The sequence below is a fragment of the Falco rusticolus genome, chromosome 3 (genome assembly GCF_015220075.1).
Source record: "Falco rusticolus isolate bFalRus1 chromosome 3, bFalRus1.pri, whole genome shotgun sequence".
NCBI classification, from domain to species: domain Eukaryota; kingdom Metazoa; phylum Chordata; class Aves; order Falconiformes; family Falconidae; genus Falco; species Falco rusticolus.
The window spans coordinates 32,695,008-32,767,096 of record NC_051189.1 but is presented as its reverse complement, the minus strand read 5'-3'; positions in this window follow the sequence as shown (position 1 = coordinate 32,767,096).

Sequence of the window (72,089 nt, the reverse complement as noted above, 5' to 3'; positions counted from 1 at the left end):
ATTTCAGAAGCTATCTGGAACTCTGCTCAGAAGTAAATTTTATAAAATCATTTATAGACAATCTACAGTAACACAAAACAAACAAAAACCAACCAACCAAACAAACAAAAGCACAACCAAAACCCTTAAAACCCATTGCCTTCTCTCTTTCTCCATTATAATATGTAACTTGTAAAATGTGCTTTTCTTTTATTCTTCTGGAAAACCAACCAAAAGATTGTTTTCTGTAGAAAATGTTGACTTTTTTCCTGCAAAATATTTTAAGGTGTTGCCTGAAATTAAAAAAAAAAAAAAAAAAAAAACAAACCTTAAACAAAATTAATTCCTTTTTAAACTCAGAATTAGCCATATTCTCTAGATCCTTTGGTGAACTATATGTTACTAAAAGGTGACCTAAAAAGCAACTGCCAACGATTATTTTTTTTTTTAAATACAAACAAACCATAAGCTAGCAAACCATACAGGCTGACAAACAGGGAAGGCAAATGATAAAAATGAAATTAATAAATGAATAGGGTTTAACTCGTTCTAAATTAAAGTATCCGGCTGTGGTAAAACTAAAAAGCAATGCTCAGATTTTTTGCAGAAAGGTTAAGTGGCCCTTGAATTTAAAAAGGTTGAGAAACACTTCTCTAAGAGATGGACTATTGAGATTTTAAAGACCCTTTAGTAGTGATTAATGGCTGCCTTTCAAAGTGTAACTAGCTGATTCAGAAACTGCTTTTCACACAGATCTCAAGCTCTGTTTCATTTCAGCTTGATTCCTTTCAAGCAATTTTTACTTTTTTCTGAGAGTCATCAGCTAATGGCAGGTCTCTATGTCCTCTGTCACTCAAATGCACAAGGAAGAGTGAAGAGAGGAAGATTATTTAAAGAAAACAATCATATGGAATAGATTTTCTGAAAGACTAACTAGACTATCTATTTCTAGACCTTGGTCAGAGTTGATAGACGTGGCTTTTTGAGCTTATGGAGTGAAGTGGTGGCACAGGCCAAAAAAAAAAAAAAAGCTTTGGCAGTTTGTGGTGAGTAACTCTTAAGTGTAGCTCAAGCATGCAGTCAGTTGCACAGATTCAACAGGGACCTTTCAGAAAGGATCGCCTCCAAAGTGCCGTGTTTAGCAGCTTATTTGGCTCCACATTATAAGATGGAAAAGATTAGACTTGTGCATTTTGCTACCCTCAATTTGTTATATGGTTTAAATTGTTGATTCTAATAGGTATTCACATTTTTAGGAAGAAAGGAGAATTACAGTGATTGCTATCAAGAAGCCAGACATTGGAAACATTTACTAAGTCATGATATTTGGGATACTATATATGTTATATATAATATATACATATAAAAAATTATATATATATATATAACGTAATATATATGTTTCTCAACCTTTAGAATAGGAAATATCTGCGGTATCACAGATACTGTGGTAAAGTAATTGTTGGTAAATGCTGATTTTCTTTTAAATAGTAACCACAATGGCCACTAATTATAGACAGCGAAATAGTGGAATTGCCATACCAAGTGTTTTATTTGCTTCAGGATAAAACTGTTAATTATATATTGTCATTTACTGTATATAAAGATTTACTAACTGCCCTGCCATCTACAGCTGATTAGTCTCAAGAATGAGCTGTATTGCCCGTCCTTTTCTTCTGAAGAACTGAAAGCAAATACAGTTATTTAACAATTTTGTCTCTTGATGTGGCGAACTTAGAAAAGTTTTCCATTTTAATTATTCATTTCCTGAGAGGCAGCCTGTAGCATTTTGCAATGTGTGTGGGCAGGACCTCCTCAGCCCTGCAGCTTGCAGTGGGATCTGCCTTTAAAAGTATCTTGTTTGGCTTCTCACTGATTTTTGTGCATCAGGATGAACTCAAACATTTTAATCACAAATGCCTGACCCTGAACACTTCTGGAACTTTGGCAGCACCTTCTCAGAGCTAAACCAATGCAGCATGTCTGCCATTAGTTTTACTAATGTTTTAGTAAAGTCTTTACCCTAAAACCAGCTCTCTCCAGGCATCTTGCTTGTCCTTCAGTTAACTTATTCTGACATAAAATTGCAGTAAATGAAAGATGAAGGCCTATGGTATTTGCTACTGGTATTGGATAATTATGCAACTATGCTACTCTTTCTTCATTATCAGTAATCCAAACAATTAAAAACATTTGTTTCAAATTTCTATTTATATTGAAAGAAGGTGATAAGGGGACAGTGTCACCCCATTATATGGATAACATTAAATTGTAGTGGTAACACTTTGCACTCCAATTGTAAGGATATCAAAGAAATCCAGAGTAATAGTTTATAACAACTTGCTTCACTCAAGGCAGCTGCCTTATATGAAACTATCATATATGTCAACATTTTGCAGTCTTCAAAAACTAATTTCATGTTATAAAGGAAGATTTCCATGATGGACAGTTGTTTGGTTTTGTTTTGTTGGGGGTGTGTGTGGGGGTGTGTGTGTGTGTGTGTGTGGTGGGTGTGTGTGTGGGGGGGTGTGGGGGGGTGTGTGGGTGTGGGGGTGTGTGTGGGTGTGTGTGGGTGTGGGTGGGGGTGTGTGTGTGGGTGTGTGTGCGCGTGCGCGCGCGTGTGTGTGTGTGTGTAAATTTTCAGTTATTTACCTAAAGTACTGGACCTATTTGGAAGGGCTGCCATGAGCAAAATCTGACTGTGAGGCAAATGGAGTAAAGGCACAGTGAGCAGTGGTGTGTCTGAATGATCTTGTTTAAGAACAGCTGTAAGAGCAAGACCTGTGCATCGAATACCAGGCTACAGTATAACACCTTTACTACTATATGTATTTTATAGGTTTGGCTCAAACAAGACAGGCTATATTATAATCAGCTGTGCAAACAAGTAAGTGGAATATATATACTGAACCAATACACCTTGATTTAAATCATTATTGCTTTCATAGTATTGTATTGACTTCATATGCTACAGACACAGTGTGGATTTGTGGCCATTTAGTGGAGCATTTTTAATACAGTGTAGAGTACAAAGTCAGATCTTAGTAGACACTAATGGGTTTTATGCATAGTTCTCTCACAGGGAACTTTAAGAAGCTGTTCCTCTAATGGCCTTGCGATACAGTTTGATAGAAGCCACAAGCCAAGCAGCCATAACTCCCCATGGCATTCAAATATGTTAACCTGACCTGAGAATCAGGAGACTTCTGTTGCATAAGAATTTTTAATGTTCTGCGTGCTGTTTTATCCTTCTGCCAGGAAATATTAAAATATATTATTAAAAAAGATTTACTCTAGCTGTTTATTTCCCACAGCAGTGATAATATAACCTCCTTTTCACCTACCTCATCTTGTATGAATTTCATTCTAGCCATCAAGGGACACATATACGGATGCTTATTCTTGAAGGCTTTATTTAGTTGGAGCATTTCTGCAAGATTTCTTTTTGCCTTTGGCCATTGTCATTGCCCATGTACAGTACATGGCAGACCAGCTATCCCTCTCTGCCCCCCCCAGAAAACTCTTGGGATATTTGTTCTACTTTTTACGGCATTTGGGAGCCCATTTCTCATCACTGTGATATAATGCCACCATAAAATCATGCTTAGCAAGGCCTGTCAAATAAAAATGGCCGATGCTGAATTTATTGAAATAAGGTCTTAAGCTTATGTATTGCTTCTGAATCAAAAGAATGGCCTAGTAATAACTGTGCATAGAAGACACTTTTCTAACACCAAATTATTAATATTAACACAAAAAGGTGTTTTTTTCTCAAGGTTTTAACACAGTAAAATTTTGCACCAATTTGAGAGTAACTCAGCCAAAAACATCTCTTTTTCGTCAGCTGCCCATTTGTCATGGCATGGCAAGACCAGCAATAATAAAAAGTCACCCTCCATTTCACTGTACTTTCCTGCAATTCCCTCCCCACACCACTGACTCAGGATGCGGTGGGGGAAAAAAAAGTGTCTCTGTTGGTGGCTCTCCAGACAGAAGGAGGTTTTCAAAGGGCTTAGCCCTGCTGCAGCTCCACATGAAGCACCGCCAATTGAGGTTAAAGATCTTCTTCTATGATAACACTTGAGTTTATTTTAAGGTGGAAGAGATCAGAACCAGGAGGTGCCATACTCGTAAATTTATTCTCCAGAGTTTTTGCACACTGGTATTGACAAGGCACTGAAATTATAGCCGCTAATCCCCAAGCACGTCTTTCTGCAGTTCAGTCTTAATTTACTGGCAGAAACAGAGGCAACCACCCACTTCCTTGCCCCCTCTGCTCAGTACCATTTCTCCTTTGTTCCTTTTATTTAATTTCTTTTTTAGTGCATGTTGCTTCTTTAGTTTAAGGCTCCTTTCCCACACTTCCCCCCAGATTTTACCACACTATTACACTCTTTATTACATCTGCTTGCAGCTTCATGAGCTGATTGAGTGATTTTAGGGGAGACTGGAATGATGTCAGGTTAGAAAAGAAAAGAGAACTATGGGGTAGCAAGGTGAGCAGAGCAAGCTGCAATAAAAGGAACAGAAAGGAGATTTCTCTGAGGACTTGTTTCACATTTGTTAAGAGGAATACTTTTGAAAATGGGCAGTTCATATTATTTTTTCTCTTTTAACATACAGATCCTTCAAGTAATTTGGTTACCATAGATACACTGTTGACCAACTTCAAAATTTTGAAGGAGGCTAATTAAAGCAAGATGAAAAAATACACATTAATACTATTTTCTATAGAAAAGACAGTTATTTTCCTTGAAAAAAAATTCTTTCTCTTTTTTTAATCATTTAAGCAAATCAAATGAGAACTTGTTTTTCACAATAAAAGAAAAAAAACCCAGCACAAAACAAAACAAAAGAATCTGTACTGAAGTTTCTCTCTTTAACTGCCTCAAAATTAGAGTCCTAAGAAACAATAATAGTTCTCTTGTGACCTGCTGCTGAGACGATAATGGTATTTGAAGTATTGTTTTCATGAACGGAGCCTGCCTAGACAATGTGTCATTTGTTCATTGTAATTTCATCATGTGTTAGAAACTTCACTCCTGAGGAAGCCTCACACCCAGCGTGGTCACATAATGCATATCAACTTTTTTGTATGCAAGTATGCTACACAAAGATGTTGAGTCAGCCATGCATAAACCTGCTTCACTATAGCAATTAGCTATCATTACAGTAATTTTAACATGCCATCCCAAATTTTTACTCTGTATACCTATGCTTTAAAATGGCCTTGATGTGTCACTTAATGTTGCTGAAAAGACAGTAATATAAAGCAAAAATATTAGAAAACCCAAAAATCTCCTGCAGTTATTCCCTGTCCCTAGATACCACTGTGACGCCTGTAAGATCAGGGTGACATCAGTCATGGGAAAGGTGAGAAATTGTGGTTTTACCCCATCTTGTATCATGCTTCATTTGGCTTTTAATACAAACAACACTATTCCGGAATAACAAAGCTACAGAGAGGTGCACAGTGACTGTTATCTCTGATATGTGTGTTTTTCTACATATTCAGAGAACTAAAAAAATCTCAGTCCCTCACCATCGAGACAGCTTTAAATTGTAAAGCAGCTGTCCTTTCTGAGGAACAGACACATGCCTTTGCTTTCTGTGTAAAGGAAGATAGTTTTCAGTGGGAATTTGTGCAGGTATTTAGTTCCTGTGCAGAGAAGATCTGCTTAAATGAAATGTAATAAAAAGTATGTTAGCTCTGCAAGAGCAGACATTCTGTCTGCAAAAGACCTTAAAACAAGTGTGCTGCAGCAAGCTAACAGTTCCTTCTGGGTATGGACAAGCCAGACATGAAAATCTTTCTACATCTGACTGAGATAGAATGTATAAAGATAGCCATTTACAAAGTCTGCTACTGAAGTCAAAGTGCGTGAGTACATTAGACAGAGGGTACTTTGGAGAAGAACAGCAAATATGTTAACAGACACCTGGAAAATTTGAAGTCTGGACTTTGTTTACAGGTGTCTCTTTCTGGAAGGGGTGCCAGAATGCATCTCATGGTGGGTTACATTATGGAGTGTCTGCAAAAATAGGGATATCTCCAAGAAAGCCTACAGTCTGTATTGCTTAGGGAAGAGTATTCTATGGATTAAAAAGGGAAAAGGCTGGGGGAGCAGGATTTAACCTGAGCAGAATCACTGACCAAAGAAACGTCTATTATACTCCGCATCTGCAGTACTCAAAAAGTGTATTCAACTCCATGCTTCATCTGATTTCATGACCTGCTACTGACTATTGTTCAATTTTTAGCATGGAGAAACCTAGGATAACAAATGGAGGTGTGTCAGAGCTGGGTATTTCTTTGACTGCATGGAAGTTTAGTATGAATCCCTACAGACTAACATGTTCTTAATTTTCAAATTGTACTTTCAAAATAAATTGCAGCAAAAATAGCCACATAGTAATCTATACTGACATGCATAAAATACAGCAGGCTAAATGAATGAAATGGAATAACGCATATGACATGTTTTAGATTAACTGGAAACTGTTCTGCATCATACCTCCTATTTTATAAAAAATGCTATATTACTGTTTGAAATCATAAAATGAAACAAAAGGTGCACAAACCTTTTTTCCTAGATTATGTGTCTTGACAAATGACAAGCCACCACCCCTTTTTCAGATCATTTGTGGGTTTTGCTGTTCTTATTTTGTAATACACAATTTAAGACAATGAAGAAGTAGCATATACTAAGCTGATGATGAAACAGTTTGCTTTTGTATATGTAAGGCAGAACAGATTCAGATATTATAAAGTCAGAAAGAATTGTTGTTTAAGCTTCCTGTATAATGCGCACCACACACCACCGACATGAATTAATTGTCACTTGATACAAGATGCACTTTGAAAAGCACTGAGTTTTGTTTAAACGTTTTCAGTGCTCTGTCACTCACTGTGTCTCTTCAGAAAGCTCTTCTGGTGGCTAATTATGTTGTTAAACAAAACAAACAAACAAAACAAGAGCAGGTGCCCTGCTTTAGCATTTATCTTTCTTCACCTTCCAGCCATCAGAACTTGTATTTTTTCTGAATGATGGTAGAACTTTCAGCTGTTAAAAAATCCTCCCTGAACAGGTGTTTGTAGACTCTAAGCCACCCCTTAGCTTTCTCTTTGTTAAACTAGAATATTTAACCAAGGATTGTGTACAAAAACAGAAAACAAAACTGTGCTTCTGGGAAGACCTGCTGTTATAAGCACATATATGTAATATTCAGGGATACTTGCCCCAGTTACATCTAAGCTGGAACCTTCTTTACTGCCCTGAGCTATATATTGAGGTGTAAAACACCCACCTGAGATCATTCAGATCCACAAATGAACTACAGAGCATGCAAACTCACTATTTCTGGATAGCTTCAGGTGTCAGATACACATATGAAAATGTTGTAAATACACTGAGACCTCTAATGTTTCTATCATTTGCATTTTATACCGAACAAGCAACGTTTTAAACATATACTTTAAAAAAAGTCTCGTATTACCATTTGTTGTCTAGTTTAGTTATTACAAATACTTGAACTTCCTGTCAAAATGATGATATTTTCTCCCCAATGCAGAATTATTTTTTTTTACATTTCAGGACTAAGGTTGAAATATGTAGCAAATTGCTGTTAAACAGATACTTGCTGCAGTCTTTTTATGTTCCTGTTCTTTCTCGTAATTGTTCTCAGTCTTGTGAAACCAATGCTTTCAAACAGCGAGTGGGTGCAGGTGTGTGAGCAAGTCCATGTGAAGAATAAATAAGTGCATTTTCTCTCTCCCTAGATAGGCAATATGATCAAGTCATGATCATTCAAACTTAATAACTTTTCAGCTCTCTGATCCCTTCCTCTGTCTCTGCCAGGAGGAGGCCTAATATTGGTTTTGCCTTATTGAAGGATGCATCCTTTGCAATGTTTAGGAACTGCACTGTCATAAGTCTTCACTGAACATAAGTGTCAGGTAGCACTGGACAAAATGTTTTCAGTTCATGCAGTTCACTATTCTCTCCATGTCATCCTATACAAGCAATATTGTAATGATGCATATAATACTTTGCCAATTAGTGGTCAAGATGATGACAGAATGGGACAATAGGGTAGAAAGGAGCATAGTGGGAACTACAGACCAGTCAGCCTCACTTCTGTGCCCAGTAAGAGCATGAAACAGATCCTGCTGGAAGACATGTCTAAACATATGGAAGGCAGGTGATCAGAGATAGCCAGCATGGCTTCACCAAAGGCAAATAGTGCCTGACTAATCTACTGGCCTTCTACAATAGACTAAGTATTGCATCAGTGGACAAGGGAAGAGCTATGGATGTCATCTACCTGGACTTCTGATACAGTCAGTCCCTCACAGCCTTCTGGTCACTAAATTGGAGAGACATGGGTTTGACAGATGGATTCTTAGATGGATAATGAACTGGCTGGATGGCCGCATTCAAAGAGTATATCAATGGCTCAATGTCCAAGTGGAAACCAGTAACAAGTGCTGTCCCTTAGAGGTCCAGACTGGGACCAATACTATTTAATATCTTCATCAACAATCTAGATGGTGTCATTGAGTGCACCCTCAGCAACTTTGCAGGTGACATCAAGCTGAATGGTGCAGTTGATTCACTAGAGGGAAAGGATGCCATCCAGAAGGACCTTGACAGGCTTGTGGAGCGGGTCTGTGTGAACTTCGTGAAGTTTAACAAAGCCAAGTGCAAGGTCCTGCACCTGGGTCAGGGCAATCACCAGAATCAATACAGACTGGAGGATGAAGGGATTGAGAGCAGCCCTGCGGAGAAGGACTTCAAGACATTGGTGGATGAAAAATTGGACATGAACTGGCAACGTGTGCTTGCATCCCAGAAAGCAAATAGTATCCTGGGCTGCATAAAAAGAAATGTGACCAGCATGTCTTGGGAGGTGATTCTCCCCCTTCACTCTGCTCTCGTGAGAGCCCACCTGGAGTACTGCATCCACCTCTCAGACCCACAGTACAGGAAAGATATGGACCTGTTGTAGTGCATCCAGAGGAAGGCCACAAAAATGATCAGAGACTTGGAACAACTCTCCTATGAAGAAAGGCTGAAAGTGTGGGGGTTGGGGTTGTTCAACCTGGAGAAGAGAAGGGTCTGGGGAAGACCTTGCTGTCTCCTTTAAATAAAGGAGGCTTATAGAAAGACCTTTTACCAAGACCTGTAATGACAGGGCAAGGGGTGCTTGTTTTAAACCAAAAGTAAATTCAGATCAGATATACAGAAAAAAAAAATTATGATGAGGGTGTTGAGGCACTGGAACAGACTGCCTAAAGAAGTTGTGAATGCCCCATGATTGGAAGTGCTCAAGGCCAGGATAGATGGGGTTTTGAGCAACCTGATGTAGTGAAATATGTTCCTGCCCATGGCAGGGGGGTTGGACTAGATGATTCTCAAAGGTCCCTTCCAGCCCAAGCCATTCTGTGATTCTGTGAAGATACCTTCACACCATTGAACACTTACCTCTCTATCTTGCTATGTATTGGTAATCAGCCTTTGCCAGTTCCTCTCTTTCTATGAAAAAACATTCATTTTTCTTAGATAAATAGTCATGCAAGCCATATAAACTGCCTTTTGAACTTCATTCAGTATAAACCTATCTTCAAACACATATGTTCTTGTGCATTAAAACATCAGTGCACAGCAAAACAAATATTCTTTTATTTCTTAAGGCAGTGAAATATTAGGTTTTTCCTTCAGTCATATCTCACAGCTTTTGCAAGAATATTGTTTGTATGACCATGTCTCATGGCTACTGTAATAATGGAGCCAGTTTTAATACAAAACAGCAACATCTTAAAAAGCAACAACACTAATCATTACCATATTGTGAAACTACTGCTAGCTTCAAGCAGATTTCTAATGTCCAGCACTTCTGATCACTAGCAAGCTGCTGGCTGTATTTCCATTTCTTTTTGTCTCCACTTAAAAACTAAGAAATTGCAGTGGTTTTATTTTCCAATTAATTTCAGGCCATGCTGCATTGACAGATTTATCAGGGCAGGATCATAGGCTTGCACTGGACACATTCCTTGAACAAGAGCACCAGGGCGAAGTCTGCGCTACTGTAGCGTACTCCCCACAGAACTATATCAACTCACACCAGCTGAGGTTTGGTCCTTGTATATTGTCATCAGGAGGTCCCAGGATCCACCAGTGGTTCCAATAATCTAAGAAATAAAAGATCCATCCTGATACAGAATTGACAGATTAAAATCTTTCATGGAGCTGCATTTGATCCATCTAGATAGGAGGGATCTGTGTGGCTCATATATGGGTGAGATTATATTGCCTAACTCACATTTTATTGCTTTCTTGGGATTCATAGTCAGGGCAGAAGCAAGGAGGCTGTGGTTACTCCCCAGATTCCAAAATGTCAAGGAAACAGAGTTATGACAGAAAACTACAGTAATACCATTCACAGAAGAGATCTCTCTGAAAAGATTGTCTAGCTAGGCATTTCTTTTCCCATGTCATCTGCAGAGACATGTGTGAAGGAAGAGATTTTTTTTGCCTCGTTCAAACCAAATTCAGCCTTACTCCCATGGTTTCATTGGGAACCTCCCAGGATGGGTAAGCAAAATGTTGTTCAGCTGTGAGATGGATGAAATTTATTTCTTATTTGGACACCTTCACAGCAAGGAATTTTGTAGACTTTAGATGTAAAATTTACTGTCCAAATATTACAAACATCTGTAATTAAGTGTGTGAGTCCCATAGCTCATACACTTAAGCTGGCGAGGATTCATTATGTTGCTATTCCATGTGAATCCATAAACACAGATAATACTGTCAACAGCCTAAAGCATTTATCTGAGTGCTAAAACAAAGAAGTCTTTTTCCAAATCATGGTACCCAGAATTGGAGTAAAATGTCTTGCAACTTCTACAGTATTTCCTAATGGAAAAAATGACTGGTTTGTGAGAGAATAAAAATGACTGAAAGCAGTACCCAAAACATAAACTTGAAGCAAATTTCAAAGCTTTTTCAAATTCACAACATTATGGTTAACTGAAAAACAAACAAATAAATAAAAATGAACACACTAACACTCCCACACCCCTGAATGTGAGAAAAACATGAAACTGAAGTTATGTTTTCTTTTTCTTTTGTTTTTTTTGTTTGGTTGTTGTTTGTTTGGGTTTGGGTTTTTTTGGCATTTTTTTGTGTGTATATCACAGATGAAAAGATTATTGTATTTCTAACAGACACAAAATTAAGAATCCTTCAATATGTCTCAGGGGAAAAAAAACCTTAACAGACCACCAAAATATTGCTTGCAAGACCTTCTTCTTGACTTTTTATAAGAATTTAAGGTAAGTGCAAAGTAATTTAGATGGTTAGTCAAATGGAACTAAATCTTAGATGATATAAGGTTTGACCACCACTACGACAACATTTTCTTCCAGAAGACTTTAAGCAAAGATTTAACGTGTTAGATTACTCAAGAGAAATCAGTACTGAACATTTTTCCCCTTGTTTTAACATCAATAATGTTAACAGTAAAATTGCAATACATTAATATAATACTGTGAATATGATGATGAATATAATGAGAAATATAATACTGTTGATATATTTTTTAAAAAAGGAACCTGTCTACCTCAAGTTTATTATATAGGTTTGGTTTCCTCCCTCACCTACACCCCCAGCCCCATGGTTCTGATTAGTTCAAATGCTGTCCACAGAAATATTCCACACCTGGCCATTACATGTATGTTATACCTATACATGTTCATTTTCTACATTTCATTTTATGTTACATTTGCATTTACATATATGCATTTGTATGTGCATGTGTCCTTATATTTCTTAAAAAAAAAAAGAGAACTGCAACAAAGTATTTTATTGGGAAGTAAAATGTATTTTTATATTAAAGGTAACAAAAAACTTTGGTTTTAAAATACACCTTTTGTTACATTTTCCTTTTTGAACATTTTTTTAAAATATCTGGAAGAATTAACGTGAAGGATTACAGAAAATGAGAATCGTTACTGCATGGAAATTCTGAACATTTGTTTTCATTCTAAATAATGAGGGAAAATATGGAAGTTTCCCAAAAATTATTCTCTGAAACATTTCATTTCGTTGCTTCTAACAAAAGCTAAGTCTTTCACTACAGCAGTTTCTGAACTGAAATGATCACTTTGGTTGTTCAGTTGGCTGCTTAAACGTAAGCAAAAATAGTTTTAGCTTCACTTATTAAACTCTTCCTCTCCGGTAAATGGTTGCTTCCCCAACATTTGTTCTCCCACGAGGTCTACGGCACACAGTGCTGCCCCTGGGCCAGGCTTCTCAGCCAGACTCACCACCCACGGTGGATCACATCAGCCAAGCACAAGGGAAGAGGGAGCCACCTGGCAAAGGACGGGCAGACCTGCACCACGAAGATGAGACCCAAAACTGCAAAGTGGCCTGCCGTTCAGCTGAGAAGAAACTCTGGGGGGTAGTTGTGATTTGGTTTAAGAAAAGGAAACAGTTTTCTTTCAGTCTAAACGTCTTCTATTGCAGTATTTTTGTTTTTCAACAGAGAATAATTTGGGGAAAATCATGAATTGTCTGAGTTAATTCTGAACTCTGTGGAAAGTATACAGTCTCTTTAGGCAATATTGGATAAAAAAATTCCCATATCATTTTTAGCTAATATAACAAAACAAAACAAACAAAAAAACCCCAACACCAACAACGAAAGAAAGGATGGATATGGATTAATCAAGATTCTTCTTTTGCCATTTGCCATTTCTCAGTTAGTCCCCAGAGTACTTGCAGCATCTTCCCTCACCTGTTCACAGACAGATATGAGAGGCACTATGCTTTATGTTTTCGTGGGTACATTTCCAAACCTGGTATTTTAGTTTCATTTACTTCTATACTAAAAGGACTTATACATAAAAAAACCTATTCTGCACTGCAGGTGCTATATAAGAATTTTGAACAAAATATCCAATGGTTTTATAGCTGTAAGGAAAACACTGATCACAGGGTGTTGCATGAAAGACATCTGTCACTAAAATGCTGAAACAAGATGTTTTAGGAAGGTTAGCATGTGTCTCTGTGTACATGTGGGAGAAGAGGACACTGTATGCAACATCAATTGTGTAGATAATTAATGGATGATGATAAAAGAAGAGAAAAAACACACAAATTGTTACTTAATACCCTCAGCCTTACATAGCAAATGGATAGAAGCAGATTGCATGAGGTAAACAGAAGAAAGATTAGTGTGCATGAAGGAATAATTGAAAGCTGCATTCATGGAAGTGCGTTGTTTTTAATTATTAATTGACAGAAAACCTGTAGTTAAAACACCTGCTAATCTTTAATCCAAAACACCCTTAGGCCTGTAAGACCTATTGGGGATGTAAAGAGGAATAATAAAGAGGTAGACAGAATCAAGAAGGATGTGTAAGTTGTCCTTAGTGTTCCTTAACAGTGTGACTTGTTCAGAGACTTCATACATTAGACTAAATAATTCAGTTTTATTTAGCTGGTACTGTTGCATATTTTAAAGTGATACAGAATAGTAAAAACAGACATTCTAAACTACAAAAAGGCTTCAATAATAATTCCTCTACCGTTATCTTCATCAGTTATATTTCTGTTGAAGAAATGGGGCAGATACTTAGTCTGAAATCATTCTTAAGAAGGATCCCTCATCACAAATCTTCTAGTTTTTAATAAAAGTTACAGTCTCAATGATTGACATCATGATAAAACTGACCTTGTCAAAAGAACATCCAAATCTCGTAAAGAATAATGAGGTAAGTAAGCAAGTAAATATGAAAGGAAAAAAGAAAGAAAGAAAAATGAATTGGTTTTTTGTGAAAAGTTTTGCATATTTGGTTGAAAAATACCATCTTTGTTTTCTCCCTAGCTCAGATATTTTTCACAGTTCAGATCACAAAGCACATCTAAGCTATCCCTATTTAATACTTCATTCAATCCGAAGCTGAAGCATGGAGATTATCTATACCTCTGAGTGTTACGAGTAGGATGCTTACTAGACATGAAACAAATCCATTGAGAAAATTGAAATGAAAGGTGGTCTATTTGGATCAAGTGCTGGAGAAGGTCCATCCTGTGCTGCATGATTCCTACAGCTGTTTCCATGTTAGTCTGATCAGTGTCAAAATGTAAACAAAATCCTGTGGTTTTGCGAAGTGTTAGAGAGAAGCTTTAGCTCCAAGGGCAAATAATCTCCCAGCAAATCATGAGCAGCCCAGCTCCACAGCCTTTCTGGTTGTTAGTGCTGGCAAAGGAGTACAAAACAACTGGAATGAGGATCTGGCTGGGTGTCTAATTCTGTGGGGACATGGATACATTTTTTCAACTCCTTTAAAGTCTTCTGAAGTTAGCAATCATTAGCATACAAATAATTAAGGAACTGATATAATCTTAGGCTTTAAAAACTTGTTTGACTTTTGTCTGCCATGCAGCACTACAGGTATTTCATGTATATTGACTGGAGCTAGCAAAAGGTATGACTGACATGACTTGTATTTGTTACTCTGCACAGTATAGATTAGCAGAACAGATGTGCAGAGCATGGGACAAATCTGGTTGTGCTGAATTTTACCACAAGCTGAAAGAAATCTGCATCTTGCTATGATTAAACTCAGCAGGAAGAGTCACAATAAATTGTGTTAAATCAAGCGTGACCTTGCAAAGTCTTAATACAGATCAAACAAATTTAGAAATGATTTTTCATGGTTATGCATACAAAATACAAAATGGACAGAAATGCAGGAAGAAAGACAGAAAGAGCATTACAATGACCCATATACGGTGTCAACATTTGTATTACTCACCAGATTTATTAAAGAAGAAGTATATTAAAGTGGTTCTGTTTGGTTATATAAACAATTCTAGGGACCTTACCCGGCTCAGTAAATGGAAATATTTAAATCTGCATTATTTACAGCTTGAAGACATGCCTAACTTCTCAGTTAAGCGATAAAGCTGGAAAGGAAAAGGTAGAGAAGCTGTGAAAGGGCACAAATACTACATTTTTCTCTGACACTGTTCGTTAGAGTTGCAATATTCCTGTTGTCTGCTGTGCATTCCTGACAAATTGCTGCTGTAGGTGTGGAAGATAAAGAATGTGCATCCTGGCATATTTTACCTGTGATGCAGGTACCCAGATATCCAGTGCAGGAGATGAAAATAGCTGGACAAACCCAAAAGTCATTTTTCAAGCCCCTGAAACTTTATCAGAAGAAAAAATGTTTGTTTCTAAATCAGAATGGGTACAAAAGCCAATGTGAGGCAAGAACACAAACCTAGAAATTGTATCTTAACATTTATTAGAATAGTAAAGATTTGGCAAGTCTTGGGCAGGTATAACACTTAATGGCTGTTGATTTAGTGACCATTCTAATGGGGAATTTAGCTTGATATGTAGCAGACCAGAAAGATTAAAGGTCTGACCACATACACAGTACAGTATTAGTTGTCTTTTGTCTTGCTGCTCCTACGCAATAATAGAGGAAGACAATTAAATCTCACAGAAAGGAAAAACTGGGCATTTGTCTGCAAAGTCTCTCATGTGTTTTATTGATCTGGGGTACTAAGTGCTTACAAATCTGTGGAACAGAATCCAGAGGATTACATTTGGTCTGGACTTTGCAAACACTTATTGACATTTCTCATGTTGCTACTTCTGTTCGCATTGCTGGGCTGTATAATTGTCATAAATTACATCTGTGTTGGTTAATGTTAACTGAACTGATGAAAGAGACATAGCTCTTCATATACAAAATTGGATTTATTTGTACCTCTGGCATGTACACGTTTTAGTGTTTGAATGAGCAATATTTTTTTTCTTTTCTTGCTTATTTGCATGGTACTTGTGATATGTACATGAAATTTTGTCTTGGTTTGGAAAAAGTATTCCCTGACTATTGTTTTACAGTTTTCCTTGAAAGTCTTAAGCCATACTAAAATCCCTAGGACTTCTGTCACACCCCCTACTGAGAAAGCTTGCCTTTCTGAGTACTGGCATGAAGCAGAGAAACTGAGGGACATCACACTCCAGATCATATCTGAAAATACTTTAGAATCTTGTATCTCTGTATTTCTGAAAAATACCATGGCATTACAGCCCTGCTGGAAATCATGAATGTAAATTACTTTATATAAAAAAAGAAATATATTATTTAGTATATTTTCAAATAGCTTACTTCAAAGCAGAGAACATTAATAAACATCAAGGAATTTAAAGGAGGGGAGGGGGGAATGCAGAGAAAACTTATGCCTTCAGCTGAAATATAATGTTATTTCTCCCCAGCTAACTAGTCTGCTAACGAAATGCCAGAGCATTGCTACCTCCCAATCAGCAGTAAATGCGCAAGGCTTGATTGAATTATGATACAGAAGTAAAGGGAACATAGTCCTAAAATAAAAAATGCAAACAATGGCAACACACTTCTCCTGCCCCCAGGTTTGGGTTTCTGCAGTTGTTCAATGGAGGTAAACTGTTGCCTCTAATGTTCCTCATAACGCACCAAAATAAGATCTAGTAATTAAGGATCTTGCCTTTAGGTCCTAATCTAGCAATGCAAACCATATTGTAGCTTGAGCAAATTTGGTGGGAAATTTATTGCTGGTCTTTAATATGTGTCTTTGTAAGTGCAATGTATCAGGCATCAATGGACAAGTGTCAGTTAGGCAGGCAGTCTCTGCAATCTGTTTATATGTGACTTTTCCCCTCTTTTTTTCCTCCAGCAGAGCTCTTCATCTTTTCTCCACTTTGATTTCCAAGGTTTCACTTTCTTCAGCAGCCTCACAACAAAACCCCAGACCCTTCACATCTGTGTCTTCTCCTTTCTGGTCCTAGGGCTTTGCAAGCTGTCTCCCATCACAGAAAGTAACTTTTACATTGACCTTTTTCAATCAGCTTTTTGAACAGGTCCATAATGACACTTGCAACCTCTGTCCACCAGACCTCCTTCCCCATCTGACTCCAGCTTCATCTCCTCAGGGTTTTAAGTGCTCTCATAGTATGGTTTGTTATTTTCAGAAGAAATATGAAATTGAGGTGGGACCCAGCAGAGTCAGATTAAGATAATCAACCCAAAAACTGCTCTAGAGGGGGACTGGGAGAGCTTCTGAATCACATCTAAGCAATGGCAACCCTAAGAACAAACTTTTTTTCTTACAAATCTGAGATACTAAGAGTCAGACCTTCTACATGTGTTCTTCTTTATTCTTCTTTCCCAGCCACCTCCTTGTCAGTTTTTGTAAATTTCTGTCTTATAGTTCTTCACTTGTTGCATTAGTCTTTTTGCACTCTGTTACCATCTCACTGCTCTCTAATTACTATAAGCATAAGTGCAGCCAGCCCAGCCAAAGCCACAGTGAGAGCTCACACTCCTCTACAAGCAAGGTGGGGAGCAGTGCCTGTGCTGGTCTGCTCCAGCGGTTCACGTTTTCCTGAGGAAGACCTTTGGTGGCTGCTGGCTCTGCACAGGCTGTGACCGCTGTGGTAAGTAAAAGAATAATGTTCACCATCGTGACAGGTCCATTCCCTCTGCCAGTAGCATCACCTGGCTTGGGAAAGGAAACCATGGGGCTGTCAGGAGCTGAGGCATTGCAAGTATCCAGACCTAGCAGAACTGGTAAATGTATTACACTGGCTACAAAATTTGTAAAAGCTCCTTCATAAGGAGAGTTCAATAGAGTGATGTCACCCAGCCACCCATAGCTTGTAGCTGTCCTCAGATCCCATCTTAAAACCCAACTAAGCTACAAAAAAAGGAGGTGGTTATGCTATTATTGCATGAAAAGTAAAGGGGAAAATGTTCTGAGGGAAATACTTCCTACCCATGCCTGTGCTGCCCAACTTGATTATCTCATGAGTGGGGATGCTCCGTTAAGACTGGTCACTGCCCTGCAAATGCCTCAGCTGGGAGGTGGGGTCACAGCTTCCATAACCACACACGACCGGATGTGCTGGGTGTTAATAGCCTTTGGGGCAACAGCTGACCCCTACAAAGAGCTGCACATGCATCAGACAGCAAGATGCAGTCCTTACATGTTGTGCTTTCACAGATGCACAAAGTCCTGCAACATCAATAAAAAAGCTGCAGGAACAACAGATTTGTAGGAGAATTTTCCTTGGTGCTTCCTACTGACATTTGTGCCAAAAGTCTTGAATACAACATAAACTTTTTGGCTGTTTTTGCTTTAAAGAAGTTGCCATTCTTGAAATGCTCCTGGAAACAAAGAGTCTGTCTGGGATACCTCTTCCTTGGATAAATAAATAACCCAGTGTCTGAATACCGACTTATCAGGACAGACTTGGAGAAATGTTGCTGAATTTATTTAATATATACTCTAATTATACATAAATATTCTGGAAATGCACATGGTTTCTTTATTAATTCAGAGCTTATCAAATTTCAGAAACACAAATTCTTCTTCAAACAGGAAACTCAGCTGTTCAGTACTCTCTAGGTTAACACAGATTTTATTAACAGATTAACAGAGATAACTCAAAGATAGTTGAGATGTGCAACTATTTGCAGAATTTTTTCCCCTTCTTCATATTTTCATAGTATAAAACACTAACAGAAGAAGGCTTTGATAAGAGGATAAATATAGTTTAATCCAAAATATGGTAGCCTTATATGAAAGATAATTTTGTGTTGAGCAGCTTTATAATGAGCGCTCTAAATCACTGTTGGCCCTAAAGTGAGATGCCCCACTTTCTCTTTGGTCTCTTGTGAACTCATTAAGACAGAAAAATTGTTTTTTAAATCATTCCAATGACTTGTAGAATATGCTGGCCTTCATGCACTCACTGGTCAGGAGAAAAAACCAAAAAAAGCTCTAAAATGGTGTTACAAGCAAGGTACAATTCAGTGCTTCCTTCTGTTTAGTCTTCCAAATGTGTAAAGTGATATTGCATTTCCAAAGTGATTGGACCCTCATTGATAGTGGCTTTTAATATCCTGGACTTTGGTATTACAGAAAGTACTTGGTCACAGCTAATACTTTGATGGAAAATGTGTTAATAGGTAATTAAAAAAAAAAAAACAGGGAAAAAATAAAATTAATTGCCTTGGAGATCAGAGCCAGAGAATCAATGTAAATTTATGTTCTGTCGATGTTTTAGGTACAGGTTAATGTTAATACAAATAATAAAGTATTTTGACATTGTACATTTAAGCCTAATGGCATCAAAATTATGTATATAAAAACATGTGAAATAAAGCATACTTTAGTACAAGGCTGAAGTCTATAGAAGGCAGCTTTAGGCAATATAATATTATTTAAAATATTTTTATATAAAAATCCTGCCAGCCTTTGCCATCCAAGTAAAACCAACTGCAAATCCAGCTGCCTAAATAAACTAATACAGATGGTAGATATTTCACAGAGAGCAAAAATGGTCAAGCAATCCATAACTTCCTCTTCATTTGGGGATCTTGTGCTTTTGATTCATAGAACAATGATGTCATAATCCAGCATGATTTTCCTGAATTGAGAAATGTAATGATAAACCCAATGCAGAGTCCTGCCAGATGATCTGGGGGAAATCTCAAGAAGAGAAGTATCTGTGACTGCCCTCAGACTACTCCCCTTGCAGAAATATGCAGAGCAGCTCCTGGGAGATCTGTTAGTTCTCAGAGCCACATCCCCTTGATCTCCCCTCCTAAATCTGAAATGCACTCTGGCAGAGCAGCAGTCCTATTTCTCTTTAAAGAATTCTTTTTCCAGTCTTCGTGGGAATAGAATTGCTTATTAAATTTCATTGAACGAGAACGTGCAGGAACTTTCTGAAAGACAGTAGGGCTTACTCTCCTTGTAACCTTGTAAGTCATTCCTACACCCAGAGTGGCAGACAAACAAAAAAGACAGAGTAGTTTCTTTTTCACTCTCCTTTTTCTTCTGCTGTGTAGACTTCATGTAGTTTTTTTCTTTTTTTCTTTCCTTTTTTTTTTTTTTCACTTATGCCTGAATTCTTGTCAGAATGATCCATGCAACAACTTTGTTTAGAATTGAGAGAAATCTACAGTATAACCCCAAAAGCTCAGGACCATTCTGAAGGCCTTTGTGAAGCTTTCATGATCTCTGCTCATCTTTCTCAGCCTCAGTAGTCTGGCAGGTTTCAGGAGGATGCTAGCAAAAAAACTATTTTGCTCTATATGCCCCTATTTCAAATTCTCCTGACTCTTTAAATGTTCAGTAATGGTAGGATTTCAGAGCTGAGAAGAGAAAAATTCCATGATCCAGCACGTACTTCTTCCTAAACCTTCCATGATTTCAGACTCCTTCATGGGTACAGCTAGTGAATTATAACAAATAGAAGACATCTCTGGATGCTCTGGTTATATGTGAATAAGTTTTATCTTATTGCCAAAGTACGGAAGCATAAGCCAAGCCATAGCTAAACACTGTGAAGAAAGGTCTCTTCACTTTCACTACAGAGTCACAAAGGTGACATAGAGGCAATCTTCTTCTGTTGACACAGATTTATCAAATTTCAAACAGCTTGGGATTGCTTGAAATGAGTAATAAGTAAAAAGCTACGTAAAAAACCTGCTAAAACTATAATCCAGTATTTGCGCCTCTAAATCCTGTGGTATCAAAATGGAAATAGCTCTTATCAAGCCCATAATGAAGAAAAATTGACAGTTTCCTCTTGCAAGCTGGTGAAATCATAGAAAAAGATACTGATTTAATTGCTATATGCAGTTTTCACATTAAGAATAATTCCAGATGGTCACACTATGCCTGAAAGAATTTAGTTGGTTAGACAAAGTTTAGGTAATTACTTATTCCTTGAGTTGCAAGTGTGAATAACTTTATGCACAACTGCTCTGGATACAGACAATTGTCTCTGTTGTGAAGAAATCCAAACATTCAATTTGTTTCTGTCTGGGCTTCAGGAATGGGTTTACTGAGTCATGTTGGAAATGAAGATTACCTCCCAACGCTGACCTGTAAGGTTTAGAAGGTAAGATTGTGACCTGTAAGGTTTAGAAACTTGTAATGATTCGAGGTTTCCTAGAGTTCTTTACATACATATTGAGAGAGAGATGGATGAATGGAAAAGCGAGTTAAATCTAGAGATTTAACAAAGAAAAAGTATCATTTTAGCTTGTTTTTCACTCATCTCTGTTAAAGGAATAAAACAGATTGTAGTTGTATGACCTAGTAATTATAAATATCTCTATAGGAATTCCATCAAAAGAGTTGCATTAAGAATTGCACAAAAAGTAGGTTTATAATTTCTATTTCATGCTTTAATGATTGATCTTAGACTTTAAATTTCATGCAGCGATTCTTCAGTGGAAATGTGTTGTCCATAATAGACTTGCTGAAGAGGAAACAGCAAAGGATTACATGGTTTTGAATGCCTTCTCTAAGATATCATTGAGTTACTCAACACAAGTACACAAAAGATTTTGGGCTACATACTTTTGTAAATGCATGAATACACACACACGCCTCAAAAAATTTCACATCCAAAATTTAAAAGTTTTTTCCTGAACACCAATGAGTTGCTTCAGTTTGTCGTTATTTCAGTTCAACAAAACCATAGCAGTGGAATAAGTAAGCTGCCTCTGTGGTTTTGGGACTGACACTTTTTTTTATTTGATGTTCTGTGCTTTCACTCTGTCCCACCATCTTGTTGCCAAAAGAGCTGGCCAGCATCCTACCCACTCCAATCAACAAGTATATGTCATAGTTTTGATATACTGTAAAATAATTGATAATACAGTCCTACATCCATAGAATGGATATTTATGCTCTCATCAGCCAGGCTAGATAATACCTTTATAGTGGAGTTACCTTTATAACCTTTGCTTCTAGGGCAACATGAGACAGAAACTGTAAAACAATTCCTTCTCTTGTCAAAAGGAAAAAAGAAATAGGTTGGTTTTGTTGGGGGAAGAGGAGGGGAATGCTGCAGGCAAAATCAGGCTGCACATTACATTGATATTTCATTACAGAGTTAGCTGCTGCTTCTAATTTAGTTTGTGGTTTACTAAGGGGTAATCTGAGTCAAGGGATCTTCAGAAAAATTGCAGTCTGAACTCTGCCTGATGGAGGCATAGTGTATGAAGGAGGATGTCTGGATAAGATAAGAGTTGGCAATAAAGTCTGTCCCCTGTTAATTACCTTAAGGCTACAGGAAACTCCAACTCAGTCTTCTGTCCAAGCAGTTTCCCAGGACTTTTCTGCTGCCTCTGCTGCCTGCCAGCTTCCCTCGTACTCAAACCCCCAGTTCTTTAAGGTTTGTTACCTATGTGAATTCGCCTACATCAGAAAATAGCACAAGGTTTTATTATATTCCCTCATCTTAAAATACACTGAAGTTTAACATTTCTGTGTATAACTGGAGCTTAAGGAAAGGGATGTCAAGGGCCCATGACACCAGCCAGCACTTTATCCCTGTGAAGGAGAAGGCTGTAGATGTGGGGTCAGCAAATAACAGGGCAGAGAGGCGAGATGCTCCATGGTGCTGCCACATGCCAGGTCTGGCCACTGATGTGGCAGGGATGGATGATGGAAGAGACTCAGTCCATCCCGTCACTGGAGGCCTCTGTGTTTTTCTTTTCAGAAATTACATAGGTCGGAAATCAACTGAGCAGTTTGGAGTTAAAGCAGCACAGGAAGTGGGACTTGTCCCACACGTCTGGGTATTTTTCTGACAAAAAGTGAAATGTCACAAGCAGTATTATGACTCATCTTAATTTGCATAACCCACGGTCACCCAGGCACTGATCTAGAGAGGTCAGTCCCCAATGTTCCTTTGGAAATGACCTTTAGGAGGCTCAACAATGCATTGGCTGTGTAGAGGAACAGCTACTGCATCCTCCCATACTGTCAGAGGCACAGGCGGCTGCTCCCTTGGAGGGTAAAACTCACTTATGTGATTGCACAAAGAGGCAAAGGCAGCCAGCTTTGTCTCAAGCCAAACGTTAGAGCAAAGTAGGATTTTGAAAGTGTTAGGCTGTTCATGAAAATAGGGCCTTCAGACCTCAAATAGATGTTGTCGGAAATCTACATGATCTACATATATAATTCTAAAAAAACATTAATTTGAGTAATATCATTTTTTATTTAATTTAATATTATTATATGTCTTCAGATCTGCAAACAGTAAATCTCTATCAAAAGAAGTTTACTTGACATTCATTGTTAGTATTAAAGCAAGACTTTTATTTTTTCAGAGCAAAACAAATTAAGTCATCTGCAGACACTGGCTGAGTTTTAGGTTTTAATAAAACCAGTCTGGTCTCTAAGAATAATGAGCAGTAAATGCATTTCAGACCTAAGAGATAAAATATTGGTTGTGGTTTTGCCTTTCAGATTATTGCAAGATTTAGTCCATAGAATGCAATATCTACCCGGGACCTTGTGTGGGTTTTTTTGTTGTTGTTGTTTTTTTGTTGTTTTTTTGTCAGAAACTGTTTTCACAGGTTTATCATTAAAAAAAATAATATAACAAGTAAACAAAATCATTTAAGACAAATGCTGTTGTCTGGGTTTGGTCAATTGTACAGCTCTTCCATCCTAGCTGCCCTGTAAAGCCTATTTTTACTACTTGTCTGATGCTTTAGTGGCACTGGAATCTGAAAAAATGCAGCTAAGAATATCAATGTGTACAGCCTCCCTCAACAACATTTAGCACAGTATGTACTGTTGAACATGGATCAGTGAGTATGCTTTGTTTCTTGAAGGGATTTAGGTCCCTGTGCAGGAGACCACTGAGAGTCATTCTGTCTCTTGCGGTACTCTGTAATAGCTTATAATACTGTCAAACCAGGGGCTGTATAGAGCTTCTGAATGCCACCTGCAAGTGTGGGATAACACTTCTCAGTCCTCAGAAAACCAATGCAATCAACTGCACAGCTAATAAAACTCCTCAGAGAATCAGTATATGCTGCGACAGTTCCCACATGGCACCCCAGAAGATGACTTTTAAGTTATAAGGAGTCTAGATAATGGCAGTCACAAAACTAAATAAATTTGTATGGCTACTTTAGTATGGGCCAGTTTGGTGTATTTATTTCCCTTTAAATGAGATAGATAGAAAGTACTCATACTCAGAAAACTCAAGTCAGTGAGTACAAACGTCACAGATCATTTGGTTTTGATATCATGGTATTTAGAGAGTCCTCTGAAGCAGAATTTCCCTTTGTGTATGTTTTGCATATGAACTAGCCATCTCCAGATACTCAGATCAAGCAGAAACAAGGTGGCCATCATTATTTCCATTATTTTCACAAGTGTTATAGGAAGTGCTTCCCTCTATTCCTCAAACCTGAGGAAACAGAACTCAGATATTGAAAGCATAGACTTTTCATGGCAAATCATCATACACTGTAGTGTGTTACAAAAAGATTTCTAAAAGATACAGAAAAATGGATATTTTTAGCTGTTAAAAAAGTATATTTTAAGATCACTTTACTTGATAAATGTTAATTTAGTTTTGATAAATATAGTGCTACATGTTGCCTTACCTATGTTAATGAGTTAAAGCAAGAGCTTCTTGCCTTGGGAAATAACACTTCATCACCAACTGTAAGAGTTCCCAGGGAATTCAAAGTTGTATATTTTACTCATAAAAAGAGAAAATTATTGCTTTTGCACTCCTTCATTCTTAATCTTGCCTTTGTTTTAAGATTATTGTTTGTTCAAGTGTATTGAATACGGTTCAGGTCTGAGTTGATTCTCATATCATACTTGATCAATATTTATGGCCCAATCTAGATTTTCTTTAAACTTGATCATAATTATATTTGGATTATTTTGGTCTAAAATCTTTTTGTCTCTTGTTTTTTGTTACTGAAAACACAGATACAGATTTTTACTACATGTTCATGTTCCAGTTCCATAAAATTATCAATAACAAAAGTGAAATAATCCTTATAAACTCATACCCTGCATGACAGGAAAGGTGGCTGAAATGTTTTTTCTGTAAAAAGAATTGATGAAGTTCGAGAAAAAAATGCAAATTACAAACCCTGGAAATCTCCCTGTTTAGGATACTTCCCTTTATTACGGGTATTAACTCTTTCAGATAGAAGGGAAGAAGGCTGGAGCTTCTTTCAATAAAAAGCAGCCATCATACAATTATGATGACAAGAGGAAGGGGGCAAATGACATATGCCCTCTTGTACTCAATCAATGTCTTTTCCCCTTCAGAATAAGTTGTCAGAACTTGATACTGTCAGCTGCCAGAAAAAGAGAACAGTTGCTTCATCAGGGACAGTAGAATCATTCATGTTTGAAAACATTTCAGACCTTCCAACTTAGCTTGCTGTTGCTACAGAGAAGCAGAGCTTTGGAAAGCCTTGGAAGTGAAGTCTGGGGATGACAAAGCAAGGGAATAGAAATGTGAATTCATTTAATCTCACAGTATTACTTAATAAAGTTTTTTTTTTATTTTAATATTAATGTTAATATTTTAGAGCATAGCATAAAATGTAGTAAAGAATAGGAAAGAATTTATATTTTTAATAATTTTTATATTCCTCTGTCTTATACAGCAGCTAATCCTTCTGAATTCTTTTATCATATTGTTGATTCCTCCACACATTATGTTTTACAAATACTTTACAAATATTTCCACTTAATGAAAAACGTCAGCAATTTTGGTGAATGGAGAGGGAGAAAATTCTTTTTTACTGTTGCTTTGTAGAGCTCCTGTATATTTTTCCTATGTGTTTTTTCCCTTTCCTTTCCTTTATAAAAAGAAGTCTTTTTTGCCTTATATCTGTTCTGCTACCAAATTCTTATTTATCAACAGGCCTCCTAGACTATGCCAGCTCTATAAGGTGGTAGTCTTAGAGTTTCTCTTTTGTTTGCTATGATTTTTTTTCTTTTTATTTGTCCAGCAAAAGCTAAGTCAACAATTTCATTTTGACTGTTCATATCCAATATTTTGTGTAAATTCATGCAAAAACAGGTGGGATGGTTCCCTGCTATGGGAAATCTTAAAAAGACCTTATTGTACAGAAATTCAGTTTCAAGAAGTTTGAAGATGCAGTGACTCGGGAGAATAACAAGTAAGGAGAGACGTTAAGAAAATGTGGTAACCTCAGAAAAGTCTGGAAGAGTTAGAATTGTTTGGCTAGTGAAAAAAAGGGCACTAGAAGAAGACTGTTGCACAGGTAACAGTCTTTTCTCTTTATCCATCAGCAACAGGAAAATAAAGCTAATGCAGGAAACAGTTGAAGTATACATTAAGAAAAACAGTCCAACTGTAAGGACAAAGAAGACCTGGACTGGGTGTCCAAGTCAGGTGATGAGGGAGATCTTGGAGAACAAGAGCAGAAAAATAGGGCTGTTATGGAAGTAATTCATCTAGAGCTGCGGTCTATATGAACTCCCTCTCAGGCTTATTGTGTATTTGTAGGGATCGATGATCTGACTGTGCTGCTTTCCTAGTTTGTTCATGGAATTGGCTCCTTAAACTTCTTATTTGAAAGGAAGGATCAAAACCAAAGCAAGTTGTTCAATAATATTTAGACAAACCTGGACTGGGACTAATTAAGTCAGTGTTTCATATGTGCTGCTCCTGTGCATAAGCCTTAATTAATAATGTCACTCTTAAAGAAACAAAATTTTCATTTCCCCAAAGTAAAATTCCTAAGTACCATCAAGCTTGTATAGATACTTTCAACCGTATTCACTTATGTCATGCAGATGATCAGCTTTCCACAACAGACTTTACAGTAATTAAATAAAAACTGTAAGACCATATTTTCATAGTGATTTAAGGTAAATTTATTTTGAACCCCCTTTAATATTTGCAGATCATTAGGTTTACAGTTGTATAATACTCAGTTTGCACAGTTACAATGATGTACACAAATAGGCACACAATTTGGAATAATTATTCAAAAGTTTAGCAGTACAGTGTAGATGACAGTGAGTCCTTGGGGTAAAAAAACCAGAAATACTCAATATTCAACTTCTATTTCTGCCTTTTCCTTTCGAATACACTTTGTCCAGAGGCAATTTTCCTTATCCTCTAGGTACCTCATACTTCTTCTCTTTCAGATAAAAATAATATGCTTATCTCAGAAGGCAGTTGAGAAGGTGACTAGTCTACAATGTAGTTTGAGAACTCCTGAACAGAGATACCCTTATATTTCTCTGTGTTACAGTTTGGGGTTTTTTCTTAATTGTTAACCTTTATCATTGATATCTTGTTTCTTTAAGGTGTTTCAGCAACCTCAGAATCTGTATTTCATGGATGGAAATACCATTTTCAGCAATACCACAACTAAGATTATGGCTTTTCTGGAAGCTGTGATCAGTATAATGAATGACTGTTACCATTCCCGCAAGTGGGTATTGTAGCATGGCAAATAACAAAGTAATAGCAGTCTCCCAAATGACAGATGAGCACCCCGAAGTTCACAGTTCTCTGAATATTTGCAGATACATGCAGCAGAACACTACCTACCTTTCCATTATGCACAAAGTGACTATATAGGTCACTGTTTAAGGAGAAAAGTGAAAGCCATGGCTGAGTGCTTGAAAAACAAGCAGCTTTCAAAGACCAGTATTTGCATTTGTAGAGCACATCTCTACTCTCAGGCCAAACCTTCATATCAATGTCATTTTTCTGAGTATCGAGCCAATGTTTTCTTTCCTTGTCACCAGTTACGGATGAAGGAGTACAAGACAAAATATGAAAATTATGGAAACCTTTCAGCTTTTAACAAGCATGAAAACTGTACTCCTAGGTCTATATGGATATTTTTCCTGTGTTTGATATGATGATTTTACCATGTCACTGGTGCTGACGGCTTAAATAACCTTGCCCTGAGACTCCCTGACAGACACAATTGACAAGTCATTTCTGTGAAAGTGAAGGACAGAATCTTATGGATGAATACATATAATTTTACAATGTAATTGTATCAGAAGTATCATTCATAAAAAACAAAACCCTCCATCACAAAACTTATGCATTTGGCTAGCCAAGGAGAAGGTCATTAGTACACATGCTTCTTCCTAGTCAGATCAAACTTAACCTATGAATACTAATTACCTGCCTTTTCTATTTAGATATCTGAAAATGGTGTGTGGTATTTCCAGGGTTTCCACTTAACTATATGCTACATAACAAAATATACTACAGAAAGCCCAGATATCTATGATCTGGAGATATCTATAACTAATATTAAGTTCCATCCTGCTAAAAAGGATAATTCAGAAAAGTTAAGTAGTTTATATGGCCATTTTTTCTACACCTGTAAGGCCATATATACCTTTCAAATTATTGGGTTTTGGTCCAGATGTCTACTGATGTCTACAGATTCAGAGATTCTGGTTTTCTGATCTATGTATGGATTTGGCACAATTCACAACATCCCTGAGAAAAAGATTGCAATTCTTAGCTATACCTAGGTACTACCTATCATTTATTTGTTACTGAAATAATGTTTTTCAACCACAGATGTCAAAACACATTGCACTTTGGCCAGTACTGTGATTTTATAGATATGAAAACTGAGGTGCTGAGATTATAAACTAATTCTCCAAGGCACCTTATGAATTTTTAGCACATTCACAAATTAATTTATGCATTCTTAATTCCTGCAAAGTACCCTACATTCCTAGCTTCATGTATACTTGTCAAACACAGAGCATTCAAACTCACAGCATTGATTTTACCTTCTGAGCTGACCGCAGACTTTCATACCTGATAGTTAATTGCACGTTAGGAAACATTCAAAATCCTTAGTTTAAAAATCTTGTAGACATTGTCTCTACTCTTAATTTTCCATGAAATTAACTTTTGTTCATTTTCAGTCTTGCTTAAATCAAGTCTGGCCAGCTACTTGCTCTTTTTATGCTACATAACTGCTAAAAGTCAAAAGGACATCCTATATTACAAACAAAACAGCATGCCAAATTTAATTTATGATTCTTGTTTATTCTGTATGTTTTATCATCACTGAGAGTTTGCCTAAGGCTGATTTGAGACCCCAAATCCATAGAAAATGCACACCAATTGTGTGAGGGTGGATCTATGTTATGAAGTTGAGTAATTTCTTGTTTACCTCCAAAGTACCCAGCTCCTTGTCATCTATACACTGTGTAAGTAGGTTCATCAGCAGACAACCATCTCAGCTAAATCAGATCATTCCCGCAGCAAGAAAACTTGGGTAGAATTTACCCTGTTCCAAAATCTGTTTCCAGAAGGCAGTAGAGAGAAGAATAGTTTTGTACCCGTCAGCCTCGACACATCCTCTAAGAATTTCATGTTCACAGGGCATGGATTTAGTCCAGACTCTGTAAAATGTAAGCAGCCTTGACAGTGTTGCCCCAGAGTACATGTCAGTCCTGAGCAGAAAAAAATTAGAAAATACAAACAGTATCAAGTTTTTCAAACTGGAAAATCAGGTGGAAATATCATTATTATCAGATGGAAAACCCATATATTTTGATTATGTTAAAATACTTTATCTTGTTAATTTCAAAACATGTTCCACTTTAAGTTTTCACTTTATACTGCTTGGGGTTTTACATTCATTCAATTTCAAATCAGTAATTACATTTAAAAACAAAAATAATTTGTTGGAAAAAATATTATACTTAATTTAGAAAATACAGATGAAAACCTTTTCTCATGATGGAAAGATTTTATTTTTTTTTAGTTCAAAATATGACATTTCCTAAAAGTGATACTTTTCTGTGTGCAAGCACAAAATGCTTAATTAAATTTCAAGTAACGAGTTGGGGTTTTTTTCCAATTATATATCTGAAAGGCGTTGTTTTAGTTTATATGTCTCATAAACACTCAAACACTATTTTCATGCTGTCTCCTGCAATCACATCTTCTCTGTCCTTTACAAGTGAAAGTCTTTGCTCCATGTAGAAGTAACTCAAGGACTTCTCTGTATTTTCTTTCAACAAGTGGTGTAATGGCAGCTTTTGGCAGATCCTCTGCAGCAAACTAAGACAATCTCAATTTTTCAAATATTAAAGTTTTCAAGGGTATTTTTTAATGCTTTTATCAAGCAGTCACACCAAAACACTGAATCATGCAATTATTTTTTTTTTTTTAAGATTATTAACACACTGAAAATATTTCAGTCTCAATATCTCTATTTTCAAAATTTCTAAGGTATTCATGAAGTACTTGAGAGATCTCTCTTGGGTGAAATCAAGTTCATATTTGTTTAAATTTATTACTTGCCTTCTCTGCAAACCTTTGAAGAGTTTGCAAATTACCAACCTGGAAGTTGTCGCTTTGTCTAACTCTTGCTCTAGCCTCTCCTTAAGACCTCTATAAAGCTTCCACAAGGTGGCATTATGTAATACTGTTTTTCGTCATTCTTTGATAGATCTTCATGCTGCGACTCTTTGGTTTAAGTTAATGATTAATCCCCTTGGACTGCAGTGTTAAATGGATTTGACCTAGTGGATAGTCTCCTAGTTATTAAATAGTTTTTCATTTAAGTAGACCAGAAAACATTAAAAGACAGTATCCAATTCTAGAAATTTTGTCCATGCTAACAGCACTACATCTGATTAAGAAAAAAAAAAAAAAAAAGGCAGTGTATAATTTTCCTCTTGAAGCTGGATTAATTCCCGTTGTCATCTGTTGAAATATATCCAAGGGTTTGAAATAGCATTGCATACAGCCATAAAGAAATATTAGATATGAGTATTCAGACTGCCACCAAGGCAAAACTTGTTGTTTTAAGAAGTCAGATAATGTTATTAACTTTTATTAAAAAAGTTGTACAGACATATTTGAAATATGAATGTGCTCAAAAGACATCAGCTTACTTCTTTTACTTGCTTTCCCTCAATTTGCACAATATTTTGTTACTGAGTTTATGTATCACCTGAATCCCCATTCCTTGATAGAGGACATAAAAAAAATTTTTCAAGTCACTATTAGATCAAAATAAGACAGCCACCCTTGCGCCTGCCTCTTAGACACTGTTGACTCTTAAAGCATTTCTGGCTTTGATTTAAGCCAAATATTGAAGAATGGTCTGATCCTGACTTGGTCTCTAATATGGGATAAACAAACTTCTATAACTTCAATTACTATTGTGGAAGCATACATACCTACTCTAATAATTAAATTTAACTGGAAAATTCATGGCAAAAAAATGCATTTTCAGATGATACCAGAAAGTTCAAAGATTTGCCAAAATAAAAGTAATATTTTAACATAAGCAGTTGCTAATTGGTTCAAGAAAAGTTTTGGACTAAAAAATTCATGTTTGGTAGGTTTCAATTTACCCAAGAGGTTTCCGTGCTAAGTATCTTTTTCTTGTAATTTTCCTCAGTGAAAGATAGAAAAACAAACAAACAAGCAAACAAACAAACATAAATCTATTTAGTATTTCAATACCAAACCAGAGTAAGAATGTACCATTCCTCTGTTGTCTGTGGCAGTTCTTAGCATGTCAATGCCAAGCATTTAGGTCATGAATTCAGACTCAAAAAGCACCAATGGTATGAAAAAATCACAAGATATATCAAAACAATACAAATTTATTTTCAAATTTCTCAGCATGATTTTGACAGTGAGATATATCCCACAATCAAAAGTACATGAAACATCTCTTATTTTTGTATAATCTAGTATTTTCAAGAACAACACACTGAAGAAAAGCTCCTAAAGCTGCAGAACAGCAGTGCAACAGCTATCACTGGTGGCAGGTAAATGCTGCAGTGTCCAGATTCTAAGTCTACTGGTCTGCGAGCACCAACTAATCTCCACTCCTATCATTATGGTTTATTTTTTATGCTAGGACTTTTAACAGGTTTGAAAAATCAAGCTAACGCACTTTCAAAAGGCCTACCTAAAATTGTATTAATTTCTGTAACAAACAGGTGTGTATCTGGACCTTGGGCAGAAAAGGGACACAATCATAAAATAATTTAATGTAGAGATTCTATAAATAATTCAGGATCATATGATCCTGGACATAGCCCTGATCTATGTCCCTACCTTCCTACCCTACCCTAACTTCATTATTCCTGTTGTGAGCAGAGGACTGGCTTGCTGAGGCCCCTTCCAACCTCAGCTATATGGTTCAATTATTTATACTACTGAAGTAATATCAGCAATTACTTTTTTTATTATTTATTTTTTACCTACAGATAATTTCAAATCGTTTATAAACAAGTAAGTGTGATATTTTCACTTCAAGTGTTTAAGTCTTAGATTTTTAGCACAATCCATACATCAATCTCACCCAACACTAACGTCAAAAGCATTAATCTTTAACAACACTTTGTCTCTGGTGAAACTATAAAGTAAATATTACTTTAACAAACAGAATTAAATATAGTAAATGTACTATGTGCCTAAGAAATGACTGGGAAAACAGTTTCTCCTCTTTCTGAACATGCTTTTTGATGGTTAAATTAATAATTTTTACGAGCATTAGTAAATTAAAGTAATTTGGTTAGGTAGCCTACAATATATTTAGTGTATGCCATGCTGTTTGTTGACACTAGATTTACAATGTAACCCTAGTTCTCTTAGTTTTTTTCCTCATTTCTATGTAACCAGAGTGAAATCTGTGAAACTAAAACCCAATAAAGGTTTAGATTCGTTAAGTAACATTCTTGAGAGTGTTAATAATAAAAACTTAGAGGTGTTTATGAAAAAACCCTCAGGCAGGAAGCAATTCACAGCTTCTGAATATGTAGCCACCGAACATGTGAAGTATGGCAGTACCCAGTAAAAAAGGGTTCGATTTTTTAAAATAATTTATCCTGAAAGTGATACATTGCATCCTAGAAGAAACCAAAAGAATGCCCAGCTAGATGATCAGAGAAACTGGTCATGGTTTTCTCAACTGAAATAATCAGATCAGATCAGCCATGAAATAATACATGAAATAATGCTAGACAGCAACTATAGGAGTAGGAAAAGTAAGACAAGAAGACAAAAGAGAAAGTAAAAGGCAGTGTGTGGTTAAAAGAGAGTCAGTGACAAATTTTGTAACTGACTTAGAGTTTGAGAATGAGATCTACCGAGTCTCCAGAGAATAAGACCAAATCATGTTGGCTAAGAATGGGTTTGTATTAGACATGTTAATATTAGACAACCATGGTATCTTAATACAAAAAGAAAATTGACTATTAACAGGATTGACTCAAGACATATAGGTGAAAGAGGTTTTAGAACGTGTTAGGAAAATTTTTAAAAAGGAGTAACTTTCAACTCTGTTCAGTAAGTTTGTATCATGCCAGAAGAATGAAATCTTGTGATACCTACTTCTAAACTTAATCAATAAAACAAAATAAAACTTCACAGCGTTTGCTAGTTATGTTCCGTCACGGAGTTGCATTATGCCCCCAGGTTCAGAGACAGGACCACTGGAAAGTATCTCTGCAAAACTTGAAACTTTGAAGGCTCAGTGTATCTCCATATTACAAAGAATACCTAGTACTATATGCTACCATTCTACTTGTCCTAGGAAAAAAAAAAATAAAAAAAAAAAAAAAGCAACAAAGGGAAAAGGAATTGGAAGTTAAGATCTGGAAATAGGCACAGAAATGCATAATACATTAGTTTGCTAAAGTTTGCAGTGAAAAGATGTGCTAAAACATATTTTTAATTCAGGTTATGTACAACAAATATATCTCCACAACTGAAGTAAAATGTGACCTTAGTAGGTGACTCAAAGTTCCTTGCAAAGAATTCTTTCCTATAGGCAGTTATCATGAAGGTAATAAACCATATTGCTGAAACTGGATTATTGCTGTTCGCTAGTGATTTCATGATGAAGGAGACTGTGATGACCTGAAAGTCACCTGTGAACACTGAGCATGTATTTTAGGTGTGCATCTGGACTATGGGACAAAAGAAGAGATTTTGGGCACAAGTCATATGGCACAGACTGTCTCACGTCCATGCTGCCAGGGGCTAACCCACACTGTAACATAATAGTTATGCCCACTGCATTGATCGAGAGCACTTGGCTCTGGGTGTCCTCTCCAGGGAATATCTTGTAACCCTAAATCATAATTATTATTTCAAAGGATTTTTAGTTCAAAACACCTGACAGATGTGTTGCAACCCACCAAAGCATTGGTCTGATAATACAAAACTGAAGGCACAAAATACATACCCTAGAGCATGGCTTGGAGGTCTGTCAAGGTGCATGAAGGTACAAACCATGCTGAGATTGTGCTGGAGGACTGTATACAGCAAGGATACCCAGGCTTGGTGCAGTTTTACCCTTGAGCCATGTTTTCAGGAATCAATTGCCTTTTCCTAGGACTTCTTTTAGAAAGAGCAAGCAAGAGTGGTCCAAAATATATCCAATGAGCATGCTGAGAAGCTAAACAATGTAGGACATGCAGGTTTCAGTGCTGAGACATATGTATTTACTTTCTTTTACCCTTGTAAGGCTATGGTCATGCTAATTAAGAGAGTCAGTCCATCACAGAAGTGACCCTTTGAAAGGAGTTTAGAAGACTGAAGAAACCTAAATATCATGGGTCAATATATGATAGTACTCCCTCTCAAAGCCTCATGGCCTTGAACAACAGTTTAAGAAACAAACATTAATCTTCTGGAATAAAACTATGTCAATATCTTAACAGACCGAACAGAAATTTGGGAATTCACAAACAAGTCAGTATGCAGTCTATCACAGCAGTATACTCATTTATGGTTGTATTTTAGGTATTCTGTGGTAAGAGGAAAGAAAAGAGTAAGTGAGGTCTCTAACACAGTTGCCTTAATTGACAAGATGTTTCAGCAGGATGGGCAACACCACTGTGAGCACATTCTTCAGAAAATTGAGTACCGTAACCATATATTGATTTTACAGTTGTAAAAGACTCAACTAAGTAGCAGTGCATGAAACAGGATATTGTGGACCCCTTAGAGGTCAATTGGACAATGAACTGTAAAATAACTGAGTGTTAAAATAAAAGGCTGTAAAAGTTCCTGGTACTGGATAGTGAGTGCCATAAAGGAAGATTTATTAGAAATTATAGATAACAAAAATTTACCCTGTGGAAAAAAAAACACTAAACAAACCTACGGATGAGGCTCACTAGGGACAAAGAGAGTCTTGAGCTGACAGGGAAGTTCAACTTTAGAAGAGTATTACAGGCAATTTAAAGGAAAGGAAAGTTCTTTCATTTATCATTTGCAATGTAATGCTTGCAATTTAGAATCTAAGAGCTTTTGTGTGGCTGTATGTTAATCTTTTATGTAGCCTAAAATAACAATAAAACATGAAGTATATTTGGGAAAATTACTTGGCAATGTCCTTCCAAAGCACATAAAAACATTCTTCACAGAGTAATAATGACTTTCTGTGATATCTGTTTTATAAGTTCTATATATATTTCACTTCCCTATCTCCTTCCTGTTTTTTCAGAAATGCATCCTCCAAACACAAATGGAATGAAGTGGTAGTGACATTTTATGTGAGTTCTTTCAGAGGCAGAATTGAACCGGTTTGTGAGTTTTCTATATCAGTATCTAGAAGTCCTGGGAAGTATATTATGAGACACGAAGGTAAAGGTGACTTTGGCATCCTGTGGAACTGACTGACTGGAAAACAGCTCAGCAGAAAAGGACCTGAGGGTCCTGGTGGACCTGGCCTCAGTTAGCTACTGAGCATGAGTCAGAAATGCATGTTTGTACTGATTGTGTTAACTGTACACTCGGCTACTTTAGCAAAATCATAGCCATCAGGTCAAGCAAAGGGATTATTACTCTCAGCTCAGTTGTTGGGGGCCACATCTGGAATGAAGTGTCCAATTTTGTCCTCTAGTGCAAGAGCTGTATGTCATGATCAACAGGGAGCTGGAACCTTGGTGAGACCAAAGGAACTGCATTCATTTGGCCTTCAGAAAAGAAAGCTAAGGAGAAACATAATTACATTCTTCTTATACTTAGAGAGTGTTTGTAGACAATGGAGCCAGGCATTTGTGGGAGTTACGCAGCAACAGGACAAGTGGCCACAAATAAAATTCTAGTTGGACATAACGAAAAAACTCTCGACATGAAGGTGATCAAATAAAGGAAGGGTTCACCCAAGGAGGCTTTGAAGTCTCCACCCCTGCAGATTTCCAGAATTGATCTGAAAATGACCTTGAACACTTAGATCTGACAAAAGCTATGCCTGCATTGAGAGGGGGGTTGAGCTAAATGATGTCCAGAGTTCTCTTCAAACTGCATTGTCCTATGATTTCAAGATTCTATGATTCTACTTGTTTGTAATGTTTGATCTGCAAAATAAGCAAATTTCAGGGACAACAGTTATCTCTGACATTTTATCAACCAGCTTCATTTTAATGATTATCACTCTGTCTTTAAAATTGTGACAAGATCTTATGTTTTGATAGGTATATTTGATTTACATGGCCTTGTAGGTACTGCAGACACAACCAGTTCAGTGTTACAAGAAGCAGTCTCAGGTTCACTGCAAGCGTGTTGGGGTGGTACCGTGACCACTAAAAGGTGACCACCACACAGTTTCTCTGCATTGATCTCATTTCCACCTCGTTCAGAGAGAAATCTGGAAGCTGATGTTTTATAGTGATGAGTAAAGAAAATGCTTAGAAAATGTGGCCTTCATCATTGTTAAGCTGAAAAATACTGTATTTGACATTTCACTCACTAACTCCCACTGTGCTTCTCATAAATTTGCCACCAAAATAACATATCAAGCTCTTTATTGTTTTGCAGTTTGCAGATCATTCAACTTCTGGTGAAGTTTTTAAAAATAGCAGAAATCTGATATGCAGGGGTAATGTTTTATATTCAAGAATAGTAAGATGCTCTAAAATGTTTTTAGATTGACTAAATGAGCTAAAGAAGAGTAAACGTTTGCAGGAAAATCTTTCTTTGACAAGTAAGAGAGAGAAATCATGAAGGTACTGTTCTTCATTACATCATTGGCTATTGCTGTAAGGATATAACATTCCCATAAAAAGGTATTACGCCGCACCATATTCTTACGAATCCTGAATCAGAGCAAGTACTTTCCTGAATCTCATCCTCCAAAATTATTCTTCAGTTTTCATTTGCATAATTCTTTACAAATTAATCCACCAGGGCACTGAAATGCAATTACCACAAAATGAGGATTTAAAATCCACTCGCTTTTCTTCACATTAGTGTTATATGAATTCTTGGATTACTACAAGGAAACTTTTGTCATACTGTAGTCTGCTAACATGTGGTTTGTACTTTCTGTGGTACAAAAGTCCTTTTAGTATTCTAAATGTTCTTAACATTCACCAACATTTTAACACAATGGAAATTAAGATAACCACATTGTAGTTTGAATACTTAAATATATGCAGTCTTATCTCTTGGAAACATCAGATTAGTTCTCACCTGTTCTATGCTGAAACTGTTACTTTTAATATATATGCATAGAAGGAAAAGCAAATAATTATATTCAATTTTAAGTCATGATAATTACTTGCATAATGGTATCTGTAACACTGGTGAATCCACCTTAGAAATGCTAAGAGCAATTTAAAAGTAAAGAATAGCATCAGCATGAAAACCTGGTGAGAAATCAGAATTCACTGGACTATTTATGTGAAAATGCTGCATGATAGTGACTTTTAAACCCTCTTCCAGAGATATAACAAGACAATATTGACCTTTCCCCTTAACTTTTTATGAGAGAAAAAAAATATTAAAAAAAAAAAAAAAAAAAACAAGAAAAATTTGATCATTCTCCTTAAGGGCCTTAGACAGTTTGCCACTATTTTTTATAAAGTTAGATTGGATTCCACTTTAAAATTTGTAAGGGTATGACTGCACTGGCAATTTAAAATGGAACGAGCATTAGGTTTTGATATCATTAAAATATTTACTTCTTCAGCACTACCACCATCCTAATAGAGACAGCAGGAGCTCAGCAGCTATTGCTTTGGCCGCAATTCTATTTTAATTATGGTTGAAGATTGCTGGTATAAAAACAGTCAAACAAGGCTGTATAAGAATAATATTTTGACTAGTTTGTGGGTTAGGCTTTGGTCTTGGAGTTCAATGCTTGATTCTACTACTAGGTTTATGGTATGTCAGATATCCTCCCTGTGTCTAAGTTTTTCTGTAACAAAATTACAGGTAATAATGGTAATTTATTTCTAAAATGCCAAGGAGTCATAGAGAAAATTAATTATATAAAGTTTGGTTTGTTTTTGCAGTTATTTTTATTAATTTTTAACATAATTTATTTTAGAAGTGTGAACTCAGTCTCACCACCCACCTGGGAGGTATTTTTTATTATGTTGATCTTCCAAATGGACACACTCTGATGTATAGAGATGTTAATGTTGGCATTTCCACAAGCTCGTGGAGACACAGCAGCCTGCTCCGAAAGGGCACAGAGCATTAATGGTCCCTACGGGTTTTTTCAGAACAACATTCCCCAAAATATCCAAGTTCCTGGAGTACATAAGAGAAACACTGCACATTTATGGTTTTTAGAAAACACAGTTACAGGGAAAAATTATGTCAGAGATGAATGAATACATTAGTCCATCAGATACTGAGGGTTTTTTTTCTGGTGAAATGAAGTTACTATGGAAGTTAGCCTAATACTGAGGCTAAAAGCGAGGCAAATCTGCTCCTAGTAAAAATGTAGAGAAAGGCTTCCCCAGCTCCCCTCCATAGATAATACTAATGCACCTTCTCTCCCCTGCCCCTATAACCTTGCATCCAGGTCCTCTGGATGCCCAACTCCCACACAGTAAAAATGAGAGCCATGGTTCTGGTAGATAGGCAGGCACTCCTGGAGGCTGAAGCAAGACTGAGGCTTTTGAGACGTAGCTGAGACTCCCTTGAAAAAAAGGACAGTAGGAGCAGGAGCCATGGTGTATATTGAAACTGGACAAAGAGACAACACAGATTTGAGTGAAGAAACTCCAGTTGCAAGAATACAAGTGGGACATAATAGGACAGAGATAGAGGAGAAAGACCTATTACATGAGAAATTGGAACAATGTCTCAGATTTGACTGAACAAGGATCTGAGGATTAAGGGAGAAGTGACTGGGCAAGGGAAAAAAAGACCAGGGTTATTTCAGGGGTTCTGGATCCCTGTAAGATCCTTCTCCACAGGCTCAACTTTACCTTCTCCTTGATTTTACCTGCCTTCACTTCTAACCAGCTCTTTCTTTGGTAAATATAAACAGCAAAGTTAATACGACTGATGTGAGCAAGTAGTTCTTTAAGGTGCATCTGTTACTATTTAGTGTCTTAAATATCATTAACACGTTAGATTATGAGCTCAGTGTACTGGTTTCTTCTCTGAGGGTCTTTTACTAGCAAAAATAACTCATCTCCTTACACATGGAAGGTGTTTTCAATATGTAAAAAATGTGTTGCTACAAAATATCAAGGGGAAAATTATCCTTTCTTTTTCCCCTTGAAAATATTATGGAGGTCACAGTACAGATGTTGCATAAAAATGTTTGTTTACATTCATACACACTGTTTTTTACCATACAGATGGCAGGAATGCATTGTGGTTTACATCTGCTGGAACATCATGAGTTTGGCATTTCCTCATAAGACTTAACATTTTTATGTCCTGCTTCTTACTCTTGGTGGAGTGGGTAGATTTTTGAGTCCTAATTCCCTCCACACTTCCCTTGAAAGCCAGCCATATTGTAACAGGTGTGCTGAGCAGCTGTGCATTAGGAAAAGGGTGGCTATGATGCCTGCTAGTGAATGTTTGGGAGCTTTGAGACTGGGAGGATTATTACTTCTCAATGGTAGATGAATCATCTATAAATGTTTTAGGTGAATGGCATTACCAACCTGACACTTTCCAGCTCTTTAAGAGCTTAACGGGAGCGTGCCCCAAGCAGTATGGTGGAATGGCGCTTTCAAAAATGCTGAAGACCTGACAAATAGGTACCACAGTGAAAACAAAGGATAGGAAGTTCCTGGACCCCTTCCAGGTCAAAGAGGAATCAACCCAATCCACACAGGACAACAATCCATAAAGTCAAGGTTTGCCCTAAGAAGAGGACATGCTCATACAGGAGTTGCCTGGATGGCAAGATGTCTGTGAATGGACGGTGCATTATCTGCAACACACGAATTGTCTGTGGGCACATTTTTGACCTACAACTGCAGAATTAGCTAGATTCACCCTGGAAACACCAGCGTAAACTCTGGGATAGAGTAAACCACCTTGCTCTTGCCAAGACCATCCATATGGGAATATAGGACAGTATAGTTTGTGTGATGTAGATTCATATTTCAGCTTGTTTCTGTCATTTTCCCTATGTAAGAAAGCAAATAATTTTGTGTTTGGGGCTGTCCACAGAAAGAGAATAGATTTATGTTTTCCAGAGCCCTCGTGGCTTTTGAAAATTAGACTTTTGGAGCTGAGTAAATGGTTTTAAATTAATAATTTACTCAATATACTTAATCACTATTTCTGCTCTCAATACAGTTCTAAGCAGGTCACTATTTCTTGAAAGTATTCATTATTTGAATTGCTTCAGCGAATTGTTTTCCATTCTGGTTTTTCTCTGTGGTTGAACACAAACTTCTCCGACAAATATGCAAGCTAAATAATTCAAATTGGAACTATGAGGTGGTTTTGGTTATTCACAAATACCATGCAGACGCATACGTGCATAGACATTTGTAGGGTCTTAATTTTCTCTCTTTTCTAGATAATGGTCAAGCTAATGTTTTTCAAATATTGTTGGAAGAGCTAACAGTTTGTCACCAAGAGGGAAATAAGGAAACAGAGCTGCAAGTTAGTCAGCAAGCTGCAAGAAATAATATTGTCTTGATAAAGACACTCATTTAATTTCTTAACTCCAGATTCATACAAATTCCACGTACCTATGTAATTCCACAATATAGCATGTCCAACGATCCATCTAGGGCTCCACAAGTGTCATTTAATCAAAGCTTTATGTGGATGTAAGAGAATTTGCACAAGGAAGGGAAATCATGCCCAGGGTTGCATTAGCAAGAGGAACTAAACTGCAGATCAATCAAAGTGATTATTTCTATTTAATTAAGAATTGTTAGGCTCCAGATGGAATTCTGTGTCCAGTTTTGATTACTCAGTTGTAGAGAGAAACTGAAAAGTTGAATAGGGTCCAGCAGAGGGTCGTCAAGATGATGAGAGGGGTGGAGGACCTGCTATGAAGAAATGTGGAAGAAATCTGGTTTGTTCAACATAGAGAAAACGTTTCAAGGAAAATCTGATTAGAGTCTTCCAACACTTTATAATTAGTTACAAAGACTGATGTACTCTCTTCTAAGTACATCTAACTTACTTCTAAGTTACTAAGCAACAGGCACAAGTCATATCAGAGGAAGTTCTCTTATTATTTTTTTTTTTAAATCTCTTCACCATGAGAATAAGTAAACACTGAAACAGGTTTCCCAAGAAGTGATAAAAATCTTCCGCACTGGATATTTTCAAGACTCCGTTTGACATGGCCCTGGGCAACTTCATTTGGGGCCAGGCCTTCAACAGAAGGTTCAACCAGATGAACTCCAGAGGTCCTGTTCCAAACTAGACTTTTCCATGATTCCATGATTTCTATAATGTTATGACTTAAATATGTAATATTCTGGCCAAATAAAATCCTGGGTCTAATTGGATATTAAAGTGTTACTGAAGGTGCATAGAAGTCTCAGGATGTAGCCTTAAAAATCCATGGTGCTCCCCTTTATGAAATATTTAACAAGGAAAACTACTAAAAAAAAGATATGTTCAAGAATGTAATTCAAAAGTTTTAGACAATTCAGTTGTTCTCTCTACGCTCATCACCTGGCAAAGGAGTAGATCTGACCCACAGAGTCAAATCCCTGATTGAAATACAGATTTTCTTGACACCTAATGATTGTACAGCACATCTGTACAACCACTGTAATTCTAGTTTACCATTTCAAACATTTACATTGCCTTGAAACCAGTGCCATTTCTTGGACAAGGAGCATTTTTCTCCCCTAGGTATTATCATCTAGTATTGGAGATTTTGTTAGTGAAGAATATGTGTCCACAGCAGTATAAACCCATGTTATGTTACTGCATCTTAATGCCTGAAAAACATGCATTGCATGCTTCTAAGCACCACGTGCCCAGTACCATAAAAGAAAGATGCAGAGAAAGTTCATTGGTGACACTTCTAAATAGTTTTTTCAAAGTTAACGCAAAAGCTGCAAAGAGTTTAGGATGTGGTTATAAAACAATATACTACCAGGTTTAACAGATTTGGTTGCTGTAATATCTAATGTTAATGTTGTGAACATTTAGAAAGGCTCTAATCAGTCTGTGGCCATCCATTCATAGATTCATAAACTTTGACAGGTGGAATCAGAACAGCCTGTTAATCTCATCTCTTTGCAATTGGATATTGCCCCCTTGAGCACAAGTTCAGCAGTGATATAATTGTCCTGAACTGTAACATGGGTGAATATAACATGATGTGCCTCTACAAGTAATTATGTTTCACATTCAATTTCTACCAACATCTGTCTGAAGGAAATCCATTTAGTTTAGGAGTGACAGTGCTATAAAATTACATAAGTAAGGTCCACATCTGGCCTGTAAGCAGCTGAGAACTAATTGCCAAATCAAATAATCACTAAAATTTCCAGTGAAATGTCAATTTGATTTTTTAAGTTTGAACTGTTAGTACAGGAAGACATTGAAACCAGAAACTTGTGACACTGGTAGAAAGTGGTAATGACCTTACATAAAATTGAAAACAGGGATAGGGGAGAAGATTTGCCTGTCCTGGGAGTGTTGCTCTGCATTGAAAGAAGTTTGCTGTATGATAAAATGACATTTTGGAAATCCTAGCTGTAGCAGCAGTATCATCCTAATCCCCTTCATATAGTGTCAGAGCAGAATGTAAATCCTGTTATCATATGCAGGACTCACCTGTGTATGATTTCATTAGATTAGCTTCTTGCAAACTATAATCTGGGAGAGGTTTCTTAGAAAACCTTGTGTGAAAATAGATAAGAATCTTGACATGAATTTGTTGCTAAACATATTTCATCTAATTCAGCACTGTCTGATCATAACAGAAATGCTAAGACACTTAAATGACCTCCTGTAATGTCTTTGGAATTGTACAAACTTTACACATGCAGAATGTTCCTCTTTCTTCCCATGACACACAGCTTATTTTTAAAAAAATTTTCAGAATACACATGGGTCTATGAGAAATGGGTTGTCATCCATGGAGCGAAAATTCGCTGCCCTAACTGAAGGTACTGTTGAAAATTTGGTCAAGTTATTCTCAGACACCTTGGCATACAGTTTTGCTCCAAATCACAAAGGCCTGCAATAAAACTGGAATCTAGACCTTGACCAAACTCAGACAGTAAATTGCAAAAATTCCATTCCGTTTATTATAGGAAGGTTACAAGTCCAGCCATCAAAACCAAAGACTTTGGAGGTCTGCCTAACAAAAATGTGCATGCTTTGGACGCACCTGCCTGTTGTAATTTGGTCACTGAAATGATACATTTCAATGAACAGAATGCTTTGGACAAAACAACTTCAGAAAAAACTTCAGACAAAATTGTGCAGTATTTCAATTACTTTTAGGGAAGACCACAGGTCAAATAATGCATTTCACTCATGAATTAACATGTAAAAGGTTTCCTGCTTCCCACTTAGACCCTTTTTCAAGTTGCTACAACTGTAAGAAAAACAGAAAACAGAAGCTAAATGTTAGTTGCTTCAGAGGAGATAACTAATTAAAAATTCTTTTGTCAACAACTTACAAAGTTGTTGCAGTGGTACCTAACAAGGAGTCTGTGTAAGAATCTGCCCTCTGATACTCCTTCAAGTCCTTCATTCCTGGCAGTATGTAAGTCTCCCTCCAACTTCTCCACAGGTTACTCTAATAGACCTGTACTTATTAGGGTACACAATTATTCTCATCTGCCTCCCAATCCTGCATTCCCAGCCATGGCATTGCCAGAAGCCTATGTGAGAACTGCAGACAGGTGGCAATGGCCCCGTGTCTCTATACCTACATCAGCCACAAGATAGTATTGCCACAAATGGCTTTGAAACAGGGCTTCTGCATTGTCGGGTGGCCGTGGAAGTCCTGCTGTACCAAAGGCACAAGGCTGCTATTCCCAGTACATCTTGTCTTCTGAGAAAACTTTGGCTTTTACCACTATAGGATCAGGATCAGACTGGAAGAAGGAGTAGTGGAGGTGGCTTGTAAAATTGCATGAGCTAAGGTTAAAAAACTAGTCCCATTTCAAAGACAGTGAGCTGCTTGGAAAGTGTCACCTCATGACTGATCAACATCATTTCCAATAACATCTGGTGTAGTGTATTAAGGTCTTATTTAACTGTTGCCAAAAAACAGGTGTGAGGCTTAAAAAGAATTCAGAGTAGATTAAAAAATCCCCATTAAAAATATACAGTCTAACATTCATCTCAATTGGCCAAACTTTTCTATCAAAGCATGCAGGCCAGCAGCTTCCTTTTCTGTTTGAGGTGAAGGTTAAAATTGTTAGGCAATCAAATGAAACCAAAAGCTTTTGTGGCTTTAGAAAGGCACCAGATACAAAGATGATAACAACAAAGTGATAATGCACAAAGATTGGCAAGAGTACAGTTAGAGAATTTACTTTGTCCAAGTGCTTAAATTATAGCCATTTATAAGTAGCTGCTTGAACTTGAGCTTACAGGTGTAACTAGTACAACTGCTCACGTTTCATAAGAAAACATAAAATTTAAAGTACATTATCCCAGCTCACCTCCATATCTTAGAGAACCAAATGTATTTTTAATTAAAATAAAACCCATCTTTTATTATATTGTGACTATACCATTTCTGGAGGTATTTATAATTAAATTACAAATCATCCAATTTCGTATGCTTAGCTTTTCTTTGCTCTCATTTACCTGTCAGCTGTAATGCTCATGAGGCATCTTATAATTCAATAATTTGCATTTCACAGGCACATAAAAATTATTGTTTAAAGAAAGTCTCAATTGCACAGTAAGGAAAAATATAGATGAACAGTATTTTATTAATAAAGTTAGACATATGGTATGGTAAAGTTCATTACAAGATTCCTTTTTCATTTCATCACAGCATTATGAAAAAATTAGCCTCCCATTCATGTTTTGATATCTATATAGCATGTATCTCCTAAACACATCTGACAAAATTTATCCCTTATGTAAAGGTATTGAGGTCAGTGGAGTTTTATGCAGGATTCATTTTTTCCATTCAGACTTGTTATTTAGAGTATAATTCAAGGATGCTATGGCTATAGGAGACAGTAGTGTTTTGAATAGAATTATTTATTTTACATGAAAGGTTTTTCCATATGCTCAAACTATATGGAAATAATCAGTCTGTCCACTTCATTAATAGATCATGTTTCAGGACCTCTTTCACTTTGAGAAGACATTTTATTATTACATAAACTTCTTATACTTAGTATATTTTTGCATGCAGATAAAACTTGAGCAAGATTGTTTGAATAGTTTTCCATGATGCTGCTTTAGACAAAATTCTTATCCACATTTATGGATAAGAATCCAGAAAGAACTACCTCGATCTTTCTGTTTCTTTTAGACAGTAATCTTATTTTAATTTTGCAGCTTCCTGCGGAGCTGAACTCACTTTTATTGTTTCTCACATAAATAAATGAAACAATAATGAATAGTAAATGGTAACACTTTGCTGTCTCGGATATTTTTCCCCAAAGCCATACAGTACTTTTGCACAGAAAGCCATGTAGCTGGGCCTGGTCAGCTATGGAGTAAGACATGAACTAATTTGTGACTAAATTTGATCTCAGCAGCCAGTTCAGAGAACTATAGTGACACAATTATTGTATCATGGGTAACATCAAATTCCTTCACAGCGCATTGAAAACAGTATTATTTAATGTTTTCTCAGAGCAGGCACTATTCTGAGTAGATATATTCCAGACATTCAAGAAAGGTTGTAGAAGCTGAATTCTACAGTATAAAAAAGCAGGAGTGATGACTGTGTTGACTACCTTCATTTGAGGAAGCATTACAGCTCTCAGTCTTAAAGAAGAATCCAGATGTGAGTTACTGGTCTTGCAAGAAAAGAAGGACAGATGGGCTATAAGAAGATGGCATCCTTGTGAAACTTCATAAAAATGTGTCCTCTGGGGTACTTGAATGGAAGCTGTAAAATCCTGGAGCTATATTCAGCAAGGCTCCAAAAATTGCTGAAACTGGTACCATTCATGCACCACCATAATAGAAGGAAAATGGATAACATTTTAGCTCCTCGAGCCCACTAGAAAGAGAATTAATTATAAGAGTGTAGAGGAATGAAGGCAGTGGTCGATTAGCATTGATAACATGCAGCTGTGGCCTTGCCTCAAAGGCAGTGGGTTGATTGACATGGACAATGTGCAGGTATAGCTCGTTCCTGCTAAGTGGTTAAAGAGTCCTGAGGATTTTTTTGGGGGGTAGGGTAGGGTAGGGTGGGGTGGGGGGTGGGGTGGGGTGGGGTGGGGGGTAAGGGGTAAGGGGTCATCAGATGGAGGAGGAGCAGTGTGGTCTGACCTCTGGAGGAAGGAGATACAGCACAGACAGTACAAACTGACCAATGGTAAAGCCTTGTTGCAATCTACTAGTTTGATTGTGCTGCAACAATTGGTGCGTCGTGTGAGGCTGACTGAGTTGGACTACTGACTACAACAACTGGTGCCCAATATAGCTGAGACGAGCAGGGGAACCTGCAACCCATAACAGACACCATGAGAGGTCAGCCATTGCAACTAATCAATATGGGTATATTGCAATATTTGTTGTCCATCTTGACTCAAATTGCGACTTTTGGTACCCAGTGTAGATAGGGACTAATTGATATGGGTACTGAAGAAGAAAATTCCACTTTAACAATGCTTATAGATATATTTGAAAAAAGAAGTGTAAAGTATAACAAGAAGGAAATAAGAACTTTGCTAGGATGGTGCAAAGTAAATGATGTGCTAGTTACGCCAAAAAATGTCTCCAGTGTTCAGACATGGCAAAATGCTGGAAAATTTCTTTTTGAGGCTGCCTTGAGGGGCAATAAAATTGCAGCAAAGAAAACTTGTATTTAAATATGCCTCACAAAGAGTGTTTTTTTCATAGTCACTCCTCTATTTTTCTTCTCCCTCTGTGCCATTGAAGTGCTTTCCACAAACCCCTGTTCTTTCTCTTTTCCCTCAATATTGCTGTCTTCAAAGGAGCAACATCAAGACTGTGTGAATATCTGACCCTTATCCATCTTTGAATTTTCTTTAGAGTTGTAACAGCAGGTCAGTCCTGTAGAGACCTGGTAGTGGCCCATTGTGGGAGCTTGCAACGGTGTTCAGGAGGTACAATGACGTACAGTTTGTTCCTTTCCTTCTCCCTCCTGACTGGCAATAGTCTGGTAGCTACTCAGGATGAAAAAGAGTCGTTGAGGGCAGAGTAAGTACCTGTATCCCACATATCTTGAGTGGAGGTGGAGGAAGACTAAGAAATGACCCAAGAATTGGTTTCACTTCTTAGCTAGCACAGGCAGTGTGGCCTCATCAGCACCTGTGAATAAAGGCTGAGTAATGCATGGCTCTGCCAGGGAGTTCACTCTTGCATCAGAGGAAAAACAGGAAAAAATCGTGGTTCTTGGAACTGAAACTATCTTTCCACTTTATGCCAAGGCAATTCAGCTATGCGCCACCCAAAGGCTTGTGAGAAAGCCACTTTTACCTGTGCAGTTAGCTGTGCTGGCAGTGAGCTCAGCTAAAAGCCTTGGCTCCTGTTTGGTAGGGCTAGCCTAAGTACAGACACAGCAAACATAAAAAAGCTGCCTCGATCATGTACACCAATATCCTGGCACTTCTGCGGGAAGCAAAGACTTTCCATTACAGGCAGCCTAAGACAGTCTCTTCTGTCATGCTACATTGTAATCTGGTGGCTATGTGATTCCTTTACATGGAATCTCTTCCAGCTGTCATTAGAGCCCTTGTCATGCTTTCTTTTGCTCCTTTAAAAGAATAGTTTGCTCACAAATTTAATACAAATTGTGTTCTGTAAAATAGAGTTGAGTGAATATTAAATGCTTATTCCTGGAAAATATGTTTGCTCATTAAATTTGACAGTCATTGCTTATGTGGTAAGTGCTGTCAGTGCCAAGAACCCTTTGGCAGTTTTTGCCAGATACAGGTCCATTATTTTAATTGCCTTTAACCTATAATCAATATTTGCTGCTTTCAATACAACTAGACGCATAGCTAAGCGATACAAAGAAGAGATTTATAGTCTATTGCACCTTATATTCTTCTTTAATGTGTAGAGATGCAGCAAAAGGCATCATTGCAATAATCTTTCCATCATCAAAACTATTCCAGCTTCCTAGGCAACCTTTTAAAGGAGGAAGCAAAGTATTTGTCTGGTTTAATGCAACAAACCTGATGCACAATTTTAGGTCAAATTCAGTTGCATCAGTGTAAACTTAGAATGATTAACTAGTATCTATTGGAATTTTTGTTTGCAAATAAGAATGGGATTGTACTCTCAGGACTGGATTGCTTTGATTAACAGTTATAAAGCTGTTGACCATAACAGCAGTTCCAGAGAGGTCACTGGAACCTGCAACATGTACAGAGGTCAGATTTTCTGTGTTCCAGCGACTGGCTGTTAGATGCTGTGTCTAACAACCAGGCAAAACAAAGGACTGAAGAATACCATGCATTCAGAGAACGGTGCACCTTGTAGGAGTCATTCTGGGTGCATCAAGGTAGTTATACCTTCAGTTACGTAATTTTGTTTTTCTGAAGGGTTTTTTGTTTCTCTTTTAAAGCAAAGGGCCTCCACATTTGTGTGGGAAATAAGTAGCTAGCTTTGGTCTAAAATGCACAATAATCGTTGTACCAGTGGTATTTGAAAGGTACAACTTTAAATTATAAATGACCATCCCATCCTTAGCTGAGTATAACTTCCATTGCTTCTATAGAGATTATGTCTAAATATGACATTTAAATCAGGCTCATTCATCTCCTGAATCATGATCTGTGAACTCCTTCTCAACAAGAGTTGCTACTGAAAGGAAATAATTCTTGATGAAGTCTCAACTTCATCACCATTAGAACAAGTAATCCAGTTGACTTCATTTGGGGCAGAATTTCATCCTCAGAGTTTGAAGTGTTCCTTAGGAGAAATTGCATGCGAGGTGCACAATTTAGACTAGTTTCATGCATAGAAAAATGTAGAAGCATAATACATTTCTCAGTGTGCCTAATTACAACAAAATGAGGGTAGTTGGGTAAGTAGGTAACACAAAACTGTTACCTGTTTAGAAGGAAGGAGAGGAAAAGAGAACAAAGATGTAGGTACAGACACAGAAAAGACTGTTTTATGTCCATTCTATTTCCATTAAGAAGGAGTTATTATCACTGGCTTTACCTTCCAATTTCTCAAAAACAAGCATAATCTCTTTTTCATTTTTTGCTCCCCATGTACATAGTGCATTTGCAAGCACATACAGTCTGCTGTCTCCTGTTCACCCTCCTGCAGCCTGGCATAGGTAACTCTGCTCTCGCAGCTGACACAATATTATTGCTGCTTGGCCAGCTGGCAGAGCACACTTCTACATGGGACTGCAGTCCCTTGGTGGACCTTGAGTCCATCTCTAAACTGTAGCTGCACTACTGAGCCAACTCAATAATTTATGCTTATTAATAATGCATCTCCGTGAATCATTACTCCTTTAAATTTTAAAACAATTGTTTTAGCATTTTTAATCTTTATGTGCCATTGATGAATGACTTATTTATTTCAGCTACAGACATACAGGATTATAATAACAAAGGCACTGGCTCTCAGTGGACAAGAACAAGGTTCTGAGGGGAAGTCAGACTGGGAGAAAAAAGGGTGAAACAGAGCTGCATATAATCATTGTAAAAGCCGGAATTTGCAGAAAGAAAGGAGGTACTTCCTCCTGTTGATACCAACCACCCACTCCACTATCAATGCAGTTGTCCAAAGTATGAACTATGATATTTGTAAGACAAAGGAATTACATCTGTTATAACATTATGCCAAAGGTAATGACGATAATATATCTGGTCAGCAGCTCACTGAACCACAACACTTTTGAACTCTTCTTACAAGCATCACGTACATTACAGAGCCATTATAACTACTGGCACACACCAGAAGACACTATGACTCATGTATTTTATACAGTGGAACTCATAAATTAGCCAGATGACAGCCCAAAGCTCTTAGCTGCTATACCATGGCTAATACAAACAGCTGCTTCCTCTGATACAATATTGATGTTTTTAAATACTGCCCCTTGGTGACAGTTTTGAGGTCTAGTAAAACAATCTTTCACACAAGCACAGTATGCAACAACAAAGGAGCAAGTCATCTGTAGAGCAGCCACATAAAGTGAAAATTTCATGTGTAGGAAATTCATAGTAGGTTAATTGTCCAGCCAGTTACCCTGAAATTAAAGCTTCTGGAGAGCAGTACATATGTCCCATAAGTATCTGTCAGCAATTTCAGACAGAGACAGAAAAAACTAAAAGTGCATCCTGTTTACAGTATGTCTTTTTCACCTGTCAGGAAAAAAAAGTCTAATTTTGCAGAAGCAGAAGAGATGAGTAAATTTATAAAGAACCAGAAGGTACATTGCCTTTTCATGGATGTATATGGACAATGTGCCCAGGATGACATGTGCAAATACTTCAGGGATAGTTCAGACCTAATATAAGGGCTTTTAGTATCAAAAGAAAGGACCACAGTCTACAAGTTTCTACAGCAGCCCAAAAGCCTGTCTGTAATGATTTTCACTACTTTTTGCAAGTCCAGCATTTTACAGTCTCCCTATCCCAATTCCTCAATCAAAGCTTGGCCCACAGTCCCTATATGCAGGATTAGCATCTAACCCAGCATCCAGCCAAATGTAAAATCATAAAAACCATACTTCCAAAAATGCTGTAAGACCTAGTCTTGGAAGAACATGGCAAAACACTAACCTTAATTCTTATAAACCCCACTTGCCCTGGGATCTGCAGAAGTGACAGAGCAGCTCTCACATGGAGTTATGTTTCTCCTGCTGTTCCCTGTTGAGGCATGGGTCTAACAGAAAAGTCATGACTCCTACATTTTTGAATTTGTTCTCTTTCCTTGGATCGAGTTTTTAGTTCAAAAATTATCCAATTCCCCAGATTCTGGAAAGAAGAAAGAACTATTACATTTTGAATAGCTAGGCAGAGCTGAGTGTTTTGTAGTTCCCATGCTGTTGTATTTTTTCCTTCAGGTAAAACTTAATATTTTTATTTAAAAAAAAAAAAGTAACAAAAAAATTGCTTAGAATTTTCCAGTTAGCTGACAAAACCTCAGAATTTTACAGTAAGCTTATATTGTTTGTCTGCCAAAAAGTCTGCTCAATTTATCTTTTACCTATCGAAACTGTTTTGAAAGACAAACCGTTTTAAACCTGCCCAAGCAACTACCTAAGCAGATCATTCTGATTGTGTGGGTCTAGTTCTCTGGCCTGTTGCTTTTATAGTGCTTTAATAACACAATAGTGGATGGTGGAGTAAGTCTGTGGGGAGAACAGGGCTCAGGAAAGGCACTTGGTCAGACGACATGACTTCCAGCTGAGCTCCGTGGGATCTCTCCATGGGCCATACAACAGCAGCTTACAGAGCCGTACAGAATGCATTTCATTGTAGCCTTATTTGGATGTAAATGCTAAATTTATTTGAAACAAAAATTTAATATGTTTGGATATATAACCAGGGATATCTTTTTTTTTTATTCCCCAGGAATAATGACAACTGTTTTACTCATTACAGAGGTCTCAGTGCAGCAAGGGTTGTAAGTCATATTGGAAATTGAATAGATATCATAAACCACAGAACTCCAATTCAGCTAATTACTAAATCTCAATCAATCTTGGATTTTTGAATTAAACTAAGGTTGTACTATCTAATATTTCTACCTGTGCTAATAGTTTGAAAATGGCTGACCATAAATAAGTTGGTTTTTTTTCCATAGGAATTACTATAAATCTATTGAAAAGGACAAAAAAAGTAGCCCATTTTATAATCTGCAAATACATCACCAGTTATATCTTACTAAGTACCAGGTGAACAAAGCAGGAGTACTTGGTAAGTACCAATAGGAGCTGAAAAGCTAATAAAGTCTTATTTGCTCAATAAAGAAGAGAGTAGGTGGACAAACAGGTTTTAGTCTGAATCATAATGGAGACAATATCTAAGATGCTTTAGGAACTAAATAGAAATAAAATCTCCATTAGACTGGAAAACTCGTGTCCTTTGTGTTATATAATAATCCAGCACAGTTTTAGAAAGCTAACTGCTGAGCCCCAAGCTGGCCAGAGGCCTCTTACATATCGAGAATCAGTTTCTGATGTCAGGTTCAAGTCTCTGTTAGACATACGCCTATGCTTCTGACAATCATTTGCAGATAGACATTTTTCACATGCAGCATGGGAAGGCACAGACTCTGTCCCCATGTATATTATAATTATATGCATGTGGAAACATCAAACTTGTAAAAGCTACAGCACATATTTAATGAAGATAAAAAGGGAAAAGACACACAGTACAGCATGAGGCTTTAATTAACTTTACACGAACCCTGGTATGGGGGAAAAGTAAATTCCTACTGGGTACATGAAGACTGTGCTTCAGGTTTAGCCTGCAGATGTGTGCAGCCATTGGGTGTGCAGCATGTTGGACCACTCCACCTAAGGAGTACCCTACAGCATCTCATCTCATCTCATCCAATTACCCTGTAGCTTAATCTTATTTATACCTTACCTCTTTCTCCTAAAAACAGCCTTCACAGTTCCCAGCAGCTCTCCAAAGCCGGGTGGACACTTGCATAAAACTGAATTAAAAAAAAAAAAAAAAAAAAAAAAAAGCAGAAAAAAAAGCAGTCTGGTGCAACTATTAGATTAGCCTTGTTAGGAATCTGGAAGCTCTGCATGCCTCAGACACATACTGTCCTGCACAACGCACTGGAGTGGAACATGGCAGTGTGCAATATCTCAGGCATTTTTCTTTCCTTAAAGGCCAAACACTCTTCATTTCAGTTCAAAAATGAACTCTATAAGCTACATTGTAATGCTGAAGACCCTTGAATAGTCATCCTAGGATCTTTTCCATTTCCTCTTATTGGTTGTCCTGATTCACATACATCAGTCCTGAATTCACCAGGTTTTGTGTTCTTCAGGTAAAACTAATCTGAGTCAACAAAGCAGTGTATTCATATTCTTCAGCTGTATTCTGCATGTTATGGTAGTTGTATCATCTGTTATTTATATTCATATACTCAGGGTTTTTTATGGCTCCAAAATAATTTATTTACATTACAACAGCTCCTGTAATAAGTATCCAGCTCAAAAGACCAAATGTCTTGTGGCTGTTTCTTGCATATGGAGTATCAGTGCAGTATGGAATTTCTATAACAACATGTCCATTAATTAACACTAAATTACAATGCAGCACCTATATAAAAGATGATGAATACTACACAAATTCATTTTAATTACTGTTATTACACTGAATACTAAGTGAAGTTGGGAAGATAGGACCTTTTAAGTGTCAGCAGATGTTTTTTGATCAGTGTTTATCCTTTTTGGTATAATTTAATGAGAGATCATATGTTAATATGCAGCTGGAGAAAACTACCTTTCAGACTTAACAAGCTTGAGAAGAATTTCCAGCTGCCATTGCATATACTAGAGCTGTAATTACCAATCATGACAGAATAAATTTTAAAAAGTAAAATAGCTGAAGCAGAATACGTGCAAAGTGACTCTAAACTTGAACTTAACGCAGTGAAATGGGGTCTGTTCTTATTTAATCAAAACCGATGTGCTTTTTTTTTTTTTCTAGTCTGCTACTAACCAAAGATACTGCCCTCACTTTGGGCTGACTGTTTTCAGCAATAAATTTCTAAACAGTCCCAAATGTATAATTCTTAAAACTTTCCCTCCTCTTCCTCCTTGAAGACAATAAAATTTCACTCTCTCCAAGAAAGTTTGCAACAAATTACCAAAATCTGTCAGTCCTACATTATCTCAATTATGTAAAAACTACTCAGTTTCCTTGGAGGCATGTTTTTGCAGCTCTGACTTCTGTGCATGGGGTGTTGATGGATTCTGAGCAGTTGCAGAAGATTGCTTACGATGTCAATTTGAATCACTGGAGTATAGTGCCATATTACATTTGGGGCAAGACCTATGGCATTGTCTTTGTACCAATCAAACTGTATAAATAACATACTGGGTTTTATAATCTGGTGTAACTTATTATCAGGTGATAATAGTATGCACATATGCAACTAGACTGCAAAAATCAATTCCTGTCTACAATTAAAAAAAAAAAATATATTAAAAAGACTTTATCTCAAGAACAGCTCGGTCAATTCAGAGAACAAAATGGTTTACATTCTTAGTCTCTCCTGAAATAAAAATAATTCTGTCTCTGCAATACATGAAGCCCATGTGTGTGCCACTATATAATATCACCCAAACCCTTCTTGTTTCCCATTCCTAATGTGTACTTCTAAACACCTTCCAAGTGAAGGTGTGTGCTTCTGTTAGTCATAAAAGCCTATGTTACATCTGCATTTTTGCTTGGGCAGTTTCCTGGGAACTGGCATAATCTCTTCCTTGATGGCTTGAGTCACTTGATAAATAGCATATTTAGGAAATGTTACCACCCAAGAAGACTCACTATTTTGTTAACTTTCTTGCTGCATTTCAGAATTTTACTTGATTGTTTCCAAGGATCAGCATATAATGCATACTTATTTCTTTTATACATTTTGGGCAATATTAAAGCTATTCAAACAGTCATGAGTCACTCTTTGTAGCATTTCCTGAGGCAAGTATCTTCATCAAAGGGCTCTTTGGCTGCTTTATCTGTGACAGAAGGGCTCCTCAAAGACTACTCTTAGTAAAATGGATTTCTTTCACTCCCGGGAGTAAACTCAAATGATGTGTCACCTTCATTTTCCATCTTTGATGTCGCTTGTTACCAAGTCTGCTGGTTTTACGTAGAAGACAGATAGTCCATAATCTTCTCCAGACACACTCAGATCCTCATTAGAACTAAAATCAGAATGTAAGAGCTGAGTCTGTGAAAAGAATATTATTCTGCTAGTTTGGAAATCTAGACAGGTGGTCGAATCCCATTCAAGGCATTTATTACTTTCTTCAAAGATCTCTTCTGAGTAGAGAGGACCTTACCAATGAAGGAAAACTTGCATCTGCATATTGATCTTTTGAACTTCCTCTGAAGTAAAACTATCAAAATGTCTTTTGTGGAATATCTCTGAAAAATGCTTTAATCTTCTCTTTAAGAAAAAACAAAGGAAGGAGGCTGGATGTTCTTATACTGACTTATAGCAAGCCATAGCATTTTGAAAGGTAAAGTACAAGAATTCATTATAACACTATCCAAAGACAGAGATGAAAATGCTAAAAAACTTTGCCAGCGGAGAAAAATGTGCAGTCCGAGGACCCTAGCAGGCTTAATCCACTGCTAGACTATCTTGAACTGCACTGTAATATACTCAGGGAGTGAACACCAAACAGGACAACACAGAGACGTATCTGTATATATTCATGTATCACTGGAAAAGAGAGTCAAAAGAACTGGGAGTATATGTATACAATAAATTTAAGACTACGATTTTCAACCCTGAGGTAGATGGACTGCTTCTAGAGAGAATGAAAGGTAATGCTCTTTTTTTTTTTTTTCTTGTCAGTAATCTACATTTTGCTACACCAGGGTTCTGTATCTTCACTGAAAAATAATTAAAGTTATACAAATAATATTTTTAAAAGTCTAGATTTTAAAATTAAAAAAAATATTTTAAAATAATACTTTAAAATATTTAAAATTATACAAATAATATTTTTAAAAGTCTAGAAATCGGTGATTTAGGTGTTTGCTCAGAAATAATCTATAGGAAATAAAATTGCAGTCTTTGGGGGAACCTGAAAATAAAATCTAAGTAAAGATTTAATTAAAGCAGAAGAAAGTGGGAATGCAAACCCAGCAAGCTAAGTTTTAGAAATAAGTCTGAAGAGTATGAAGAAGGGACTTAGAGCACCATTACAAGGCAGAAAAAGGAAAGCAAATGTCCCTGAGAAGTCTGAAGATGAGTTTCTTCACTTCAGTCTTCCTAGAAAGGTTAACTGTGACTAGAATTTTAAAAATTAATTTTAATGAAGGGCTAGACATTCAAGCTGGAAGATGAGAAGGACAAGCTAAATAACATTCAAATAAGATCAATGTGTTCATCAATGTGTTAGCAAGGCCTGACGGAATCCATCTTAGAAATAGCTAAAGCAATTTCTGAGCCATAATCAATTATATCTGAAACTTCATGGAAAGCCAATAAGGTCCCAGAGGAGCAGAATAAATGTAGAATCTATCTTTTAAAAAGGAAAATGAGAACTCAGGGAATTATAGATCAGTCAACCTAACTTTGGTTCATTGAAATGTTTTATATAAAATAGTTAAAAACAGATATCTAGAAGATAATAAGGCAATATAAAAAGCTAACATAGATTTGTCATATTAAACTAATCGAAGTTCCTTCCTTGGTGGGATAAATGACCTAGTGTGTAAGAAGAAGCAGTAAATGCTTAAGCTAGACTTTTGGTACACAATATTGTGAGATAGTATTTTTTCTAATCAAGATGAGAATTTTTGGGTTTTGTGTGTTATTACCGTTAATGAGAATACATTTGGTTGGAAGATTACTCTCTAAAGTACTATTGATATTTGACTATCAAATTAAGGGTATATCAAAGAAGATTTCTTCAGGAATATCTCCAGAACTTCACTTCTTCCGGGGCCCCAGACCACTATTTTCAGTAATGGTTTGGAGGAAGAACCGGGGAATATGAAAAGAGCATAAAAATGTGAAAGAATGCAAAGGTGTTCTAATAAAACCAGAGGATTTTGACAAATAAGAGTATTAAAGTGATAGAATTATTTTCATTGAGGTAAGTGTAGTTATGGAAGGGAAGCTGAAGGGAAAGTGCATTCACCTATTTAAACAACAGTACTGCAGGAAATGATCAGAGGTGTATATTGGATGAGAAGCAGATTACCAACTCATGGTGCTGCCAGGAAAAAAAAGAAAAAGAACTCTTTTAAGGATGCATTAGAATACAAGGATCAGTTTTACTGTACTAGTAAGATCTTATAAAAATAAATAATTGTGTTTAGTTTTCATTACCTCAGTCAATAAGAAAGATATGAAAATAAAGGAGGGTCTGGAAAAAGAGCAAGAAGGCTAAAATACTTTAAATATGGCATATTAGAAAGCTGTTGAGAGAACTGAGTGTATTTCATCTAGAAATAAATTCATCAGTCCTCTATTTATTATGCAGATTTGTTACTAACAGGATAGCAAGCACTCACTGTCCATGCAGGAGGAATGATAAGACACCTGCTCAACAAAGTAACAGCAACCAAGCAGGAAGTTGTACTTTACAAAAGTCTTTCTAAAAGTAATTCTGGAAGTGGCTGTCTAGGTATATTGGGCAATACCTACATAAACTCTTAATCTTTCTGACTTAAAGTCCAATGCCTAAGAATCAGCAGTCATGCAGAAGTGAATTCCCAGTTCTCCATGGTTAGTACCAGTAGGGTTGGGTGTCATGTCATCATTTTGCTCTGCCTGAGAAAAAGGAGTCTTTAAGGTCTAGCTGGTCCTTTGTGGATTACCTTTTAATAGGCATTTGAAAAGCACAATTTTTGGATCTTCTTTGATGTAAATATTCTCCACTAGAGTTCTTAGAAAGTGAGATAAATATGTTGACTCAATTAAGCAGTCTCCTGTTTCAAGTGACCTAAGTGTTTTCCAAATTATTGAGTATGCTCTTGCTTTGTTGTTATTAATAGACAAAAAATCCATTACAGCTGTTTTCCCCTCAGTTTATTTTCACTTGTTAGACAAGTTCCATTCTAAGCAGTTCATAATTCATCAAAGGTAAATTTGTGTCTGACTGCGAGTATATTTCTATCAGCGTGAAAGACAAAGCAAATTACAGTTCATGTAGCTACCCCCAATTAAGGTAATCAGGATAGCCTTCAGAAGAAGGAAAACTGTGTCAATTCTAGTCTGAGAAGCAGTTTTCCTCAAACTGATTTCAATGCCAAATGCCAGTTTCTGATGAGTAGTTATTGCTGCCAAGATTTCGTTTCTTCTGAGAATAATTTTTCTTTTGCATCAGATGCTGTAAGTCAGCATCACAATTTTGAATAAAGCAATGCAAATGCTTAATAGTCTCTTTAACCTCTGTTGCACCATGAACTGGCTATGACAGGTGCTGAACCTTTCCAGCGGGGCTGTAACAAAGGAGTTGTGGAGAAATTCTAAGCATGTTGGAGTGGAAGGGAAGCAGTGACTGGTTGAGAGTGACATTGATGTAAAAGCCATGATGGGTTTTAAGTATGTGCACAAGTGCATATTTATGTCTCTTTTAAGTATCACAAAAAGATGTAGCTTGGAGCAACTGCAGTTATGGAGATTTTCTTAGTCCAAACAGTAGCCAACCAGTGCATGCAGCTGAAAAATTGCACAACAAACAGAAGAAACACTTCTGTTTTGGGAGGAAATGTTGTATCTTTAGAGGAATTAAAGAGTAAGAGGTAAAGAAACAGAAACTCTCTAGGTAGTAGAGTTAAGGGTTGTTTCACTCAGTCCCTGCTGGCACAAGTTGTAAAGCTATCAAATACCAAGTACTTTTATTTATTAATTCTGGGTTAGATCTGATATCATACAAAGTGCTACAGGAAGCACAGTTCCTAAAAATCTGTGTAGCATGTGCCAGGTTTTTTTCCCTCCCGTCTCCTAAAAGGGTCATTGAAATCTAACTGCTTAAAGTCTTTCCCAAGACCTCAGGATATCACTGAGACCGTTACCAGATACTTACGTACATCTCCAGTTACAATTACTTACTCCAGCAAAGGCAGTGTATTTCAAATGGACTTTGCAGTAGTTGCCCTTCACCCAGCAGAATATGCATTAGGAAGCCGACTTAGCTGGAGGATAGATATTTCCTGGTAATGATTATTGCACATGTTGCTGTTTTGACAGAGCAAAATCACCCATTTCTGAACAAGTAAACTTAAACTCCAATGTGCAATTTCCTACACTAAGCTCTTGCCTGCGCACCATTCTGAATACCCAAAACCTGATGAAGAAACAAGGAGGATCTGTAGAAACAGCCAGCAGATGCATGCAGCTGGTCTTGTCTAATTGTACTGCCTTGGCACCAGCCCATTATTAAAGATTTCTGGCTGATGGTGACGGGCAGCCCACTGTGCAGGACAAGCTGTTCTCAAGTGGCCAGTCTGAGCAAAGCACGACCAACTTACAGCTCACAGGGTTCTCGGAGTCTGTGGGAGTCAGGCTGCACCAAGCATTTATTCTGGATGCCACTGTATTTCAAGACACGCAATAAAAGCTTTTCCAGCAGAAATACAGTACGACTTTAATGAATCCCACTGGGGGGGGGATTGTGCTGATCTCACAATAACTGGGCGCAGTGCTCAGTTATCTGATCAGCATAACCCAAGTACAGTAGTTAATTTGGAAGAAAAGATTAAAAAAAAAAAAAAAAGGAGGTGCATTCCATCTTCTTAACTCCATTGCAAGATAACACACTTGAATAATAGTTTTAATTAAATTAAGTGAGTTTAATTAAGATTGGGCTGCTTCTGGGAAGACAAAGCACTGTTCAAGACTTTTTAAATGCTTTCTTTCCTCATTTTCCTGAAGACTATGTTTAGCTGTGGAACACCCTAAAGACATCCAGTTCATACATTTGCCAATCCAATAGACTAGTTTTTTGTCATGGATAAGAGTGTGTGGCATTTGATAGAAGGAAGTTGGAATCAAATGGTTAATGAAACTGATTTTACTTTTAGCTTGAAAAATGAAAATCTGGCAGCATCTGGTTATGTACTATATATCTCTGGACACTGTTTTACCTATACTGCCGTTAATATTCTTTCATACAGTTGTCTATGCTTCAAGGGTTTTATTACAAACTTAAAAAAAAACCAAAACATTAAATAAGAAATCAGCTATGGAAGGGGAAAGAAAAAAAAAAAAAGCAGCATGTTTAAGTTTTGATCCCAAAAAATACACAAATTGGAAGTTATTTCTCAGGCAAGGGTTATAACTGTGGACAAGAAAATTAGCAACTTGGGAAAAAGCCATGAAGTTTATTAAGGGACTAGAGCACTTTTCATAAGAGGAGAGGCTGAGAGAGCTGGGAGTGTTGAGCATGATGAAAAGGGTTGGAGGGATCTTACCAGTGTGTACAAGTACCTGATGGGAGGGAATGAAGAGGGAGTCAGTGGTGCCCAGTGACAGGACAAGAGGCAATAGCAACAGATTTGACAACATGAAAATCCATCTGAACACACGCACACAAAAAGAAAAATTATTGTGAGGTTGTAAGATGTTCACAGCAAAAAATGTTGGAACTGGTTGCCCAACGAGGTCATGGAGTATCCATTCATGGAGATACTCAAATCCAGCTGGATATGGTCCTGGGTAGCCTGCTCTAGGTGACGCTGCTTGAACAGGGGACTGAGTTTGACTTGAGTTGGACTAGAAGGTCTCAAAACATCTCTTCCAACTGAAACAGTTCTGTGGTTCTGTGATTCAAGTACAAGTCAGAATAACTGCAGGAAGAGGGATTCATGCCCATGCGCTGTGAAGACTTGACAGCCGCTGCAGAAGTCGTCCTATTGAGGTATTACAGAGAGGCAAGGAAATGATTAAACAGAAATGTCAAAGAGTCAAGAAAGAGAAGTAATTATTTCAAAGTTCTTGAGCAATCTAACTGTTCTGCCATTACGGGATTTTCCAAAGACACAAGCTAAGTCTTTGGCTGATACAAACACTTTCACTGAAGTCAAAGAATGGGCTTTAGATTACATCACTTCTTGATTTGACCTGTAAGAGTTTGTCTAATAGCAAGAAATGAAAAGATCTTAGAAAAAATCATTAATATTTCATTAATTAAAAATGTAAAGTGTTTTCATCTGCAGAATTTTTCCTACTTTAGAATCAATGAGCAGTGGAATATTTGAGCTGTACTTGCAAGCAGAAACAGTAGAACTAATACATGCAATATTCACTAAGACATAATATCACACAGATTGTCTTCTGCATAAAATTCATATCTTTGCAATTTACATGTTAGTTTCATAGACCATCCAATTAAGTGAGAAAAGATACTACATTGAGCAACCATGCGCCAGCTGAGCTAAAGGGAGATTGCTAACAATCTAAACAGCAAGAATTATATTAATGAGAAATACTGCAATAATTTAGAACAAAAATGAATTTAAATTTAAAAAAATTAATAGGTATTTTATATGCTGTCCAAAAGGACTCATTTTGACCTTATTCATGACATAAAGAAAAAAAAAAATCATGGGCATAAAGGTAATAATGTACAGAAAATATTGATGCTGAAGCACAAATAAACATAGTTAAAGAAGCAAGAGCATGATAAATTCTCTTCATAAATTCAAAGTCCTATGGATTGCAAATTAAAATTAAAATATTAAACTCCACTGAAAATCTATTGAAAATGTTTACATCTTTTCTAATGGAGCTAGTGAAGTTCATCCACCAAAGTTATGAAAAGAATAAGGAAGGGGGATGAAGAAATTTGACAAGGAAAATGGTTCTGTTGGCAGGGACACAAGAAAGAAAATTACATTTCCAAGAGCAAACCAACCAGGAAGTTCATCTGAAAATTCACAGAACTCTTTAAATGTAAAAAAGGACATAGAGAGGGGATAAATTGGGGCATGTGCTGGCCCTACAGCTAAGATTTTTTTCTCCCTGATACTTTGCACTGCCTGTTTGCCTTTCCTCTCACTTTAATAGAATCATATATCTGGAAATAGCTTTAGAATCAAGGGCAATAGTGGGGTTCCAGAGGCATAGAGAAACTGTCTGATAAAGAACTTAGTATGTAGTACAATGATTCTCACCATTAGATTTTTATTTAAGCATGAGAACTGATGTGAGCTCCATTGAGGTAAGCAAATTCTGCCTTCCAGCAAGAAGATGAATTAGAAAACATTGTCCATTTTAATTACTCATTTTTTTCCCCTGTGCTTCTTCCTACCTTAATGTCTATGTAGAAAAGCAATATTTTGTAAAGTGCCTATGTATTATGTTTTAACTTACAAGTGACCAATTTTATGGACTTTTGTCATGGGAACTGGGGGTTTTGTTTGTCATTTTGGATGTATTGTAGCAAAGCAGGATGAATGTTTGCTAACAGTAGGAACACCAGACTTGTCGAAGGAACTAGTTAAATATAGGATAAAGGGCCATTGGCTTATAAACAATAAAGGAGATGTAGGTTATATACTGAGAAAATTTTGTGAACGGAAAAATATTTGGGTAGATTGATTGGGAAATTCATGGACTAGCACTTGGAGTTTCTTAGAAGAAACTCCTGTTGAAATTAAGAACAGATTATCAAAATTTGCATTGTGAAAATTAAGTAGATTATTTTAACTTTATTTTAGCCTTACACGATTTCTATGAAGGCAGACTGCTGAGACAAATTAGATGCTCACATACCCTCTTTGCTGCCACAGCACTGCACCATGTGCTGTGCTGCAGGTACATTCTTCCAGTCCGGAGCTGCTTGGCCCTTGTGGTGGGCTTTCCAAGAGTGGGTTTAAGAATGTCAGGTGAAAGGTGGACACATGCTGAAACAATGACAAGGGTTCATGGTAATATCATGTCAGGGTGCTGTGTGAGATAGGATCTCCCTGGGGACTAGGAGCTGCAGGTCCTGTCCATGGTGGCAGGGAAGGGGCATGCATCCCATCCCATCCCATCCCATCCCATCCCATCCCATCCCATCCCATCCCATCCCACTGTCCCAGACAAGAAGCAGGGCAGCTGGGTGACAGCCACAGCCCCAGGGATCAGGCACCTCCCTGGGGACAGGGGTGGCACAAGGCTGGCCTGGGATGTCAGCCTTTGTGGTGAGCTGGACACCTGAGATTACCTGAAGCTACAACTGTCTGAATCACAGTTGCCTGGAATTACAGAAATAGTGTTATCAATTAAATTATAAAGAATTATAATTACACTTCTTATTGAGTTTTTCTTGTAATTATCATAAGAGGTAGACTGAAACTGGGTGGGACAAACAGAAGAGGAAATTACTCCTTGCAAAGTTTCCTTTCTGCCAGCAAGTGAGCCATCTGCTGTTATGGTAGAAATTCATTTGTGGGTTTTTTTTTAATAAAATGTATACCAGACAAGTAGCAAAAATAATTTCTCAGCATTCAAACCGAGGTAGAGATCTCAGTTCTAGTGAATATGACATTTTCCCATCTATATTTATGTAGCATGTACAGTGGGTGATCAATGCTCCTGGATGTAATTTCACCAATGAAAAAATAGAGAAAAGTAACTCATGAATAGGTTTGCTAAATGAGAGCTGTTCTTTCCACTGTAGAAGAGAGAAAAGCAGAACAGCAAACTTGTGTTGTATATATACTTCCAATATACATCAATGACCCTGAAAAATAAAAATAACAGCAAGCAGATCCTTTCCTAAGCTAAAACCTGAGGTTCTCGGAGAATCTATTACATTTGTTTAACATTCATGTTGGTTTTGTTTGCTCTCCTTGTTCAAATTATGTTATGATACCTTTCAGTAACCCTAGTCAAGTGTCAGTCCTTTATTATCCTAGGATATATAGACTATTAGTAAACAGCACATACTTGGTTCTAGAGACCTAGATGCATAGACCCTTCAATCTAGGGCCTTACATAAGGAAGTTAGTTTCAGTGTAAGTCAATATGTATTAGCTTTATGTGAATAATCTGTTTTATATTCACATTTAGATAATATTTTCCAATTTTATCTTGAGTTTTAATTTCCACTGTAAAAAAATCCATAACCATATTTCAAAATCAGTAATCCACTATAAGATTTGTGTTGACGCGTCTCTATTTTGAATCAGTATTTCAAAACTGCTTTCACTGTACTCCCAATCCTGATTGCTGCTTACTTACTACATGTTCTCTATCTACTGTTCCATTTTTATCCTGATTAGAGTAACTCTGTCCTACTTAAATGCTGGTGCATAACCATGATCCACTTGTGACTTCATCTTGACAGCAAGTTCATAGACTCTGAGTTTGTTCTTGCCTTGATATGGTATGTTTATGTGCAGACTCATCAAGAAAACCTGAAGTATCTTGCCTCACTAGACAGAGCAAGTTCAGTCTCATCTTACCACTTGCCAGTGAGATGTCTGTATCTATAAATTGCTAGCAGACAAATGAAGAATGAAAGATATTTCCTGGGACCTGTGACAGTGAAACCATGACAAAAACTCTAAAGGCAAACACTAGCCTCGCAGTCATGTTTCCAAAGTATACACATCTTCTGAGAAACTTAAATAAAAATTTCCCCAATAAATCACCACAGTGTATGTCTGCACAGGCAATAGCATCCAGTGAACAAAATGAAATTACCTTGTAAGGTCAGACTCTCCCCAATACACCTCACACAGGTCCAGAGGAGTTGTTCTGGATCCAGCATGAAGCCACAGGGACAGGAATGTCACAATCATTAAATAAGACATGTTATATTACTGTTATCCTCAGAACATGAAATAAGGAAATCTTTGTCCGCAGTAACAGCTATGGGGAGGTGTGTTCAGTAAATACTACAATATTACAGCGGATGGCAGAATTGTCCATCCCTATGTAGTAAACCTTTCAGACTTTTGCTAGCTCCATCCAACATACCACGCACTGAAGATTCAGACCCATGACAGGTTGCTAATTTTTCACCATCTAAGTGATCAGCTCTTGAGTATTAGCTTCCAAATCATGATGCTCACACACTTCTAAATACAGAGGGAAACCTGTCTCTAGTTGATGCTAACTGCTGTAGTTCAAAAAGCAAGTTCAATAACTGTTTCCTGAAATAAACCACTTCAAGACCTCTAGCTGTCTCTGGTCACCCCAGACATGCAGCACTCCTCTGATCCATGAAGCTGAGAAAGGAAGTTCAAGAGTAAAGGAAGGAAGTTCAAGAGTCAGCAAAAGATGTCCAGCCCACCTTTTTCTTCTGTCTCCAAGAGCAGCTATAACTGTAACGAAGTTTAATTTGATTCAAAAGTATGTAACTTGAACAATTGCCAAAACACCTGAAATATTCTTTTCATAGCAGTTATCACTGGGATAATAGTGCTCGGCTGTGCTACCTGCATCCAGTCTGACAGCATCTTGAAAAAGTTTCTGAAACACAAAAATATTAAAAATACTGTTGCAACCAGGCAACTACGCAACGGAGTGGAAGGAATGGTGGGACCGACTACAGGGTCCCCAGTTGCTGCTGATTCCATGAGGTTTCCTATGATTCAGCATGATAAAAAGCCACTAATCCCCACTGCCTAGCAACAGAGCATTGACCCCAGATACCTGCTGAGAAAATGGCGTCTTTATTGTGAAGAAAAATCAACCAGAAAAAAATCCCACAACGCTGAACAATATATTGCATAAAATAAGCTGTTTAAATCCCATAAGAGTAAACACTGTTGAAATATAACGTATTAAAGCAAAATACTGTTTTTTAACATTTCCTTGAGTTTGCAAGGATTACATATAAGACAGACCACTGGGGCAGATGAAGCAGAGTTGCCTCAAGGGTTGCAGGGTGAGCTAACCTAAAACATAAAGCTCAGCAGAAAATCATTTGGTTTAGCTTACCTTTTCTTTAATTTCTGCCAGATGGTAGTGTTGTCATGGCTAAGGTGGAATTTAAATGAGAAGATGGCATAGTTACAAATTTCCATGGAAAGTGTGGTACCCATTTGGGTAGGTTCTGAAGAGCAAGGTACTAATTTAAATGTATAAAATTATAAATGTTTTCAGGTATGGTGATATGGAGAAAAGTTACCTTGCTGTACCATTCAGTGTCAACAATAAAGATCAGTGCAAGTATCTAAATCCCTTTGGAAAAGAGAGAACCACCAAAAGGGTGGTTTTTTCCATTTTGCATCCATAAGCTGCCAAACTCATTCTCTTTAACTATAATGATAAATAATTATTATAAAATTTATTGGAGTCAGAATGCGCCCGTGATATTCTAAGTATTTGTAAATTGGGGGGGGGAAAAATCATGTCTACTTGAGAAAGCTTGCAGTGTGTAGACTGTGTGACAGGAAAGGTTCATATTGGCAAGGCAGTACAGTTGGTTTTTTGGCATGTTTTAAGGCAGACAAAATAAGTCAGCTAGCTTCTTTATAAGCCTACTACAGGCATTTACACATAAAGAATCTCAGACCTGGAAGCAAAGCTCAAGAAAATTAGTCCATGGAAAAAAGTTGGAAATGGTAAGAATATGCATACACTAGAATACAAAAAGTCTTCCTGATTGATATGCAAAGGTTATGCACAGTGGAAATATGCTGAGCAAGTTCCTCTCATTCACCTAGTCCACTTTATCAAGTGCATTGGTAGGGGGTAACCAGCATCACATCTCTTCCCTCCCTGTTCCTTTTAGGTATCAGGAATGTCACTGAAAACCTTCCAGACGGAGCATCTGCTGAGACTACCATTTCTCTGGTCCTTGTATGGAGCTCACATATGTGAATATTTGTACCCTTTCCCTCCCCCATGTCCTTCCACTGCACAAATTCAATTGCCAGGGACAATCTGAACCTTGATTGTAAAGTATGTCAACAGTTTGTCATTTAAAGTCTTATATAACTTGGCAGTTTTTCCTGAATCTTGTCAGTTCTCTTTTTGAGTGTTTACGTATGGGCATAATAAATGCTACAGATAGCTGTGACTGGATCTAAAACTATATGCCCTGTAGTCTGAAACTCACAGCACACCACAGAAAGATGCACGTGATTCAAGAAAAAACACCTCATTTATCACATAACCATAGAATCATAGAATGCTTTGGTTTGGAAGCGACCTTAAAGATCATCTAGTCACAACCCCCTGCCATGGGCAGGGACACCTTCCACCAGACCAGGTTGCTCAAAGCCTCATCCAGCCTGGCCTGGAGCACTTCCAGGGATGGGGCATCCACAGCTGCTCTGGGAAACCTGTGCCAGGGTCTCACCGCCCTCACAGTCAAGAATTTCTTCCTAACATGTAATCCAAATCTACCTTCATTCAGTTTAAAGACATTCCCCCTTGTCCTATCCTTACATTGCATTGTAAAATGTCCCTCTCCTGTTTTCCTGTAGGCCCCCTCTGATACTTGAAGGCTGCTGTAAAGTTTTGACTTGTCTTCATATATTTTCTTCTCTAAAATATAGTCTCCATGGATGTAAAAACAATATATTTTTCTTTAATTCTACTGTTAAAACATACAGAGGAAATGTCAAAATTAATAGCAACTTACTTACTTGATACATCAAACATATCAACAAAATTCATATCAGCTTATTTTCCCAAACTTATTTAGGGAGAAATAGCTCTTATATTGGAGGTATAATTTCAGGCATAGCAGTGCTCCACACAGATAAGGAGTGACTTTACAGAATCACAGAATGGTCAGAGTTGGAAAGGACATCCGGAGATTATCTAGTCCAAGCCCCCTGCTAAAGCAGGTTCTCCTAGAGCGGGTTGCACAGGATCACATCCAGGTGGGTTGTGAATATCTCCAGAGAAGGAGACTTCACAGCCTGTCTGGGAAGCCTCTTCCAGAGCTTTGTCATCCCCAAAATAGAGAAGTTCTTCCTCATATTCAGGTGAAACTTCCTGAGTCGCAGTTTGTGCCCATTGCTCCTTGTCCTGTCGCTGGGCACCACTGAAAAGAGCCCAGCCCCATCCTTTTGACGCCCACCCCTGAAATATTTGTAGACATTGATAAGATCCCCTCTCAGTCTTCTCTTTTCCAGGCTAAACAGGCCCAGCTCCCTCAGCCTTTCCCCATAAGGGAGATGCTCCAATCCCCTCATCATCTTCGTAGCCCTGCACTGGACCCTCCCCAGAAGTTCCCTGTCTCTCTTGAACTGGGGAGCCCAGCACTGCACACAGCACTCCAGATGGGGCCTCACCAGGGCAGAGCAGAGGGGTAGGATCACCTCCCTCAACCTGATAGCCACACTCCTCCTAATGTCCCCCAGGATCCCACTGGCCTTCTTGGCCACCAGGACACACTTCTGGCTCATGGGCACCTTGCTGTCCACCAGCACTCCCAGGTCCTTCTCCGCAGAGCTGCCTTCCAGCCTGTGCTGGTGTGTGGGGTTGTTCCTCCCCAGGTGCAGGACCCTACACTTGCCTCTGTTGAACTTCATCAGGTCCCTCTTCGCCCAACCCTCCAGCCTGCCCAGGTCCCGCTGAATGGCAGCGCAGCCTGCTGGTGTGTCAGCCACTCCTCCCAGTTCTGTACCACCAGCAACCGTGCTGAGGGTGCACTCTGGCCCCTCATCCAGGGTACTGATGGGTGAGTTGAACAGGACTGGATTTGCATGTGTACAGTCAGTCATACCTTAAAAGTCTGGAGGGTATTTATATTAACTTCGGAAATTTTACCTGCTATCTTTAAGATACCTCCAATAAGGCAAAGTAAAACAATATTTAAGAAAAACAAATATCTTTAATTTACAGATACAGAATCAAGATTAAACTGTAGATTCTTATCAAAATGCACACATCTTTGTTCTATTGTTGCTTGCAAAATCTATAGACTTCAGTTTTTCATTCTCTCTTTTTACTAGGCTGTCATCTAACATGGAGCAAATTATTTTCTTCTGAAACTACCCACATGAAGATAGCCACTCTGGATCATGAGGAAACCATGGAGATTTGAACGCCCATATTTCAGTATGAGGTTTTGCCTTCAAATGTCCTTATTGAATATAATGCATGTCCAGAACAGTAATTCTGATACACATGTAAATGAAATGGAAATGTTTAAGTATAAGGAAAGCAACTGTATATTTTTCATGGGATAATGAAATACAGATTGATTATCAAGTATGGGAGCAGATCATGAAAGTGATGTGAATAAATCTGTCTATAACTGGAAGAGTTCCTACAGTAGCATTTTGCTCACAAGTGCTTTGTACTTCAGATGTAAAGTAGCCTGGATCTGAAAATCTTCACACTTCCCATACCAAGGAAAAAGCTGTTGTATGAATAGTTCATAGATGTACTTTTTATTAGCAAATTGCTGTGTACTTCTTAAGTTTTCTTTTTATTCTAGTTTTAAACAGCTTACCTCCTCTAGATTTTACTCTGAAGTCATACTTCCAAATGTGCCCAATAAAATTTTTTGGACTGATGCAAATAAACTGTTTGTGAGAAGTAAACACAAATTTGGTGCTCACACACCATGACAGATATTTTTCTCACTGCTTATAGCTGAATTATTTTTTAATATTAAATTTGATTCTAAGTTACCCACTGATAGTCACAATATGAGATCAGAAGTGGAATGAAGGCTTGTAATATGTTAGTTATGAGTTATACTATTCATTTACATTACTGGTCATGAAATGGCTGATATTGAATCTTCACTATTAAATTAAGTTAAAATTTCTTAAGGGACCATGAGGAAGAAAGCTTAAATACTGGTATTCTGCTGTGTGTTTTACTACTTAGCAAGTTGCATGAAATATGGTAAAACCTTAAAGCTTGAAAGAGTGACAATAAATCAAGTAATGTTGCAAAATGCTACCTAACAACTGCAGCAGAAATAAAGAATCAGGAAAACTTTTTCAAGAATAAGTTCCCAAATCTTGTGTCTACATTTTTTCCATGTCTCTATTTTTCTGAAGTCATAAAGTTAAATCAATCACATGCCTAATTTTTGGTCCACGTGTCTTTTAGCTTCTGGCAGACTTAAATAGCAGGGGGGAAAGGAGGTGGCTCTAGAAAAGTCCAAACAAATCAATTTTTGTTTCATTCCCTTTAGAGGCTCTATGACATTCTGCGCTATATGCAGATTTATGCTAAAATACTGATATTCATTCTTTGTTTCAAATATTTCATTACAGGTCAATTGAAATTACATTTCCTGCATGATTAAGAAAATCGCTTTGCTTATCCCAGCAGTCTCAAAGTCGTAAAGTTGAAAAAGAACACAAACCCATCGCAGTGTGATTAAGCAGAGAAGTGGATTCCACAGAGGAAGATATATTTAACTGCCATTCTCCAGCCTCTGGGCTGGAGCTATCTTGCTCAAAGGTTATGTCATGTATGATGTTGATGGTATAGCCTGGTCAGAGATCCTGAAGGCTAGGTTGGCACAGAAAAGCAGGACTGCACACAAAACGATGCACAAGCAAAGACACCCTGGCCTCAGGATTTCAAATACTCAGTGCCTGTCAATGAAGTAAGAAGGCTTCCTTCAACTAACAAAGGACAAGCTTATGGTGTGTAATAATTACTTTAAGGAGAAAAACTATTATCTTGCACTAGTGAGCCTTCGTCTACACCTATGCTAGAAAGATAAGGAATGCCAGGAACTTTCCTGGGCACCATGATTGTCTGTGTGCTTGGACTGTGAGAAGTCTCCAGGACACTTTTGGGTCTGATACCAGTGACCCAAATAATCCCCGGGCATGCATAAGGAGTCAGCACAGACTAGGGGCTGCTGCCAGTGAGTAATTTACATGAGGACATGTTGTTTTGGAAGTGGGCTCTTGATGTTAGAGACACAGCCCCACAACAGTTGGCCTCAGTGCCAGAGGTGACATCCCGGTCCCTTTTACTTTACTAATACAGTCATAGCCCTCATGTTCATTAGTTATACCAACTAGCTATGACCATAGCTGTTCTGTGATGTGTTCTAAATCAGAAATAGTAACAGCCCTAAATAAAGATGTGGAATGTGAAATGATTTTCTGTTATGGGTTAACTAGAAAACATGATTATTTTTTTCTTTTATTCTCATTTTCAAAATGGAAGTGGCATGGCTTGGCTTTGTCTTTATTTATTAAACTAGCTTCTTTAGGACAATTTCTGTGATATAAGTCTATTCACTTCCCTAACTGGTTAGGAAATTTCATGATTTTCTCAGACTTAGCTAAACATACCTAGCAATATCATACACTGTACAGAATTTAAAAACTTATGAAAGCAAAAGGATACAGTTGCCATGTTTTTAAAAAAAGACAAGTAATTTCTGTTAATATTACATGAAGCACTTGCCCTAAATGCCAGAATTATTTTGTTTTCTGAAATTCACATACATCAAGCTAGATAATAACAACAACAACAACAACAACAACAACAATTATTATTATTATTATTATTATTATTATTATTATTATTATTATTATTATTATTATTATTATTATTATTATTATTATTATTATTATTATTTGAAAAGGATAGTGCACTCCAAAAAAACACCCCAAACCAGCCCAATGTGGAAATTGAAAAATACTGGTAAAAATCCTATTTTTGGACTGAAGTTGCTGAAACTCAAACTGCAGACAGCTTTTCTTCCCTAATGTGAAAACATCATAGAGCTGGAGGTATCTGCCACTTCTTGTTCTAGCACTGAGATAGCTTCATCTCAGAGCAAACAGCTCCCTCTGTGTCAGAATAAGCTGTGACAAAGTTAAAAAAACTAAGGAGTTTAAACTGTTCAATATGAAAAGTGGTTCTTTCTGGACATGGTGAACTGCCAGATATTACGCTGAACAGATAGATATTGTTTTCCCATGAAGGCTGATTTATTGAATAGAAATGAATGAATGTTCTTTTTGCTCCTTGAAAGGCTATATTTGCCCCCAGACAGTTATTCTTTTATACGGTCATGTTGAACCCAGGAGGAAAGGGCAAAAATACTAGTCTGAGTCCTGCCATAAAACCGCCACTTGAGGCAAAATTTAATGACGTTCATCACACTGATTACAAATCTGGTATTTTTTCTCTTGTATGGATGAAAAAAACCCAAAGGAATTAATTTGAAAAATGCATACTTGCTACTTTGCAATGTGCAAAATTGTTTCAGTACGAGTCAGATGTTTTAAACAAGTGGCAGACGTGTTTCACTCTAAGAACTGGAATCTTTATAGCTACACAAGGGAGAATAAAAAACCCATAGA